This window comes from Eulemur rufifrons, chromosome 28 (assembly GCF_041146395.1).
Source record: "Eulemur rufifrons isolate Redbay chromosome 28, OSU_ERuf_1, whole genome shotgun sequence".
NCBI lineage: Eukaryota > Metazoa > Chordata > Mammalia > Primates > Lemuridae > Eulemur > Eulemur rufifrons.
In genome coordinates, this window is record NC_091010.1 from 35,318,540 (window position 1) to 35,390,628 (window position 72,089).

A 72,089-nucleotide genomic window follows, 5' to 3' on the forward strand; every position below is an offset into this window, starting at 1 on the left:
TTAGATGTCTAGAAATGAAAGAAAAATAAATGTTGGACACATTAAAAATCAGTTTTAAAGGACCTTTTACATATTTATTATAGTAGGCATTTTCATATTCTTATATATTCTAAACATAGTTCCCAATTAATACTGTAATATTTAAGTGACTAATAACAAGAATATAATTTATATCTTTGCTTTTAAGATTTCCTGCATAGTGTTTTGGTTGGATGGGAATATGCAGCAAGTTATGTTTACTTTGAAGAGCTTACTAAGAAGATAGATATGTGTCCAGAGTCTGAATTATTGAACCCTTTGTGTTGCTTCCTCTTAGTTCCTTTCTGATGTAATAAGGTGGCATAACATAGTGGTTAAAAGCTCAGGCTCTACATCCAAACTACCTGGATTTGAACCCAGGCTCTGCCATTTATCAGTTGTATGGTCTTAAGCATACTATACATCCTCCCTGTGCTTCAGCTTCTCCATCTGCAAGATGGATCAAAATAATATTCACCTCATAGGTTGTTCTGAAGATAAAAGGAGTCAATACAGGTAAAGTTCTTGGAACAGTACCCAGCATGTAGGAAACATTCAATAAACATTGTCGTTTATAGTCCTAGGTAACCATACCTATGAATGAACCATACCAAGATAAATTATGGTAAAGGAAGAGCCTTTTTAGTTCCGGTCGGGGAGAAAAGAATTAAACCTGCTGGACTGTGACCTATTCCTCTCCTGATTACCATGGTAATATTCCTGAAGTAAGAAAGAAGGCAGGTGACCATTTTTACCTCCTTGGAAGCACAATAACTGGATCTCTGGGAAAATAGATGGAAGATATGTGTTAGAAGGAATATCCTTATCTATGGAGTGCTCTTAACAGTATGTCCTGGTTTAGGATTGCTTATGGTGTGAGATATGGCTACCAAGAGAAAGTTATGTAACCTATACAACTTTCTAGTACGTACATTGAAGATGTTTTATAATCTAGGTGGTCCTCAGTATATGAGCAACCCATGTATACCTAGAGACTTCATTTATTCTGAATCAAAGAACATGTGTCTGATGCAAGATGGAGGACTGAGTAGCTGCAGAGGTGTCCCGGGCTTTTCTCTGCTTCTTCTGTGCTTTACAATTACACATTTCCATGAAATTATTAGTAAAACTTAATACTGGTAAGATCTATGATTGATGTGAGTCCGATTTGACTTTCCCTTATTTTCACTCAAAATTGAAAGGAAATTTCAAACTTTATCTATTGAAGACCAGAAAGCATTCTAGAATAATTTTAGATGATTGTAATTCACATGCATTGTCTAATTTACAGGGACTACGAAGTAATACAGATAGGAAAAGGCCACCAATAAAGTGCTGGATTTGTTAGCTAGCAATTTACCACTGTGGGTAACTGGAGCTTGATCCTGCTATGTGAATCTGTAGAGCACAGTGCTTCAAGTGATTGCTCCTTCAAAGTCAGAAGGTATTTGTATATCAATACCTATCAGTCAGTGGTTAAGGGCTATTTCCAGTGGCTGCATCTGGCACCTCTCAATCTGCTCTAGGAACAGGTGACAAGGACCCTCTTCCTGACTAAATTTTAGCCAGGCTCTTCTGAGTCCTCCTCTTGACGAGGGCTTCACCTTGGCCCTTCAAGCCCAGTTTTAACAAAATTTCTGCTACATCAGTTTAGTGAGAATCCTGCCCTCCCCCCATATCTAATCAAATTCCTCTTTCTCCCATGGTTGAACCTAATCAAGTTCCTCTTAGTATTCTGTCCACTGACTCCCCCGACACTGCACATTGGCTACAAATCCCTAGCTGTCCTGTTTGTATTCAGAGTTGAGTTTAATCGCCCTCCACTATTGCAATAGCCTTGACTACTGTAGCATTAGGCTTGAATAAAGTCTTTCTTGCCTGTTTAACTCTGTCCTGTGCAATTTTTCTTTGACACTGGCATGACAGTCTCAGGCTACCAGGAAAAGCCCTTAGGTGAAGAATTGCGTGTGTTGACAATTGAAAATTGGGCCATTATGCATTGAATTTGTAAGAACAAGGGGATTCTGGCAAGGAACTGTCATATTTTTTTCAGTGACATAATAGATTTAAAGATAGTTCTTATTCCTCAAATGTTAACAATTTCTATAAACTCAGTTTTTCTCTTCTGTAAAATGAGGATAATAATGTCTGTCTTATAAGATTGTTTGCTAGATAACAAATCCAACCCTTTATTGGTGGCCTTTTCTTGTCTGTATCACTTCCTAGTCCCTGTAAATTGCCTGAGACCACCTCCCAAATAAACTGGTTGTACTCAAATCTTTGTCCTGGGGAACCCAAACCATGACATGTAACCATGTGTTCTTATTCAGCAGAATAAGGTTTAAGCAACCCCAACTATGAAAATATGTATTAATATTTTAGTGATAAATCAATGCTATATTTAAAACATTAATAATATTATGTATTTGTATAATGTATTATACTTTTTAAACCATTCTGTATATTTTATCTCACAGGATATTCACAGCAACCTTGTGACATAGACAGGACATAACCCCAATTTGAGAAAGACTTATAAAATATGTGCAAATAATTATCATTTTCAAAACAGCTAGGAATAGTCATTTACTGCATTTTTTGCCATTGGTGCTATAACAAATTACCATAAACAGTGGCTTAAAACAACACAAATTAATTTATTTTCTTACGGTTGTGGAGGTCGGAAGCCCAAAATGTGTCTCATGAGCCAAAATCAAGGTATGGGCAGAGTTGCATTCATTCTGGAGGCTCTAGAAAAGAATCCATTTCCTTGCCCTTTCCAGCTTCTAGAGGCTGCCTGCATTCCTTCACTTGTGGTTCCATCCTCCATCTTCAAAGTGCATGTTTTCAACCTTTGTGCATCTGTTGTCATATCTCTGACTTTGACCCTCTTGCCTCACTCTTGTAAGATCGCATTGGGCTCACTTGGATAATCCCGGATAGTCTTACTATCTCAAAATCCTTAATTAGTCACATCTGCAAAATTTCCTTTGCCGTATGAGATAAAACATTAATAGATTCTGGAGATAAGTATGGGAACATCTTTGGAGCTGGGGCATTATTCTGTCTATATATGATTCATACTAAATAACTTTATGGGAGTCATTTCAGACAGAAGATGCCTTATTCAAAGTATGACATCATAATTTTATGTGAATTAATAATTGTAATTTTATAATTTATTTCATGATTTCTTATTTTCAAAAGGCTGAAATGTCTCAAAATTGGAGTAGATGAAAGTGTTGAATGTCTCCATCACATCAATTTTTTATGCCTAACTATACACTTTTTACTTGTCTTGATTCTTAATTTATCCTTACTAAAAATTATTATTTTCCCCCAATCTAACAAAAGAATGGCTTCACAATAGCTCAATTCTTTGTTAGCTATATGTAATAAATTAATATTGTAGAATTTACTTTTAGCATTCTTTCAATTATAGTTTACTTTTCTCATTAACTACATTTACAAAAGTCTTAAAATCCTTAACTCTTAAGAATATAAAATCTGACACCCTAAATCATCAATGCTATTCTCACATTACATTTTCTTCTCACTATTTCACCACAACCATCTGCCTAGAATACCTCTGTCCAATAGAAATATAATGTGAGCTACAAATGTGAACCACATATGCAATTTTAAATTTTCTAAAAGTAGAAAGAAACAGCTGAAATAAATCTTAATAACATATTTTATTTAAATCAATAGTCAAAGTATTATCATTTCAACATGTTTTAAAAATCATTAATGAGATAGTTACATTCTTTGTTTCATATTAAATCCTCAAAGTTCAGGAGTACATTTTATACTTACAGTATATCTCAATTTGGACGAGGTACATTTAAAGCACTTTACGGCCACATATGGCTTGTGGCTACTGAATTGAACAGCAACAGATCAGTAACATACCCTCAACTCTCACAGAAAGCAAGTATAAAATATAATGGTTTTGTGGAAACTAACATTTTTAGAGCTCTAAGTATTTTGTTCACAAAGGATTTCTCTATATGTTTTCTTTCTATTCTAGAGAGGAGGACACTGAGGCCCAGAAACTTAGAGAATTTTCTAACATTTATGCAGTGGCAAGGCTTCTGGCATGAACCTTCGAGGCAGGGCCACAGAGTTGCCCAACTCCATGAAGCACCACTCTCATTGTATTCTACGTGGATGGCACCCTCTGCAGCACAACTTCAGATACGACTGTACGCACAGGCTCAATTTCTTCCCGACTTTTCTGAGCGAAAATTCAGGACACGTGGAAGTGCCTCTGGAAGTAGGTAAACATCACAAAGGCAGTTATATTCTTCCAAAATTTCCCACTTTTGTGTTTAATATAATCTAGTTCAAATGTTCTGTCATTGTCAGGTTTTTGTCTACTCATAAACATCTCTATAATGGATAGCATCTAATTATATGAGATAGTGTTAAAGTAAAAAGGAAGAGGAGAAAAGATAGCAAAACCAGAGTTTTTCAGGGATCTGATTAACCAGGAAATACAACCAAAAGTATTACAAAATAAAATACCCCCAGGTTTTGAATGAATGCTAAGTTTCTCTGCATAACTAAAGTTTTTGCCAATCTAGGCATGAAGATGTCTTGAAATTTAAAATGATAATATAAAATGGAGCAGGATCAGATTTTTTAAAAGAGAAAACTGGAAAAATTATTACTTAGCTGGTTTGACTCACTATGGGAACTAGAATCTTTATTATATTTGACTGAACCCACCTAGTCTGAGAGAGGTTCTTTAATCCAGATACTATGTATACAGAGATTGGTTGAGAATGATGGAACCAGAACTCTGGAACGAGACATCTATGGATGTTTGTCTGGGTCTCCTACCCTAAAATCCAAAGCAGTCCCTATACTTTCTCTAAATCCTCGTGGTTTTTCTCCTTATAATTTCCAACTTCTGATTCTGCATCTGCTGCCTTAGTTTCACTGTTCTGCTTTCCACATAACATGTCTATTGGAGAGAAGGAACTTGTGAATGTTGTTTTCAAAACATTTGGTTGGTTCTCTTGAAAGGAGGAGTCTCATTACCTTAATCAAAGTATGTCCATCATACTTGTGAGTCTCTTGCCATACTCCACTGTCTCACCAAAACCCTTTCAACATGCGACCCTGGGACCAAAAGAAAGTCCCCTGGGAAGTGCAATCTATTAATATTTATCCTTGCATTCTACTGACTAGCATGCAGATATGTGTGTGTGTGTATGTGTATGTGTGTGTGTACACATGTTCATGTGTGTGTATTTACCCTAGGGTTTGAAGACAAATTTTATTTTCTCCAAATTAAAGAAATCATGAAAATTATGACTAAAAAAGTGATTTCCACTGTAGTAAGATCTATTAATACATTTATCTTCATTCTGGGGGAGTCTGTGCTTAGTTTGTAGCATTCTTATATCAAGACCTTTTTTACCATGTACAGATTATTCTGTCTCTGTGAATAAAATTTCTCAAAATTCACTTTATATAACATTTTAGCAAATGATTACATAAAGTTTTGCTTCTCTCCAATGTTGGACAAATTGCTGGCAACTGTTTTACTTGTTAGCAAGGAAAAAATTTCTGCTGCTTTTGTTCTGCCTATATTTCTCTTTCTAAATTCTGGCTCTTTTTTCTGATTGTCATCTTTGCCATAATCTGGGTGTCTCTCCTATCCTATAGCAAAGGAGAGAGTTACATTTTTTCTCTTTTGTGTGTAGGGGGTCAGAGCTGAAAATAAATTCCTCCCATGGTGGCACTAATAACTTTCTTCACAACTGCATTAAGTATCTCTGGATAGCAGGTGTGCAGGTACATTACTATCTAACCATTTGAAGCCCCTAATCAGGTATTTATGTATTTAATGCCAGCTCAATATAAGGTTAAACATTTAATATGGATAAAATATACCTTCTTTTATAGGTTTACTATAACCTGCATTGCAAGTAGGTTTATCCTTAATGGAAATTAAATGTAATTTTAGAGTAAAAATAAAATACTCTGTTGGAATTGGGGCTAACTTCAATGGCTAAATTTGACTCTATTGGTATCTATGGGTAAATTCAATGACCTGAAATTGAGAATTTATGATAATCCCAACATGATTAACAAAATTTAATCTTATTCTGCAAGACAGTACAGTTTCAAAAGAATAGTTCAAGGGTCTTACTCAGTTGTTCAGGCTGGAGTGCAGTACTGTGATACAGACACATATCACCACACCTCACTAATTTTTAAATTTTTGGTAGATATGATGCCCAGGCTGTTTTTGAACTCCTGGCCTCAAGTGATCCTCTCACCTGAGCTTCCCAAAATGCTGAGATTATAGGCATCAGCCACCACCTGGCCTCAAAAAATAATTCTCAAAACTTAAGAAGAATAATAATTTAAAGTCTCACTTGAGCACATTCAAAGAATAAAATCACAACTTAAAATATTTATATGTACATATACTCTTCTTTAACTTTACTGTAAATTCCTTGAGTCACAGACATTTTTCTCTTATCTTTTGAACCTCCATAGCAGCACAATACTGAGAGACCAGTTACAAAGTTGTGAATGAATGAAGCTCATACTTTTTTATGATGCGCCTGAGAAGAAAGGAAGGGAAAGATCTCCTCTCTTTGTTAATTGACTTGATTCTGTGAAATGGACCAATGTACAGATTCAGACCATAGTAAGGCAAGTATCTATCCTCTTATTAAACCCAGCATTTGGCAAATATTGACTCCACTGGTAAGAATGAGTCCCAAAGAGATTCCAACTTACCTTTCAATTCTAATTTTGTGGGTTTAGTAGTATAAAAAAGCAGAAAATAATAGGCTGTTAATAGCAGAAGAGGATATGTTGGTAGAGATGTAGTAAATGGTATTATAATTAGTGAAAGGCAGCACTTCAACCAGTGAGTCCAATAAGGCCATTAAAACAATAACTTCATATGATACAGTGATGTCGATAATACTACTACTAATAGCTTTGTATATGTTCAGAGATCCTCAAAGAAAAGTAACACATTTCCACTATTCCTTTGTTCTGGAACCATAATGTACCTTTTTATTTTCAGTAATGTTACGTGATTAAACAAAAGGCTGCCAAACATTTAAAGTTTTCTTTTTTTGTTGTTGTTTCTTATTTTATTGGAAGGAGTTTTTTTGTTTTCCTCTTCCATTGATTCCACAGCTCACTACAATTAGAATTACCATAATGGTAGGATGTGGTTGGTAGAAATATATGACTTCATCCTTTATAATCACCAGCATGGCATTTCCCGAAACAAAACACTACAGGATATCAGTGAAGCTGAGCCTCTCTTCTTGGGTCTAATGTTTTCATGCATGCCAGTCTAAAAATGCTGACTGCATCATAGCCCTGGCTGCCAACATTAAGCTTGTAAAACAACAGAAAAGCAACAATAAAACTGCTATTTGTGTTTTATGGAACTGTGTAAAACTAAGAAAATAGCAGAGTACCCAAGAGTTGGGCTTTTAAATATTTCCAATGTTCTCAGTTTTAGTTCCCAACTCATTATGGCAATGCCTCCAAAGCTTTTTTTTTTTTTTTTTTTTTTAACTATTATATATTTCTAAAGAAAAGTTGAAATACTGATTGAAATCTGCTTATGCATATGTATCACTTTAATCACATATCTGAATGGATAGCATTATTTTGGTGATTCTCATATTGTAGTATTAGTACACTATATGTATTATATTGTCATGTATAGTGACACAAAAATGTTTTAGAGACATTACTTAACTAAGTTCCATCAATTCAAAATTGCCAAAGTCTTGAGCTGTGAGTTACGTTTCCCAGTACACAGGTTTAGCTCTATTTATCCATAATCAGCATACAACACTATTATGATATAGCTATATCTAAGCACCTGATTAGACTTTAAATGTTTACTTGCTTGGGTATATGGTAAATAAAATAGAAACTTAACACCATCTCTGAAAATATCTGTGGAACATTTGGTAGCAGTTATTTTAATATTAACTAACTTTCATGTTGCGGTAGATTAAAGATGGCTACAGATTCTTTGCTACTCTTCCCATTGAGAGCTAGCCCCCACCTTCTACCCAGGGCTCTTGTGAGGGCCAAAGGGTGCACTCTAGGTGAAAGCATTCACCCTGTTGAATCCAGGATGGCCTTAGTAACTTGCTTGACCAATGGAATGTTACATCCTGGCCATCTGAGGGTAAGCAACAGGAAGCCTTGTAACTGCCTCTGGCTTCTTGAAACTTTCTCTCTGAGAGCCCTGAGCTATCATGCAAGCAATGAACTACTCTGAAGCCACTGTGCTGTAGAAACCACTGACACATGCTTCAGTTAACAGTCCCAGCTGATTCTAACCTTTCAATTATCCCCCTCAGATGAACAGAATATGATAAATCCATCTTGAATGCTCCCTGCCAACATAATTACTATGTACCACCAAATAACCTTAGATGATGAAGAATCACTCAGCTGAGCCCTGCCCAAATTCCAGACCCAATATTGTGAGTGAGATATAATAAAATGGTAGTTGTCTTAAGCTGATAAGCTTTTCAGGTACTTTGTTAGCAGCAGTAAATAACTGGAACATACATACCACGTCATACTGACAATCTTGTAAAGTTGGTTGGTTGGATTTCATTGGAATTAGTATAAAACTCTATTTTTCATCAGTTTGTGTTAAAGAATGCCATTACTGTTTTCTTTTTTGTTTTGTTTGCTTGCTTTCTTGCTTGCGTGCTAATGTTTAGCAACCAACCTCTCTTTCTAACTTCAGCCCACTCTTTCTTTTGGAGGAATCTACCATCAAGTGTAGTCTTGGTGAAAGGCAGTTACCCTCAGCCAGCAAAGTGGTAGTAGGTCCTTCTGCCTGACTTGAGCAGCTAGAGAATAGCATTTAAACCTTCAATTCCTCTGGAATTTTAAATCTTGAGTTAGAAATACAAGAACTTGAATCAATAGAGATTAATATCCTAAAACCTAAATATGATCACTCATCTCCTAAATATCTTCCAATCTTTTCAAATTAGATCAAGACTAAACTCCTAGCTTGGCAAAAAGTGCCTTTGCATTCTGTTCCTAGTTTACTTTCCTAACCTCATCTCTCAGAATCTCCTAAGATCCTCATGGACTAATCATTCTGGACCACTGTTATAGGTTGAATTATGTCCCTCTAAAAAGATATGTTGAAGTCCTAACCCTTAGTACCTCAGAATGTGACCTTATTTGGAAATTGAGTCTTTAGAGAGGCAATGAAGTTAAAATAAATTCATGAGTGTGGAACCTAACTTAATATGACCGGTATCCTTATGAAAAGGTAAAATTTGGCCACTAAGAGGCATGAGCAGAGAGAGGGAAGATGATGGATGCGTCACTGGAATCATTGGAATGATGCATCTCCAAGCCAAGGAATGCCTGAGGATACAAGAAGGTAGGAGAGAGGCAAGGAACAGTTCCTTCCCTGGTGCCTTACAGAGGAAGCGCAGCCTTACTGGCACCTTAATTTCAGACTTCTAGCCTCAAGGGACGTGAGACAATAAACTTCTGTTGTTTTGATTCACCTGGTTTTTGTTACGTTGTTGTGGCAGCCCTAGGAAAATAATATAACTACCTCCTGCTTCCTAAGAGTGCCATACTTGTCCTTATCTCTTTAAAAAGCACTCAGTATAATCTAAGGAAGGTTTATGTTAAACATTCCAAGGTTTGGGAAGAAAAAGGAGGAAATAATCAAGAATGTTTTCATGAAAGAGAAGGCTTTTGAGTTAGGTATAATAGGACATGTGGGCTTCTGCAGGCAAAGACCGAGGATGGCATTTCTGATTTAGTGAATACTTGAAGCAAAGGTGTAAAAGCACAGACATGTAGATCATTTTTAAAAGAAAAAAGAAGTTGTGTCTTTGCTTTTCATATTGGGTATGTACAGTAAATTCTAAAAAATATTATTATAAATGGTTCAGTTTAATTAGACTTCTTCTAGAGACAAGCACATTAAAAAAAAAAAAAAGTCTAGCATCTTGCTTTAGTATCTTCTATTAAGCCTTCCTCCAAGAAAACTCATAAAAAGTTTAGGACTATGTGGTTATTCTCTAGAATGGGAGTTCCCAGAGTTTTGGAATTTACCAAGTAGTAAAAATTTTAAAGAGCAGATAACAGGATAAGGATATTAGCATTTTATATGTTGGGAACATTTTGAATTACTATCATCCCTGTCACGATAAATTAATGAAAGAAAGAAATTTAAAGAACAAAAAAAAAAACGATAATAATTTCAGAGTAAATTATTATCTTTTTTTTCTTTTTGAGACAGTCTCACTCTGTGGCCCAGGCTAGAGTGCCGTGGTGTCAGCCTAGCTCACAGCAACCTCAAACTCCTGGGCTCAAGCGATCCTCCTGCCTCAGCCTCCCGAGTAGCTGGGACTACAGGTATGTGCCACCATGCCCGGCTAATTTTTTTCTATATATTTTTAGTTGTCCATCTAGTTTCTTTCTATTTTTTTAGTGGAGATGGGGTCTTGCTCTTGCTCAGGCTGGTCTCAAACGCCGCCCACCTTGCCCCCCAGAATGCTAGGATTACAGATGTGAGCCACTGCGCCCAGCCAATTATTATCTTTTAAATTCAAAGTTAGCTATGTGGAAAATTCCCTACATTGTCATTCTTTCTCATCTCCCCAAAGACCAGAGAAAAAAATCTATTTCAGGGGGGGTAGGAAACACTGCTTTAAAATTAAACACAGAAAGGGGCTTCCATCCAGCATGGACAGGGTCCCTGCCATTAGCTAAAGGGTAGGCTGATGGTGCTGGAAGTCATAGATTTTTATTTAAGGGGTTTCTCATAGGTAGGCCTGATCACATTGTTCCAAAGACTTTCCTGAGGTTTTGTTGAGATATGGACCCGTTGCTCTTTTTAGGAGAAACGTTAGTTCACCTCTTTCTCCACAGAGGACTACATATTTCCTGTTTTCAGGGACAATGCTCAAAGGAACCCCAAGAGTCTGGAAGGGTTAAACGTGTCCTTATAATCTAACTAGGAGAAAAAGACATGTAGTCTCCCTGGGTTGGAACTGCCTCCAACTCCTCTCTTATACCCTTTGTACACTCCTTATGTAAAAGATTATAAATACAGTTTTAAAGTAAACAAAAAAATCAGTAAGAGGAAATAAACGGAATAAGTGCGCTAAGAAGTAAAGTAGATCAAATACTTTAAAATATCTGTTGTAGTTTAAAATAAAAATATTAATTACTAAGGTAAGTAGGATTGTTAGGTAAATAGCGAGGGATTCCGGGTCTCCTAGGTATGATCGTGGGTGCCATTGCAGTTCACCTGCGTCCACACAGTGGGCTTTCAGAGAGGCTCATGGGAAATCCGTGTGCACAGTAAAACTAGGTCATAGAACTCTCAACTCTCCAATCAAACTGGTTCCATGGTGACGTCTGAGCCACGGGGAGGTCCCTTTCCAGACAGTATAAAATGAGACCCAGATCATAACCAAGGTCTTGCTCTTTTTTTGCTACTACAGTGGATCCATTAGTCATCTGTGGCATATGTATCTCACTCTGTAAACCTATATCTTGCTCTTAGAATCCTTTCTTTCTCTCCTCAATAAACCTCATGTTTGTGCTTGCCTTACTGTGATGTATTTGGTCATTCTTCTGCTGCCATGAGCGCACCAAGAAAAAACATTTCTAACTGCAACCAGACAGGATCATTTATTATAATAAAAGTTAGCAAGTGCCTATGTGTGGTTACTCCATGGGAAGAGCTTCACTAGGGAGAGTTCATAGGTTAAGAATCAATCTACAAGCTGTCTGCCTTTCCATTACAGCCATAGTCTCAGGCTGAAGACGTGAATCATGTGCTCCAACTCCCTTAAACTTCTATAATTCTTCAAGCATCTCATGTTTTTAATTTCTAAACTTTGCAAATGCTATGCCTCTTCACTGCCCTTCCACTCTTCTGCTCCAGGCAAACATCTATTTACTCTGGTCAGACAGGGTCATCAATCTTTTGTACTGTATTTCTAGACATCGTTTGCTATAGTTTCATTTGTTTGACCCCACCAAATCTCATGTTGAAACGTGATCTTCATGTTGGGGATGGGGCCTAATGGGAGGTCAAGGGAGCAGACTCCTCATGGTAATGAGTGAGTTCTCACTCTATTAGTTCACGTGGGAGCTGATTGTTAAAAAGAGCCTGGTGCCTCCCCCACTGTTGCTTCCTCTCTCTCTTGCTTTGTGATTTCTGCACACTCCAAGCTCCTCTTCCTTCTGCTGTGAGTGGAAGCAGCCTGAAGTCTTCACCAGAAACAGATGCTGGTACCATGCTTCTTGTATAGTCTGCAGTACCGTGAGCCAAACATCTTTTCTTTATAAAGTACTCAGCTTCAGGTATCTCTTTTTAGCAACACTAAATGAACTGAGACATTATTTTAAACACTTTATACACATTAATACATAAACTAGCCTAATTCTCGCTACAGTCCTCTGAGATAGCTGCTGTTATTATCAAAACCCATCTTACAGATGAGGAAATTAACAAACAGAGATTTGTACCTTGGCCAAGGACACTACGTTAGTAAGGAGAGAGCTAGATTTGAACCGAGGAAAAGTGTTTACAGAGTACAAACTTTTAGTCACTATGCTGTGGTCTCCTTTTGTAAGATTCTATAATTTCCTAAGAATTAATCAATCTTATAATGTTTATCACAGTATTTCTAGAGGTTATATTTATATATCCCTACATAAACTAAATCTTAAGCTTCTTAAAGAAAAGAGTTGAATCTTATTTTATTATTTCTTCCCACTCCAAATTCTACTATAAATAATTTCTAAAAGTCAATCAGAAAAAAATATACTAGATAAATTAAATGTAGATAATTTTGCAAAAGTCAGAATATATATATATTTTTTTACTATGAAATACCATGACTTTTCTCTGCCTTTGTCTATTAAAACAAAAGCTTCCAAAGATTTCTTTCTTTTTTTTTTTTCCCTTCTTGTAGAGATGAGGTCTTGCTCTGTTGCCCAGGCTGGAGTCAAAACTTCTGGGCTCAAGTGATCCTCCTGCCTCAGCCTCCTGCCTACCCTCCTGGGTAGCTGGTATTACAGGCATGTGCCACTGTGCCAGGCTCTCCAAAGATTTCTAAGACATTTCTCTGTATTTCCTGTTTGAATATTTGGCAAGTGACTGTACTTTCAATTTTGGTATTTTGACTTCTTCCTAAAGGATAATGAATCTATTTATTATTTTAAAAAATTTTTAGTGCCTATCTATGTGAGTGGTATATTGAAGAAGTAAAAATTAAGTATTGTTTCTATTCATTTACATTCATCTGTTTATTCATTCATTTATTTAACAAATACCTATATTTGCTAGGTATTCCATTTGATAAAAGACAGAATTCCTGCCCTCTAAGGACTCACACTGGTAAACACACTAGGAAACCAGCAATCTTAGACATTTGAGGCACAAATGTGTGACATTTGACCTACAAGAAGAATGTGTATGACATCATGGCCGAAAAGGACAAGGAGGATGATGGGAACTTTGTAAAGACTTCATACATAAGAGATGATTGTGAGTTTTTTATTCTGGAAAGCAGCAATGCTCATTTCAGGTTAAATTTCCTTTAAAAGCTGGTTATTTGCCCGGAGACTATTGGTATGTTCTTCCTATGCCAAAAGAACAGTAAGTGCCCACATTCCTGTGCTCCCCAGTTTCTCCCTCTCTAAACATGAAGAATGTTTTGATCTATTCGGGTTTGCAGGACACTCTGTGATGAAGGAGGGATGTGAGCTGTTGCACAGAGCCGATTCAAACGTTATACTTCCTGAAGTGTGTGGTTCTCACAGACAACACACATCTGGCCTAAAAGACATTTGAAGTGAGTCAAGATAAGCCTTTGTGGATTGAAGTTTCAGTGGTGCCTTCTAATTACCAATATTGAGTCACCCAGTTTTTTGTTTTTAATTTCTAACACTTGTTCATCTTTTTTTTCCCTCCACTCTGCAGGCACAGTGTCTCCAAAAGAACACTTTTGGGAGATGGTAGGATAAGTAACCAGGAAAGTCATCCTGCATTTGTAAATACCAAGGAGACCACACATGAAATGGAGATACTAAATAATTAGCAAGACAGATCTTTGTCTTCAGTCCCAGTTTAATATAACATTGATTCCATCTTCTGGCTCTCTGGTGCATTGAGATGAGGGAAAAAAATCTAGAAAGAATTCATCTCAAATACCATGGAACTGTTTCAGAATGGGGAGAAAAACCTTCCTGCAATGCTACTTGGTTCTATAGAACATATATTCATGAACTGATTCTGCAAAAGCAACAATTGAATGCATCATCTAAGAATTGAAAATCAACCAAACAATGAATGGCACTCCCCAGAGGATGCTATAATGTTTTCATAAAGCAGAAGAAAAAGAGAACTTAAAGGAATGAAAGAAGTTAGACTTATAAATGTTTGGGGTTTTCCAATCACTTTATATTTTTGTAAAAGTAAATCTTACTGATGGTTAGTTCCTGCCTCATGCTGACAGTTTACAAATAAGAATAGCAAGGTCCCATTTCAGAGCAGACAGTGTGGAGCCCTCTTCAAAAGCATTTTTAAATTAGAGTGACAGAGCTTCACAAGCATTCCTGGCAGTAAAGGATGAATATTAATGCTTCAACAAAACAATAAACTAGATCTATAGTCTTTCACCATCTCCCACCCCTTGCTCTAATAGCAAAGATAGGCCTCCTGCAGTTGGACTCTTTGTTTCCTTGATTTTTGCACTCATAAATGGAAAAAGCACAATAGTGTAACGTTTGTTAGCACAACTTGTGATTCTGTTGCTACACTCCTTCAATTTGAGAAGATCATCCTCTATATTCCTCCAAATCCAGCCTTACAAACATACATACATTAACACATACTCAGTAGAAACATTTATTTTTCCAAAATCTATATGGAACTGAGGAATCCCAGGTGAGACAACATGGCATAAAATCTTGAAGACCGGTAGATCTACCTAATAAATACAGCCTCTGACACTTACCAGGTGTGCAATTTGGGAGCTATAACTTAATCACCCTGACTTCCTTACCAGTAAAATGGAGATGAAAATGCCAGCAAATAGAAACATTGACAGACCTAAATGAAAAGAAGCACTTGATGTTAGCAGGCTCTCAGTCAAGAGTGACTTGGGTAATATTACTGTCATCATCAACAGAAGATAGAACTCACTGGGAGATGACTACTCAACAGGCAGACAAAATTTTTGATCTGCCTATGTATTGAAACTGAATGAAAAAGCTCAAAAAATCCATTTCCTAGCCTGGCTCTGCCACTACTTATATAACCTTGGGGAAAGTGGGTTAATCTCTCAGGTCTCTTATTTAATGTGTGGATAATAGCTACACTCACTTTATAAGGTTTTTGTGAGAATTAAAGATTTTATGTAAAGTTCTTAGTATCATTTCTGGTTCATAATTGTATTCAAATAGTGTTACCAATCAGTAATATTATGATTTGTTTTATTATTCGTTCTCAATGAGGGACCGGCAAGAAAATCCTAAAAGTCTGATCCAAAATATGAGGGGGAAATTGCAGATTTTTAAAAGTCATTTGAAACCTATCACAAAGAGGCAAAAGCAATAAAATCTGAATGATGAGCAGAAAAAGACACAAAAATGCTCTGAAAATATTGATAGATGAAAATAGAGGCTTAAGAATAAATTTCCTGTTAAAATGCCTATACTACCTAAAAATCCCAGTGGCATTCTTCACAGAAATAGAAAAAGCATCATAAATTTGTATGGGAGTCATAGAAGACTCTGAATAGCCAAATCAATTCTGAGCAGGAAAAAACAAAAACAAAACAAAGTTGGAAGCATCACACTTCCTGGTTTAAAATTATATTACAAAGCTATAGTCATCAGAACAGTATGGTGCTATCATTAAAACAGACACATAGACCAGTAGAACAGAATTGAGAGTCCAGAAATAAATGCAAACATACATGGTCAACTAATTTTCAACAAGGACACCAAAAAGACCCAAAGAAGAAAGGATCATCTGTCCAATACATTGGATTTCCACATGCAGGAAAAAAAAAAGAAAGAAAGAAAGAAAAAAGAAAAGAAACTGGACCCTTATCTTAACACTACATGCACAAATCAACTCAAAATGGATAAAAGTCATAAATGTTAGACCTGAAGTTATAAAACTCCTAGAAGAAAATATAGCAGAAAAGCTACTTGACATTGGCCTTGACAATGATTTCTTGGATATCATACCAAAAGCTCAGGCTACAGAAGTGAAAATAAATGAATGGGATTACATCAAACTGCAAACCTTCTACACAGCAAGGAAACAATCAGTAAAAGGAAAAGCTTACCTACAAACTTGAAAACAATATTTGCAAACTACCTATCAGAAAAGGGTTAATAGCCAAGATTTATATAGAACTCATACAACCCAATAGAAAGAAAACATATATTCCAGTTAAAAATGGGCAAAGAATTTGAATAGACATTTCTCCAAAAATGACATAAAAGTGGTCATCAGGTACATGAAAAAGTATTCAACATCATTAATCATCAAGGAAATGGAAATCAAAACCACTATATCACCTCACACCTGTTAGAATAGCTATTATCAAAAACACAAGAGATAACAAGTGTTGGTGAGGGTGTGGGGAAAATGGAAATTTTGCACAATGTTGGGATTGTAGATTGGTACACCCGTTATGGAAAACATATGGAGATTCATAAAGAAATTAAAAATAAAACTATTATATGACCATGCAATCCCTCTTCTGGGTATATACCCAAAAGAAATGAAATCACCATCTCATAAAGATATCTGCACTCTCCTGTTCATGGCAGCATTATTTATAATAGTAGAGATATGGAAACAATATAGGATCAATGGACAAATGGATAAAGAAATTGTGAGATATATATATAAATGGAATATATATATTCCATATATAAAATTATGATTTATAGTAATATATATAATAGAATACTATTCAGCCTTACAAATAGTGGAGGTCCTGCCATTTGCCACACATAAATGGACTGGGAGGACATTATGTTAAGTAAAATAAGCCAGACACATAAAGAAAAATATTGCATGATCTCACTTATATGTGGAATCTAAACAAAAAAAAAAGTAAAATACATAAAGAATAAAACAATGTTTGTCTGGCTCAGGGTTAAGGGGGTGGGGGGAAGAGGGGATGAAGAGATGGTCATAGACTACAAAGTAACAAATGTGTAGGATGACCACATCTAAAGATATAATGTACATCATGAAAACTATAGTTAATAGTATACTGTATTCAGAATTTTTGCTAAATGAATAGATTATAGCTGTTCTTGCAAGGGAGTGGGTGGAAAAGGGTAAGTATGTGAGATGATGGATATGTTAATTTGTTCCACCATAGTAACCATTTTACCATATGTATCTTATAAAATCATGTTGTATACCTTAAATATACACAATGAAAATAAAACTAATTTTCAAAAACCAAAAAAAGAATTCTAAGAGATTCCCTTATTTTATTTAACAAACACTTTTTAATACTCACTAAGGGCCAGGCAGTAATCATAAGCACTTTATAAACATTAATTTATATAATTTCAACAAGTCTACAAAGCAAGTACTATGTTTATTCCATTTTTACAAATAAGAAATGGGAAGCCAGAGTTTAGTTGTGTACCCAAAGTCACAGGATCAGTAAGCAACAGAGCCAAGATTTGAAACCAGCAAAATGCTTGAGTCTGTGCATTTACCCACTTTATTATTCAAGGTTTATCTTCAATAACTGTTTAAAATGTGAACTAGGAAAATAGCCAGAGCAATAGTATTGCTGAACAGGAGACTTAGGATAAAGGGAACACTGAGTCATTGTATCAGTTATTGTCTCTGGGGAAGACACTTAAACTGGATTTGAGGGTAGACTAAGGACACAACAAAGAAGGCTTGAATAATTTTATTACAGGGATAACAAAAATATGTCACCTTAGTAGTAAAACAGGGAGTAAACTTAGGAAATTAATTGGAGATCTATTAATAAATTATCTGATAGGGGTTTTAAAAATAAGAGGCAGCAGCACATTTTGCCCCGGGGATTCAAGAGTGTCAAAGAAAGTTGGCAGACACTCAAAGATGCTGACTAAGCATATTATTCTGGAGAAAAAGCATACCCTGGAGTGATAAATGGAAAAAGTTTTTCAATTGTTGATCCAAGAAACTTCTTTTTGCAAAATTCCTTAGCTCTCATCAGCCCCTAACTCATCATCATCAAATTATAAATATATTCCAGTTTGAACTCTCCATTTCTACATTATTTTGTTAGAAGAGCATGCTTCTAGAAAAAAATTCAGTGCCCTGATTCATGTTTAAGTAGGAATGTAGGGGGAAAATTTGGCAATGTGTATGAAAAAGGCTTAATATTTTGCTTATAATTTGATCCAGAATTCCTAGCTTTCATAATGATTTTAAGGATGTATGCTAACTCTCTGTGCAAGGATGTCTATTGTATGAGTTTTCATGACATAGACAAAAATTACTTAAATGTTTAATGACAAGATGTGGTTAAGTAATTTATAATATATCTACCTAATGTAATAAAACACCCCCATTAAAAAGATGTTGCAGAAGAATGTTAAAGGTCAATAACCTGGAAAATGTCTGATAATATATTGCATCTATCAAGTAAAAGTCTACAGAAAAAAAGACAGAGAATATATTCTAAAACATGGTTATTGCAGGAGTAAAATAATTGGTGATTTTAATTTTTATACTTTAGTTTGATTTTCTAAGTTTGTTCCAGTGAAGTTTTATAATGAAAGTAAAGTTCATTTTTATTTTTTTCTTAGAAATGTAAAAATTTGTTCCCAATCCTAGGAGTCCCAAAGGGCAAACTCAGAATCCTCAGAACCTAATGCCAACAACCAGAGACTGGACCGACTGAACAGGGAATGTGTTGAGGCCTGCTTCCTCTCTTACAGCTTTTCCTCATACACAGGTTTTGTTTTAGTTTTTGCTGTGGTAAAATACAACACATGATGCTCTTCAGCCAAATGCATATTATTTATTCCGGAACTCTCTTAAAATACCAGGGCCTTGAATATGTTCTTACTTGTGAGCATATTGGATGGATAGGGATATTATAATGAAAACAACCTTAAAGATATTCTTGGCTTTTGTTCCTTAAACTTTGTACTCTAGAGCAACTTTGTCCAATAGACCTTTTAGTATTGATGGAAATGTTTTATGTTTGCCTGTTCCTAATGGTAGACACTAGATACATGTGGCTATTGCACATTTGAAATGCGGCTAGTGAGTCCAAAGAACAAGAGTTCTAAGTCTATTTAATTAAATTTCATATTCACCTGTGGGTTGTGGCTACCGTATCGGACAGTGTTCGAGTGTTCAGGAACAGTTAGTTGGATGTTTCCTCTTCTGGACTCCACCCTGAACCCTTCTAGGGTTTCCAAGTTAAAAGTCTCTACAAAACACTCATTCATTCATTTATTAATTAACTTATTAACTACTAAAAGAATTTTACTAAGAATTGTGTGCATCTTTGTACTAAGATCTATATATTGTGCTCGGTTGTCAACAAGACATGTTCCCTGCCCTTGGAGTGCATGTAGTTTAGCAGAAATAAAGATAATTTTTCTTGCCTCAGTTGCATCTTCCCATGTTTTGCCTCACAAACTACCAAGGAAAAAAAAAAAGATGGATTCTGGTCATCCAGTCATTTTGTGCTATGCTAAACTATGTGCTCACAAGCATATTCAACTCTGCCTCAGAGCCCGCCAAAGGTTTCTCTTTCTCCACTGGGTGCTTTGAATCCTCCCAGGATCCCTCCATAAGATGAAAGGGTAGGTGTTCTACTGGGTTTCTTTTCCTGCCTAGACAGAGGCGGGTTGATTTTTCAGAACCCAAGGCTTAATTCATCTGAGGAAATGGGAACCGGAGATACTGTATAAATAAAGGCTCTTCTCTCTGCCTCTAGGAAATGAAAAGTACTGTCCTTATTAGCTAAAACCCACAGAAGAAAACCCAATATGTCTTCAAGTTCAACTTTTATTGAGCCTCTACAATGTGTAAATCACTGGGCTAGGTACTGTGCATAATCAGAGATCTAAAACATTTGGGTCCCTGAAGAACCCAAAACATAGAATTCAAGTAGAAATTACCAAACAGGCTGTATGTGGTGGCTCACATCTGTAATCCCAGCACTTTTGGACCATGGTGGGAGGATTGCTTAAGGCCAGGAGTTCGACACCAGCCTGAGCAATATAACAAGAGCTCTGTCTCTACAAATAATAGAAAAAATTAGCCAGGCATAGTGGCACATGCCTGTAGTCCCAGCTGAGGCAGGAGGCTGAGGCAGGAGGATCATTTGAGCCCAGAAGTTCAAGGTTGCATTGAGTTGTGATCATGCCACTGTACTCCAGCCTGAGCAATTGAGCAAGACCCTGTCTCTTAAAAATAAATAAATAAAAATAAAAAGTTACCACATGACTCCACTTTCTTAAAAAAGATAATTACACCAGTCCAATTAAGTAAATAAAGGGAAAGGAGATAAAAGGATTCAAAACTTAAGAGCAGAGCTATATTGGGTTCATCCTTCCATTTAAAACAAATACAAAGGGAAGACCTGATATATATTCAAAATCTTTGGTCAGCCCAATGACAAAGCAAAAGATAAAACCACAGTCATTGCTGTAAAGGAGATTAATATTTACTTGAAAACTCATGTAAGTTCATGTGTCACATACATGTTAAAGTATTAAATAATGAAAAACTGCAAATAGAACTAGGGCTCTTACTAGTAGAGAGACCCAGCCAAGTGGTCTCCAGGGGTCCTTGAAATGCTACCTACGTGGCTCAGGACTCTGTACTCCACTTGCATAAAAGCCATAGTGATGTTAGAAAGTCTAGGTTCAAATCCTTCAATTCCCACTCACCAGATTTATGAGTGTACAAATTATCAAGCCCCTCCAAGCTTCATTTTTCTCATCTGTAAAATGGAGGCAACCCCTGCTTTATATGGATAATGTGAAAATGAAAGTAATATATGAGCAGGGACTAGCACTGTGCCTGCTTGTAATAGGCACAATAGATTGAGCAAGGAATAGTTATTGAGGGGATATATCTTGCTGAAATCAAACAAATAGGGAAATAGAAAAAAGCTTTGTAATGCAGCTCAGAAGGTGATTTTTCCCCAACACAGGGCAATGTCATAAGCGCCCACATTGTATAAAAAACTAGACAGACCACAGGAGACTTTCTCAATGCTTATTGTGATAGAAAGAGCACCGAGGACTGACTCTCTGACAACAAGATAGCCTACAACAAAACCTTAAATAATTCTAATAAAGTTATAATGAGTTTGGACTTTTCTCTCTGTTTGGTGATGTCTCTGACAAGTCATCTCCCACCTGGAGCAAAGATAACTCCAAAGTAATTTATGCTGTGCCGGAGGCATTTGTGGTCAAATGGTGGACTGGCATCGCCATCTTTGTTTTACAGATAAACTATGAGTACTTGGAGATAAACTAAGAGTGTTGAGAGTTTAAGGGCCCTGCCACTATCTCACAGAAGCAAAACTGAAGAGAGAGCACCAAGAGATAAACTGAGTGGGTGCAGAGGGTCTGAGTGCCCTGCCAGTATTTCCCAGAGGTGACGCTGGAAATGAAACATAAGCCTACATACTGCTTTCTGCTAGAGTGTGCTACGTGAATGTGCTCTCTGACCTTAAATGCTGTTTGCCCCTGTTGTTAGCAGGTATTAGTGAAGACATTCATCTTAACCGCCTTTCCCTTGTCATCATATTTGCTCATTTACCAAGAGATGGTGTGATGTTATTATTTCAGGCTCTTCACATCGACTGTATTAGCACTGGATGTCACTGTTGTTCCATGCAAACACAACACAAGTGTGCCTCTTTCTTAGTGAATTTCAGAAATGGTCCATTTCCTTAGGGAATAACTCATCATGTACTTTTTAGTAGAACCACACAATACTCCCCAAGAAGCCTGGTATTGGTGTTGCTATTTTCAGATTCTAAATTTAATCTAGCCCGAGAACAAGAGTCCAGGAGAAAGGTCATGAAATGTCCAAAGCACAGAGTTTCCATAACTTCATCCTATACTCGAATTACTGGGAACATCTATTCATGAGCAATAAATTCTGTACTTGCTATATATTTTATAGAAAAATTAATCCCTTAAAATATATGCGAATCAGAATTAATTTCATCATCATTCCATAAAGGGTTGCAGAAGCATTTCTTTGGTAAATGAAACACAAATATTAACTATTGCTTCTTTTCCCACTCACTTCATAACCAAGTAACAGCCAGTAATCAAGTCTATTAAAGCGCTGACTATGACCTTTCTAAACTGCACTTGGACATAAGCAAGCACAGCAGGCAATGCATTTTAAGGCAATTACAGGCATAACTCGAGTATTTACAGGACACAGCATTGTAATAGAACAATCTTTTTGGTATTTCCGAGGCAACAGTTAAATCCTGCAACAGTGGTGGCCCGTCAGTGGTGGGAAAAGACCAATTGCTCCTGAGGGTGGAAAATAATTTTGCAGTTCAAGTTAGTAAAGGATGGCATTTCTTCTTCCATTATTCCAAGTTGAATGAGGGTACTGCCGCATTTTTTTTTTTTTCATGATTTCCTCATGATAATGTTGTGGTTACTTTAGCAGGGGGTGGAAAACTGATAAGTGTAATTGCTGTAATCACAGGATATAGGATGTAAATATTTGCGGGGCAATTAAAAGCTATTTGCCTCTTTAGCTTCTTTAAAAAAAAAGGCACATCTGAACAGCAAACGAGTGGAGAATTTTTTAAAAAGCGTGCACAAAAGGTTTTTAAGTGGCAAGAATATGAAATGATTTATCGAGCATTCATTCTGTGGTCTGGTCAGAAGTGAATGTAGGGGGTGGAAAAGCAAAATATTGTGGATCAGGAGAAATGTGTCATCAAATAACTAAAAATACATCTCAGAAGAACACCCCAGGGTTATAAATGATCATAGTGTGTGGCATTGTCAATTATCCTCTCAAGCTGGCACATTGTTTAGGGGGTTGTCTAACTGCCAAGTGGTTATTGTAACAGGCCGAGGGGCTTGTCTCATTCATTAAATACTTGGAGGATGGTAGTCAAAATACACCATGCCAAGTGACCACCATCCAAAAAATAAGCTTTTTTTTTTTTCACTCTTTCTTGATTCATGTGTAAAGACTTCCTATTTCTCACTCTCCATTCCAAGGAACACTTTGATTGTACTTGACTGATATCTGCTAAATTTCTGCACATATTCTAATCTTTACTACCGGCAAAGATAGTGAAAACACTGCATTCTACACTGTGTTGATGAGAGAGTCTGCATAAGGTAGAAAAGAAGGGGGTTGAACAACACATGCATCCTTCTACGGCAAGGTTACCATTTATACACGCCAATTAAATTGTACAAAATAGTAATTTGTTATGTCCTGTAATTGACCTCTTCTTACCCTTGATCCTCCTTTCCTCTGATTAAAAAAAAAAACCACCCAAAACAAACTAAAAAAAAAAAATTCCTAAAACTTGATGGTGAGTGGTAACTTTGTCTCTTATGGTTTCAAAGGCTCTCAGGTTAATTCACTCTCAAGGATAAATAGGTAATCATTGTGGACTTCTTACTTCTTCCGTGCTCTTAGGATGGTATCTAGGGACATGCAATCTTGTGAGAACAAGGAAAAGAGATCTGTGATCCACAGTCATGCTCTGGTAGCCCTGCTAACTCTGACTGAGAAATGACTGACAGGTCATGGCATTGTTCTCTCTCCTTGCTGCAAAGATTTGTTGTAGTATCTGTGGATTATGTATGGAGCTAAAGGTCTTTGCTCTCAGAGTGGGTAGAGCCCACCGACTGCTCCTATCAAGCTCAGCAAGCTCCTCATGCTAGCTAGGCCTGAACTTTGATTCCTTCTGGCAGTATTTGTTGATTCTTTGAGACTCTGGCATTTTCTTGGGGCTGTAGACCTTGCAGTGGTTTCCACACCCTGAGCCATGGTAACCCCTTGGCAGTTATGCCTGATTTTATTTAGTTATTATTTCTTCTCATTGTCAGCCACCTACTTCTTCATCCGTGCAGTCATGCTGGAATATCGAGACCTTTTCCAGCTCGTGTACAGGCTGTAGAGTAGGAGCTTGCTACCCCAAGGCTGCACATCTGGACACTCCCTCTGCCTGTACTGGTCCAGCACTGCTGCAGGAAGCAGAAGGATGCAGAGCAGAAGCTTGGATGCTTTTTGACTTCCCCTCAGTCAATATGGAATCCAGATCAGAGTCTGTCCTATGCTTCTTCTCCCTAAACCTCACCCAAAGGCCCTTGGACAGCGTGCTCATCCTCATCTAAGTCACCTGGTTTTTACAGCCCCTCATTTTCTAATTTCTATTCCTATTTTCTATCTGAATGGAAACACTCTCTATTATATATCTTTCTTACTAGAATATTATAGCAAAGCTCTGTGCCTTGAATTCCAAATTCTACCCTTGATACAAAAAGGAAGTTTTGGGATTTAGAAAATCTCCTTTTTTTTTTTTTTTTTCCTAAAGAAAGCTCTGACTTGGTAGATACTATCTTGCTCGCGACCAAAAAAAAAAAAAACCAAACAAACAATTTCAGCATTGACTTCATTCTCTATTTTATCCACTGAAGCAATAATATAGGCAATTAAGTCTGGATTAAGAGTTATGAGGTAATAAAATTGCTAAAAAAAAATTTTAAATCACTTTAGTGTCTTAAAAATATTATTTAACTTATATTCCTTATTCAAAAACTCTCAGCAGTCTTCCGGTGGTTTTTGAATGTGTACAAAGCTACACAGATGTCCCTGGCCTAGGCTTTCTGGTTTCTCTCTCACTTCTGTGTAAGAGAGGAAGAGATTTAATGACTCTAAGCTAAGATACTCACAGCTCATGAAGAGAAATTTCTAGCAGGCAGATTTTGACCCATCGAGTAAAGTCAAAGTTAGCTTCTGAAATTAGCATGTAAAGGCAAAACCTGCATTTATAAAAATTGTCCTTGGAAATTCTTTAAGTTGCCTGTAAAGCACATTTTACTCTATGAAAAAATCCAAAAACAGTTTTTTTTCAAGTAGTCTAATAAACAATTTTTACTTCTGAAATAGGGGATATGTTGTATGAAAAAGATATATCTTCAAACTCTACAATCATAGTCAGTGATACTCATATTATAAGGGGCACATAAAACTGGGTCTAATAGATCAAGAAAATCATTATTCTCTCTCTTTTTTTCAGAAAACAGTTGAATTTGCTCCGGTTAGACATAGTTATGATGTAACTCCTCTATATGCAGGAAAATGTTCTAATAAATACTGCTATTTGATAACAAAATGGGATGCAAATAGCAGACGATAATGAAAATTATAGTAATAGTAATAGTATTTGCATGTCTCTGTGCCAGGCACATTATCCTATTTAATCTTCAAAACAATTTCATGAGGTAGATGATATTGTCATCCCTATTTGAAGAAAAGAAAACCAAGAGGTAATATTTAGAGAGGACAGTATCTTGTAGCATTAAGTAATCAGTCCAGAGAAAAAGCAAAAGATACGGTTTTCAAGAATGCTGGTTATCTTAGACCTATGCATTTTCTGATTTAAAAAAAAAAAAAAAGTAAAATGGAGTGATTGCCCTAAATAGCATGATATAAACACGAATATGTACTTGAAAGCCATTGCAAATATATTTCTTATTTCTGCTAGGCCTGTGGAAAAGAAAGAGAGAAATTAATTATAGGATAAATTTGCTATTACAAAAGAGCTATAATATTCTCTTGTCTGGAATTCTAACACAAAATAATTTGTTAAATGCCTGGGTGCATTCAGGATTGAATAGGTATATTTTCTAGTTGGTGGATTTCTATTGTTTCCACATGTACACACCAATTAAAACAATTTCAAACTTAATTTGTTATATAACATTTCAGTCTTACAGAGAATGCTTTTTAACATTAAACTTTGTCTCTCTCTGCATGCTAATCTTCCAAAACACTTTCTAAATCAGTCCTTGTCTGATAAATATGTCTATCTGGTTTAGCTTTTTGACTCATGTTCTATAATAATTTTGATTTTTTTGTTGTTGTTGTTTTGAGCCACAAATTAGAAGCCAGGGAAGCATGAACCCACTGGGTTTTCTTTCCTCTTTGTGAGTTTATACATAGATGAGGCGATATGTCTTTCATTAAGTAGATAGTAACTTAAAGTTTTCAGAACCAGATGAACGAAATGATAACCTCTCTGTTGATTAGAATGTCTGATTCCCTCTAGGAGACCTTAAAGAAAGCCAATTAGCATTAGCAGATGTGTGTGCAGTGGAGAAGGTAAAAGAAAAGAAGGAAGTAATAGCTTTTTAGGGACGTGGATGGAAAAAAGATAAGATTTCTGGAGAAGGAGGATGTTGGGTTTAAGGCTTTTTGCAGAAAGTCATCAGGAAAGGGTAGTTACAGATTTAAGAAAGATGTGTGTTACGGGATTAATATGGCTACCGTATACCAGGAGTTTGTCAGGGAAATTATGCTTAAATAGTGTGAGAAACCAAGAAAGAATTTCTTCTAAGCGGACATATATATCGCATTTTCTTTCATTTTGAGGTTATACTCTGGAACTAGACATTGTAAGAACGCTAGATTAAAAGTAGACTCCAAAATTCTTCAGAGTTCAGCACAACTCCCCAGGTAATTCAAGCATAGCCTAGATTAATGCTGCTCGATAGAAGTATAATGTGAGCTATGCAGGTAATTTTAAACTTTATAGTAACCACAAAAAAAAAGAGAATTAGTTGGTATTAATTTTAGTGCTATACTTTATTTAACCCCATGCATCAAAAATATCATTTCAACAAATAACATTTAAAAATATTGAGATATTTCACTTTTCTTTTAGTATTAAGTTTTTGAAATGAACTAAATTTTCACTGAAAATATGTGATCAGTACTTAGATTTCATAAAATCTACAGCTGAAAAAGTATATTCACATACCTAAGTTTTTCCAAACATACTTAAATGTTTTCCAATAACTGAAGTGAGTAGCAAAAAAATCATTTTCTATTAATATTCACATTCACAATGGCAAAATAGGTTCATCATTCTGTAGAATAATTGATTTGCCTTGGAAGCAAAAGTATATCCAAATTTAGTAAATTAAGTAAATGTCTATCCAAATTAAGTAAATTCCTTAACTCTTTTGTCAACTCAATATTGTCAAATTCAAAGTAGGTATTTCATGAATCAAAAAGCAGCTCTAAAAATTTATTTATGACAAATTGTTCCTTAAATTTTTCTTGTACTTTTTTCAGCCAATGTACACAATATTGATGATTACAATTAAAATTTTCTGTATATTGTTTCATATTAGAAAAATGTGTACAATCATTATCGTTGAGTTGTATTAAGAAAAGTTTTCATTTGAACATAAATTCTCACATCTGCTTAGGTCATAAACAAGCTTTCCTTTTCTTGGAGCTTCAAATCTACTTTATCTTTATGCTGTGTGATATAAAGTGAGAAAACATAAATCACAGTGCCATTTTTCATGTTTGTTTCTTTTTATCTCAAAAAAATCTTGATTCAGAGTTAACAATAAATCTTTGTACAGTTCTTCCATAACTCAATGGGCATTAGCAAAGAACACAAAATTATTGAATCCAATGTCTTTTATAATTAGCAATAATTTATGGCCTTTGTATATACATATATATTCATGGTCTTTAAATTTAAATTTTAATGATTTTAACAATGACATTCATGACAAGTTTCAGACTCTCAGAAAGCAGAGCACAAATATTTTCAATGCATGTTATATGGTGGAATGAAACAATAAGGAAAACATCTGTCCCTTGTTTTAAAATTCCAAAATATCTAAATTTTTACTTAATGTAGCTGGAATCTGTGGAGACAGAAACTGATATTTTTATGTCTATTTGAAATTTTTCTTGACATAATTATTTAACAAAATTACCATAACTGCAACAATGATTTCTTTTATTTGTTTGTTTGTTTTTGAGACAGGGTCTCATTCTGTCATCCAGGCTGGAATGCAGTGCCATGTTCATAGCTCACTCAGCCTTGAACTCCTGAGCTCAAGCAATCCTCCTCTTTTGATCTCTTAAGTAGCTGGGACTACAGGTGTGTACCACCACACCCAGCTAATTTTTAAAGATTTTTTGTAGAGATGGAGTCTCATGATGTTGCCCAATCTGGTGTTGAACTCCTGGCCTTGAGCGATCATCCTGCCTCTGCTGCCCAAAGTGTTGGGATTACAGGCGTGAGCTACCGTGCCTGATCAACAATGATTTCTTTTACTATTTATCTAAAAATGATTTTCTTTTTTCGTGCAAGAGTCCAAGACATTTTATGGCTTGCTTAGCTCAGATCCTGTTAAAAAAAAGATGTAAACATTTTTCATTAGACATTGAATTTTGATTCTACATGACTAAATTTGTCATTTTTTTTGGACCTCTGACAAAAAAATTATCAACTTTACTGCACATTTGCTAAATACTGCCCACTTTATTATCTTAAAATTTTTTACACAAATAAGTGGCTTTTTTGTTTTCATCTGCCCAACAAAATGTAATTGCTTATCATTAAATTTTGACCTACACTTTTCTAATTTCCATTTTTCTTTACTATGCCTGCGAAAATACTAGCATCTTCATTTTCAAATGATACTGCATCAGATGTATGCCTTTTTCAAATTTTAAAGTCTGCCCATACTTATTTTAACGATAAAAATAATTTAATTAAATTATGATTAAACGATTTCAATTTACTTACCAATTATCACTGTAGCTCCTGTTGCCTGCATAAAATATTCACATAAAAACATTACAAAAATCCTGTCAACTGAATCACTCCATTGACACTGACAAGATGCAATACCTTGGTTAAAGTGAAATGTAGCCCTACCAAAGCAGTAAAGCTATATTTAATAGAAAAATATTTTATACTTCTTCAGTTTTTAAATTTAAATTTTAATTAATTAAAATAAAATCAAATAAAAAATTCAGCTCCTCTGTCACATTTTTACATGCTCAATAGCTGCTTGTGTTTAATGGCTCTTGTATTGATTGGCTGAAAACTAGATCAAGATAAAATGCATATTGTTATCTTTATTTGTATGTGTGGTGGGGAAGGGGCATAATTTTCACTTCTGCTGACTGCCTCCCAAAATGTGGAGTTATTGTTTTGATGGAACCAGCTTCCAGAACTGATTAGATCACATTTACTAGTCACTTTGTGCTAAAAATTCCCATATTTGAGTGTGGCTCACTTTCTTGGATCTCGCTCTTACATTTTCCTGCCTCCACGGGGAAAAGTGACCGTGGGCATAGCCCCCTTAATGCAGGCCAGTTATCCTGAGCTTTAATCTGCTCACATAGGCCAGGAGTAATTTAGACTTTTAGACAAACTCATACATTTCATCTTGGCAACCAGTTGGTAGAAAGAATAGGAGCTTAAATGAAGGCAGAGCTCCACTTAGTTCTCAAGATCCCCAAATTGGTAAATGTCCAGTTTTCCAGCAAGCTCTGAATTGGGGGTGATTAGCACCTTGTTAACCTTCAAACAAGGGAGGGGGAACTTGTTTTTCATTTGTGTTTGTGTCTTATGACTTCCTTCTCAGGAACTTCATGGGGTCAAAGTGCTTAGGTAAAAATGGAACTCAGTGATCCTAGATTCGCTAGCTACATATCATCTAATTAGCCCAATGACCCAATTAATTCTAAAAATTACCATTTTACTCTTATCTTGAGTTGCATTGTCAACATTTTTATAATGACCCTGGAGTAAAAGGATGGAGGCTCTTATGAACTCATATATATGAGAGACTTGGCAGAGAATTATGTCCTTATCAAGATAATGATTTTAATTACAGTGCCAAATTTTGAGGTTATATAGAAGAAATTAATGAGATATTAATCCTTAGCTCTTGTCTTAAACGAGAGTCAGAAAGCTTCCTCCAACAGTTACATTTGACTTGTAAATATCCCACATATTTGAACAGAGGTGGTACAGTTTCACTATTCCATCCATGCTCACCCTGAGGTTTATGGCTTAACCTTCAAAGTCTCCGGACAATAATTAAACTGTTTTGAGCCATCACTACCACCTAGTGGTTGTTTAAGGAACTGTCTAATACAAAGGATACCCTACTCTAAGACCATTGTACATTCCACTTTCTTTTGACTTTTTCTAACTGCCCTCAGTTAATTCCTTTTATGCCTATTTTCATCACGTACACTGAAGGAAGTATAGTGTCATGGATAATATTATAGCTCTAACACTAGACTTTCCAGGTTCAACTCTCTTCTTCAGCCCTCACAAGCTATGTGGCCCTGGACAAGTCACTTTTTTGTCCCTCAATTGCCTCATTTGTAAAATGGAAATAATAATAATTACCTCACAAAGTGGTTTTGAAGAATGAATCATATAATTCATGTGCTGTGCTAAACAATAGTGGCTGGCTCAATATATGCCAATAAATGGCAGCTATTATATATGCACAAATCATTTTTAGCCACCTTCACACTTTCCTTTTCTCTTCCAATTTTGATTATCTTTCAACCTTTCTCAAATCAACCCAAATTATTAAATTTATTTTTATTATGAATGATAAGACACACAGTTATATTAAAGGAAAGGAAACCGATTATGTTTTGACATGAAATTAAATGTGACCAATGCAACTTGTAAAGCTCTTGGAAATGTCCAGAAAAGCCATTTAGAATCTCAGTAAAAATCTTCATTTATTCCCTAACTTCCTGCAGCAATAACTGCTTTTTAAAAAAAATCATCATCTGTCAAAATATTTAAAAATATTTTATTCCAATTTGTCTTCCTGTTTTTTTAAAAAACCATATCAACTATATAAAATTATTTGAATCACACAAAAATTAAACAAACACTTTCTTGTTGTAAAACCTTTACATGAATGATGCAAAAATACTTTCTGACTCATCCTCCCCCAAAACAACTAAGTGCCCTACAAGTAAAGACTATTCCTTTGGTCTATTTCCTTCTAAGTCTTTTTGCACGTGGTTTTGTTTTTTCCATTGTCTCAAATCTTTAGAACGTTTCTAACTTATTCTGGACACTTCTTTCTTGGTCATCCCCACACATGGTACACAATTCTTTGACCCTGTGATCTGTGCTTACAAATGTCCCCAAGAGACGAAGGGCAGGGATCTGCTGTTGGCAGAGAAGTGCAGTCCAAGGCCTTTCCACTCCACTCCCTGGTCCCATGAAGAGCCCTCCCAATCTGAGGACTCTTGTCTTCCTGCTGCTTTCTATCTGGACCCAGTTTAACTAGACTTTGTGAGTAGAAAAATGGTCTCTTCAAGCATGAATCCAAATCTTTCTGTCCTGGGCTTAGGTCTGTAATTTCTTTGAATGTCTGCTTCTGTTTCCCTATAGGCTGTGAGTGCATTTAGGGTTCAAGTAAGAAAAAGAGAAATATAAAGAAACCAAGAGATTACTACTTTGAGATGTTATTCTGTCACATGTATATTTATGTATGACAGAACTTCAAAAAGTTCATGGAAAATGGAACTAAAAGATAAAAACAAAAAATATAAATTGTATTTTTCAACATAAGCTCTATCAAGTTTAAGACACTTTTGCAAATGATAATACTAGCCATTTAGTCTGTCCCTAAAAAACTGAGGGTCCTGGAAATTTAACCATGTCTATAGTCTTTTTTACTTTATTAACTGAAGAAAAACTTTAAAAGGTGATATTTAAGGATTTTTTTTTTTAAGATCAAGAAACACAAAGAAGTCAGAAGAAGCCAAATAAGGACTATAAGGTAGGTTCCTCATGATTTCCCATAGAAATTCTCACAACGTTGCCCTTGTATGATGAGAGAAATGGGCAGGAGCATTGTCATAGTGGAGAAAGTCTCTCTGGTGAAGATTTCCTGGGTTTTTCTCTGCTAAAGCTTTGGCTAACTTTCTCAAAACTCTCTCATAACAAGCAGATGTTATTATTTCTTTTTTTGACCCTCCATAAAGTCAACAAGCAAAATGCCTAGAGCATCCCCCAAAACTGTTGCAATGAGCTTAGATCTTAACTGGTCTATTTTTGCTTTGAGTGGACCACTTCCACCTCTTGGTAGCCATTGCTTTGATTGCTTCAGGATCATACTGGTAAAGCCATGTTTCATCTCCTATTACAACTCTTGGAAGAAATGTTTCAGGATCTTGATCCCACTTGTTTAAAATCTCCATTGAATGTTTTGCTCTTGTCTGTAGCTTATCTGGACACAACAGTTTTGGCACCCGTCTAGTGGAAAGTTTGTCCAAATCTAATTTTTCAGTCAGAATTATGTAAGCTGAAGATGTCTATGATGTTGGCTATTGTTTCTGCTGTTAATTGTTGGTCCTCTTCAATTAGGGCACAAACAAGATGCATTTTTCTATGCAAATTGATGTGGATGCTCTGCTACTGCAGACTTCATCTGCAAGATTGTCTCATCCTTTCTTAAAATGAGTTATCAATTTGTAAACTGCTGATTTCGTTGGGGCATTATCCCCATAAACTTTTTGTAAATAATTAATGATTCCAGCATTCTTCCATGCAACCTTCATAAATTTGATGCTTTTTCTTGCTTTATTTTAGCAGAATTCATGTTGCTCTGATAGAAGCTCCTGTCATTCTGGTGTCTTATCCTTCTTAGTGCCTCAAACTAGATCCTGTTCAGACATGTTATAACAAGTTAGTATGAGTTTATTTTGGTGCAAAAAATGTTTGAACTTTGTGCGTGGTTTTTTCATAATACGCAGTTTTCATACTTTTTGAAGACCACTCGTACAGTAAATAAATATATGGTTTTGTTTTGACTTACTTTTTTTTCCCACACAAATGTCATTACATTGTAGGTATTACATTTAAGATTTTTAAAAATTTAACAATCATCTTAAAATAAATTTAAAATATTTATTGAGCCACTACTACTTGGATTAATAAGAAGTTCATGAATCAGAAAATAAATACGAAATGATATTTAAAAATTTCCCTTTTTAAATTATATTTTATTTCTAATGTGTCAAATTTAGCATATTTTTCCAACTTTGATATGCACCAGCTTTTGAACTATTAACTTACAAATGAACTTTATTAACATAATCTGCTTATAAAGTGGTGACCTTCTGTATTTATATCAGAAATTTAAGAAAATGTATTCTACTTATTTCCTCAAGTAATTACTTCCTTTTTAAAAACCTCTCATGATATGATTCCAAAATAACAAAAAAACAAATAAACAAACAAAACCTTAGAATGCATACTCATATTTTACATCTTTCATAAGTGCCTTAAAATATAAGTTGATCTTTCTACACGAAAATTTATATGTAGCTTTTAAAAATACACATTTTGCTCACTTTCTGTTGTGGTAAATTATATCTGAAGAATTTTTCCATGCAGAATTATAAGTTGTCTGACTCAGATTGGAATTAAAAGTAAAAATATATTATAGTTTAGAACAAATTAGAACATATATTTGATCTCTATGTCCTGTTATGTATATAGTGAGTAGTTGAAGAAAATTCATGATCATGGATAAATACCAAAAGGCAATTTTTCTGAGTTCTAATCAACATATAAAACCCATTATGATTTTGTATGTATTTTGGCTAATTTGTAGACCTGTTTTCGTTTTGTGTAAAATAATTCCCCCCCTTTTTAAAAAATTTACAATATGTAGCTAAATAACTAGTATTAATAGCTTTCCAACACTTTAGAATTTCCTTTTGGAACAGTATTTGTAAATGTCATATAATTGCCAAGCCAAAAATAAAAAGCTATACAAAATGTGATTCAATGGTATTTTCAAATATTTTTTAAAGGAAAGGGAAAAATGAATCCAATCATCCTTTAGTTGGTATTGGATTTATGAAGAGCGGGTCTGGAAGGGAGATTTTATGGCAGCAATGGCTATGCTGACAACGATAGCTGTGTTCATTTTCTTATTACGGTATCAGTAGTTCACTATTCATTATTTTATAATAAACCCAGTGCTGCGTATGAAATGTGAAGAAAAGTCAAAGGTTTGGGTTCCTGGCATTGCATAAAAGTCTTTGATCATCTATCTGAAAACTGTTTTTATAGAACAGATTCACAGAATTCCTTCTTATACAAACAGCCTACATCCATGCTACACACACGTTCTCTCCTGGCACGCACTGGTGGGGTTGGTGTGAGTCAGGAGGGGAAGAGAAAAGGATAAATGAAAGCAAGAAATATTGTTTTGTTTTGCTTTGTTTTGTGTACTATTACAGCACTGAAAATACCTCTGCACTTAAGTTGGGCAAGAAAATTATTTTGGGGCTTGTCAGTAAATTGGGTATTTATCTGGAGTATGTACTCACCCACATTTTATTTTTATTTTTTATTCTCAGTACAGTTAACACCTTGCTACCATCTCCTGATATGGTCACAGAGTAAGCATTTTTATGATCTCATTTTTGCAATTACTATCTCCTGTTCCTCAGTAAGTGGTTTAAAAAAATGCATGCTGTGCATTTGTGGATTCTGTGCTCTCTCATGGGCTAATTGGTTCACATGCAATTTTCGTGGTTAGCCACTTAACTCTGAATCTGGTTTTTTTTGCTTCATGATTCACGGCATCCTTTTCACTATATCAGGTCTTGGAGCAATTGTTCTGGTGTGCCTGAACATGCAATTATCTTCTCATCATTTCTGTTTTTGTCCCTCATCCTGCACCCTTTTGAATTCTTGCCAAAAATAAAAGGAGCAGTTCAAAACTAATGTAAACATTGTATCTGCAATACAGTCTAAAAGTGCAAATGCCTAGAAGTTCAAATATTAACCAGTTTGGCTATTCCTGAAACTCTCAGATATCGTTAGATGTGCCAATGTAGAGAACTTCAGTGTATTGCTTATGGTTACCATTCTTTTATTTCTTTTCAGATTTTTAAGGCCATTGGGAAATAGTACAAGAATCTGCATCTATCCAAATGTAACTGGTATTTAATGTTGATATCAAATCAGTCACTATTTTTTTTTAAACACACACACACATAGTTTTCTGCTGGGTACTATGGATAGAGGATGAGGATCTTCACAGGGAGTATGATGATCGAGAATGTGAGCCTGTCCCTGATTGCTGTGGAGGAACTCAGTCTCTGTCTCCCCTTTTTGCAAAAACACCTGCCTTGCATGGGTGTTAGGAGGATTAAATGGTGTTTGTTTAGCACGTAAACAGTGTCTTCAACATAGAATGCTCAAAACTAGGTAGCTGCTATCATATTATTACAAAACAGTCCATTGGCAAGGGCTGAACTGCATGGACTGGACCATGAGCATAGAAATTTGGAAATAGAAAGGTTTTTTTAAGAGCAGTGGTCATCAAAAACTTTTATGGTCTTTGGGTTAATCTTTAATTGAAGAAAATAGGGGAAAATGAGGGGGAATGAGAACACATTTAGAAGGTAATTTATCTGGAAAAACTAAAGAGACCCATTTGACAAGGAAGGAAGGTGAGTAATGAGATATTGTATAATATGAAGATAGAAAATGAAGGGTGTTGAATTTTGTGTGTTTGCCAGTGTCGTTTCTAAATATTTAGTATAAATTCCAACACTTTTTAGAAAGGGAAAATCCATCCCTTTCCTCTCTAAGTCAACCCAATTTATTTAAACCAGAGGCTCACAATCTAAAATTGTTCCTATTGATTTTGATTGTTTATGTCTGGACAGCTGTGAGCTTATCTCATTAATCAGCCTGCTAAGATAAAGACTACTTTAAGAGAATATTTAACTATTTTAGAACACTGGAGTTAAAAGCAAAGGGAAAAGATGTTCTGAGGAAGAAGGAAGAGAATTTAGAAAAATGGGATGCTGACTAGTCACAGGTATATTTGGATCATCACAATGTGGAACCTAAATGTGAGATTTACAACATCTAAGCCCGTTTTGTGCTGTCTTTGCAGGGCTTTTTTTTCCTAATGTCCTACTCTCTCTTCAAATTCAGTTCTTCTTAGAAGAAGATATACTCTCATCATCTCAAAATCTTTAAAAGATGGAAATTAGTAATCTCTGCACATGTCTTTTTAATTTTGTGTACAAATCTGATTATATGGAAGAGCCAGTACCTTCTGGCTGTTTGGGGCACTGCCTGGCCAAAGATTGATTCACTGGACACATAAGGATAGACCAGTGGATACCTGGAAGTTTCTCCACTGATTCAACAGCATACTTCACTAAATGACTGGCTAGACAGGCTAATTTTTCTTTAAAATACCAGCCATGTATAGATCATTCTTTTCCTCCCCGAAACAGAGAAACCCTTGTATAAACATGGGCCAAGTCCAAAGTCCATGCGATGGGGGTTTCCTGCTATTCAGACATCCATTACTTGGACGAGGCAGCCAAGTATTTCTGGAAAACCATCCCACCCTCTACACTGTATTTGTGTCAGTTCTCTCCAGAGTAGATCAATGCATAATAAATGGCAAATAGCTGCATAATAGAATACCATTCAAAAAAGAATAAACAGCTTATCTGCTTAAAACTCTCTTACCAGCTGCCCTGAAAAGGTTCTGAAACTATGTCCACTTCTAAATGAAGGCATTGACTTTAGAAATCTGAACAGATGGATATGTTATTAGTGAGTGTCAGACAATCACCCATAACTACTTTAGCAGGATGGAACCCTAAGAGAATGGGACCTAGAACAGTTTAATTTTGTTCAGAGAGACGGAAGCCAGGGGGCCTAAGGGATGATGAACTAGCCAGGGACTCTGACGCTCGCAGAGCACTGCAATCTCGTAGATAAATAGGAAGCCCCATGAAAGCACTTGGATGGGGAAAGGGACAATAAAAACGGAGAGGACTTACTGAAATGATCAGAGTGTGTAGAATATATTTATAAAATATTTTGTCACTCCCAAGCCAGAAGTACTTTATATAAATTAAATTTATTTTGTACTGCTCCACTAAGATGAATAAATATTAATACTAAGTACTATAAGATCTTATTTAAGAATATGCATGAATAAGATGCTATGAATACTACTGATGATATATCCAACTTATTTTTAGGTTTCAAAGTAACAATGCACAGATCTAGGAAAACTAGTCATATAATATCTATCTTCAGAAATACTTTTGAGGCCAGGTGCAGGGGTTCACGCCTGTAATCCTAGCACTCTTGGAGGCCAAGGCGGGAGGATAGCTCAAGGTCGGGAGTTCGAGACCAGCCTGAGCAAGAGCGAGACCCCATCTCTACTAAAAATAGAAAGAAATGATCTGGACAGCTAAAAATGTATATAGAAAAAATTAGCCGGGCATGGTGGCACATGCCTGTAGTCCCAGCTACTCGGGAGGCTGAGGCAGAAGGATCGCTCGAGCCCAGGAGTTTGAGGTTGCTGTGAGCTAGGCTGATGCCATGAAACTCTAGCCCAGGCAGCAGAGCGAGACTGTGCCTTAAAAAAAAAAAAAAAATACTTTTGACCATTAAAAAAAGCTATATGTTTAGCTGGATTAATTAATATGATTGAGGTCATTATATGATTCTACAAAAAGTTATAATGGACTAATTGATCAGTAAAGCATAGAGAGTTTCTTTACTTCTCTAAATATGTGTTATATTTTTTAAAAATGAGCAAGGAAACAGGAGGATGTTGAATTTTGTATATTTGCCAATGTAGTTTTAAATCTTTAATAAAAATTTAGAAACTCTTTAGAAAGGTAAAATTCATCTCTTAACATGAAATGAAAAGCCCAGTTTTTCTTTGTGTGTATCTAAACATAAATGAATATAGTTTTACTTTATATTCAGAGGAAAATGGTTTCTTTCATTGATAAATTTGTCCAACAAAGAATACACAAAAGAATTTTATCAATTTTAAACTTTATCAATTAAGTAATTAGGAATAAATAGCTATTTAGTACATATATCTTGGCAATCTCAAATAAAATAAACTGTACATATTTATTTAAGCTATTGCAGAACACAAAGGCAAATTAAATACAAAAATATTAACCAAAAAGCAGGCTACAATGAACAATATTAAACATTTCGTAATAACAATCTTGCCAAATTATATTTCATTGAGGGCTCTAAACCACAGTGACTTTGCCTACTTTCGGGTAGGAAATATTTTTATGGATGCCAATCCACCCTCATGGTAACCACATCACTTAGTGTTTTCAAATCTTGGATCAAATGCAGCAGAGGAAGAAGACATTTAGATCACTCATCATAAATCTCTACAGTACTCACTAGGGCATTTTGTTCGAAAAAATGAAGGTAGGTGTGAAAATATAGTGCCAACCCTTCAGAGTGGATTGGTGGACCTTGTTAAAATTTCAGAAGAACTGTTTGACCTCCAAAGATGATGTTCCCAAACCAGACAAAATTGGCAGACTTCTAAAAATCCAAAGAAAGCACATGCAAATTAGAGGTTACCCAATGTTACAAACTTAGCCAAAAAACTTGCTGCAAGCTACATAATTGGTGTCTTGTATTTTTGTCTACCAAGTACTGAAAGATGCTCTGAGACACCTCTCTTTCTCTCCCTATGTCAACTTTGAAGGAACTTAGGAGTTTTTCTGGGTGAACATGGTGTAGTTTATAATCTGCATTACATCTTGTATTTTAAGCCTGATTAGTAACATTTTAAGTGCTGACCATGGCACCCAATTGCTAGAGTATATACTAGAAGTTTGTGGAATAAAAGGATTCTTGTAATCCTGTGGGAAAAGTCTGTGAAATCTGTTAAAATCATTATATGTTCACTTTTTGATGGGTATAAAATAATAGGTTGGCCTTTATTTCTTACAGTGCGCTTGTAATAGAGAATTATAGGCCATTTATATGTAAGTTGACAAAATGACAAAACTAGATATTGTTGAGATTGAATGTAAAAGCTAAGTGCATCCCTCTCCAAATTCTCTGGTGTACTTTCCACTATTTTAGAGTATCTCTATCATGATTTATTTTTAATAGTGGGAAGAGATATTGTACAGATATTTGAATAGAATTAATTTATGTAATAAGATCCCTCAGACCATGCATACCTGGCTTTAGAGTCATAGAATTATTAATATTTAGAGTTGGAAATGGCATTAATGATAACTTAATCTAACCACCATTTTTTTTATTTCAGCATATTATGGGGGTACAAATGTTAAGGTTATGTATATTGCCCTTGTCCCCCCTTCCCCCGAGTCAGAGCTTTAAGCATGTCCATCCCCCAGACAGTGTTCATCTCACTCATTGTGTATGTATATACCCATCCCCTCCGCCCCCCTCCCATCTTCCCAATGCTTGATGAATGTTATTCCTATATGTGTGCTTAGGTGTTGATCAGTTAAAACCAATTTGATGGTACATGTGGTGCTTACTTTTCCATTCTTGGGATACTTCACTTAGTAGAATGGGTTCCAGCTCTACCCAGGAAAATACAAGTGGTAACTACCATATTTTTATAAATGAATTAACTGAGGTCCAAAGATATTACTGACTTATCCAAAATCCAAGCATTAGTATATTAAAAATAATATTCATAATCATTATCATAATAAACATTGTTTTGCTTTTTTAAAAATACTCCAGTATGGCTCCAAATGCTTTATATACATTAACTAATATAATCCTTTCAACATATTTATAAAAATGAGTACAAATATTGTCCCCATTTTATAGATGGGAAAACTGAGATGCAGAAAGATCAAGTAATATGCTAATTAGTGGCAAATGTAAGGCTCATTTCAGGTCTATAATTCCAAAGAATGCTCCCAATATTTATATTATAGTGAAGATTAGTTCATTAAATTCATGAGGAATTTATTGAATCTCAGTTATTTACAAAATGCAAAGGGGAGAATATCCAAAATAATGACAATCAGCTGGTCTCAAATTGACAAACAATTTGATTTAAGAATGCATTATAAATATCACTCTTGCAGATTCAATTTTCTAAAGATTTTCAATTAGCAAATATATTTGAGTAAATCTGCTATAAGCATGGTACAATTCTTGGCAATGGACATATAAATGTGATAAGATTTTTGGATAAAACCAAAGTTATTTTGAATTCCTAAATATCTAGTGGTCATACAGAAAGAAGAGATAATATGTTGAGAAGCTGAAAGACAAATATGATAGAAATAAGTACAGACATGACACCATATTTATTTATATATTGATATTACAGATATTAAGAAATAATTATATTTTGTACTCATATGGTCACAAATAAGGTGACCCTACTCTTGAGATAAAATCTTGATTTAACTATTTTCCCAGGATATATAGGTTATTCAGAATAAAAAGTATCAGTATTTTCCCCTTTAAAAAAAAGAAGTTTGAGAAAACATATTAAATTCACCCAAAAATACTGTTGCTCGACATATATTTTTGTGTATTTTGACTCAGAATGCTTTGTATAGTATATATTTAAATGCAATATTTTAATCGGTTTTATTGCTGAAAAGACACTGGTTTTTCTTCAGAGTGATATTTTCTACCCTTTAGTTTGGTTTGATTTTACAGGAGATTCCAGTCAACTTTAATTTGTGCTATTTTAACATTTTACTACAGTTCTCACCCCTTTTGAGAAAGAATTTATTCCACTTTCAAAATTTATGGGATTCCTTTATAACTTCTTTCTAAAAGAAAAATGTCAGGTTGCAACTAATTCCCTTACAGATAGTTTATGAAATTAGTGCTGACTCTGTCCCTTCCTTTCCTATGGTTTGTGAGGCCTTAAAATGTAATTTAAGAGGTGAGATTATAAGCACTTCCTCATTCAGGAAAAAGCAAGAGGAAGAAAAATCGTCTCAGGAAATATAAAAGCCTTAGAAGAATGATTATTTTGTAGGTATTGTGAGGAGAGGGTGGATCACGTGTGAGTTGTGTTCTTTCAAAATAGGCTGTGGCAGTTTGTTAGGTTATAAATTCAAATGTGGTCTCACAAACACAAGTCAATTTAAATCATGAGGAATCTTCACAGAGCACAATTTAGTTCATACTTACTGTTACCAGGAGACCATTAAGCAACAAGGCACCTTCTCAGTGGGAGACCAAAGACTAGCATTACAGGGATTGTAATCCTTCATTAGTAAAAAGAAAGAAGACTCACAGTAGTATGATGGAAAGAACTGGGCTTTCAGGCAGAGATTCAAGTGACCCGCTAGCCCTTTTACATGATCTCAGCCAAGCCTCAGTCTTCTCATTGAAAAACCTACCTTCCAGAACTCCTGTGGTACGGTGTGTTGTTTTCTTCTACATCTTAAATCTATCTGTTCCTGGTCTTTCAATAGCTACGTGTGTCTTAATCTTAATCTTAATCTCCCTCATGTGTAAGAATTGGGGATATGGACAAAATAATTTAAAGATCCCTTCCAAATAGTACAATTCTTTAAGAAACTTTTGAAGGTTCAGGGAAAAAGTGGATAGTGAAATTATAAAACAGAATATATGTGACCAAAAAAAAAAAAAAAAGAAGATATAAAAGATAGTAAAACAAAACAAAACAAACAAAAAAAAACCTTACTTGATTTTTTTACTCACATTTCAGTTTTGAAACCAAATAAGCCACCTAAGTTGCATAATTTTCTTTTACAAAGATTATCTCATGTGCAATGTAAGCAGTGGAGGGAACATAATTTGACCTGAGGATCATACGGACAGATTATTTGAACCTGGGCATTTATGATACTCTCCACCCCACCATTTCCAAAGCAAACCTAGTTAATCAATTTTAACACTCTCTCTGAGTCTAGATTTGGGTTTAAAATTACAATATATTGATCACTCTATTTAAACCATTGAATGTCACCACCCTTAAGAAGGTGATTAATTTTAATTTCATTGAATAGCCGAAGGCTCAGATGGAAAAAAACTCTTGTGCAAGACCAACAATCATTGGCAAGCAGTGTAGGCAGCATCCTTACCTCATTCTTTCTGCCCCCAACACCCATGCTCTTGACCGATACACTGTATTGCCTCTCCTTATAGAAAGAATTAAGAGAACTTGAAAGAAGAATCCAAACTGAACCTCAATGTTCTTTCATTCATTTCATTCAAAATGCTTATTGAGCACCTGCAATTTGCCAGGCAAAGTTCTCAATGGAGGGGATATTTCAGTCAATAAAGCAGACAAAAATCGAGTATGTGTACTTGAGAGGGAGATAGATAACATAAATGAAATATATTAATGATGAATGCTACAAAGAAAAAATAAGCAAGGAAAATCAGGGTGGGAGATTATAAATTAGACAGTGGGCAGGGAAATTCTCTTCTCTTAAGAAGGTCATATTTGAGTGAAGAAGAGTTGAAAGAAGGGAGGAAATTGGGGAAAGAACACTGTAGGCAGAGAGAAAGCAAGTACATAAATGCTTAGGTGGGAGGCCTGTCATAGTGCCCTAGAGCAATGAAGTGGAGAGAGAAAGGATAACATAGTGGGAGATAAATTCAGAGAGATGAAGACTTGAGAGAGCAGATTGAGTAGAGTCTTTTAGGGTTATGGTCTCCAGCCCCCAGACTGCAGACCAGTACTGGTCTGTGGCCTGTCAGGAATGGGGCTTCACAGCAGGAGGTGAGCAAGCAAAGCTTCATCTGTATTTACAACCGGGCATGGTGGTGCATGCCTGTAGTCCCAGCTACTTGGGAGGCTGAGGCAGAAGGATTGCTTGAGCCCAGGAGTTTGAGGTTGCTGTGAGCTAGGCTGATGCCATGGCACCATAGCCTGGGGAACAGAGTGAGACTGTGACTCAAAAAAAAAAAAAAAAAAAAACACCATAAAACTTTTCCGCATCTTCCAGAATTTTAAACTGGTTCATGTTCCTTGCTTCTTCATTGATTATGTAGAGAATATAAAGCTCATGAGATTAAATTCAGGTGTGCAAGAAATATAATCTTCTTTATCTTTCTCAAACAACATAATTTCTGTTTCAGAGTTTCCCTTCCTTCTTCCTTTTTCTTCCCAAGTTTTATGTATATTTCAGGACCTCTTGAAATAATAATCAACTCTTAGAATCTGTCCTACTCATTTTGAGCTGCTACAACAAAATACCATAAACTGGGTAGCTCATAAACAACAGAAATTTATGTCTAACAATTCTGGAGGCTAAGTCCAAGGTCGAGGTGTTGACATATTTGGTGCCTGGTGAGAGCCACTTTCTCATAGATGGCACCTTTTTATAGTGTCCCCCCATGGTGGAAGGGGTTAGCTAGCTCCCTCAAGCCTCCTTTATAAGGGCACTAATTTCATTCATGAGGGCTCCACCCTCGTGACCTTATCACTTCCTAAAGTCCCCACCTGTTAGTACTGTTCCATCTAAGATCAGGTTTCGACATGTGGATTTTGGAGGGAAGACAAATATTCACAACATGGCAGAGTTAGAAGAACAAAATCTGGTCTTTTTTCCTCCCTGCTCCACTGAAATGTACATAGTCACAGCTGTTCTCAGCTCTCCCACCACACTAGCTGCCACTTTGATATCACTTAGTCTTGTCTGCAGGTCTTCCCTTGTTCAGATCTCTTTCAGATATTCCCTTGCTCCTCCTCAGAGCATGAGAAACATGTAGTTGCTCTCTGTCATGAAGTTCCAGGGCTTCTGGAAATACAGTGGGGCTAAATAAGGCCATGGTCCCACATAAATCATCTCCTCACTTGTAACCTACAGCTTGAGTGCCATGCTGGGTTGAAGGCAGAACTCTGGGATCTCACTACCTTGTCTGCTTAAGACTCATGTTCCCAGTGTGTGAATATTTGATTTCCCCCTCCCCACTTCCAGGTTGGTGGGCCATGTAAAATGCAGGACATAGCCTCTCTTTTTGGGGGGCATGATGACATCTAAATTTTTTTGTTCCTCCTCTCTCTCTTCCACCTCACTCTACTCCAGTTGAGGAAAGCTTTACCTAGTTTTGAAGATAAGAAAAATTTACCCTGAATACTTAGGGTATCCTCCCAAATCTTTCACATATTCCCCAAGTTCTAAATTTTGAAACTCAGACATGAATAATTAGTCTTTTGTTCACTGGGTTCTACTTGGTAATCACTTCCTTGAGGTTAAATGTAGTCAGTTCTAGCTGCTGCCTAAATTATAATAGATGAAGAGGGACAAAGTAGGAATATAAGAATACTAAGCCCTCTGTTTTACATATCAGCACATTACCTACATTTTTAAAATCACTAACATGAATTTATGATTCTGGTAGAATACCATCCTCCCACAAACATTTTATAATTCAGTATATATCAATCCTTTCCAATCATTTTTGACATTAAAGCATCTTAAACTAGCTCAGGGTTTTGTGTGTAAACAAAATGAATTCCCTAAAAGAGGATAACCCAACACAAATGTGAGGTGAGCCATATAGGTAATTTTAAATTTTCTAGTAGCCACATTAGAAAAGTAGAAAATTAATTTATTTAATCCAATATGTCCAAAATAACATGAACATGTAATTAATGTAAAAAAGATATTTTACATTTCTTTCCACGTTAAATCTTTGAAACTGAGTGTGTATTTTATAGTTACATGATAACTCAACTTGTACTAGCCACATTCTAAGTACTAAGTACAGTGGCTATTTTATCAGATACTGTGACTCTAACAAAACACCAGAACCTTCAAAACTGAATATAGGTTATTCTTCTTATTGGATTAAAGTTGTTTTGATTTGTGTAACATTTTCTCGATTGGATTCATGGGGGCTAACAACTGATAATAAAAATATTTGTATATCACACACTTAAAAACATATATAGAAATGTGTGTCACAGTAATTCTCTTACTTGGAAAATAATGTTTTCATTTATGTTTTAGGTTTATGCATTTTTTTATTATTTTTGTGTTTATCCACAGTATATCTTGGCAATAGTAATAAATAATTATTATAATTACACTCTAAATAATTAGGATCATTGTTGATCAGATGATGAGAAGAACTTCCTGGCAGAGAACAGTAGGAAGAGGAAGAGAATGAGAATGAGAGGCTGAAGATATTTTGAAAAAATATCTTTATTTTTTATTTCAACTCATGGTTTCCAGTGACACTTAGCTGCATTGGTTTTGGAGGACAGGATCTGGGTTAATTTATGAAAACTGGAAGAAAGCCTAGAAACTAGCAAATTTCAAATCAAAATTTTGGCATTTAAAAAGGAAATAAAATACCCAAGAAAAACATGGCCTAGCTATTTTTAATGTAGTAAAGACCCTATCTATGGGGATACATGTAAAAGGCTATCTATACATGCTTACCTAATGCTCAGATAGTATGTTTCTTTCATATCTTAGGTACCTAATATACATTTTTGAATAAATAAACACAACAGAAGTGTAACTTCTTATTGAAACCTGGCACTAAGTGAGATACTAAGTAACTAAGACACAGGTTATAAAGGTTGAATTCTTAACATGTTTTCATCAAAAGCCAAAAGCATGGTACTCTTTACCATGAATAATTTACCCAAATTTGATCTACCTTATAGTAATTCTCAACATGTTGACTTCCATAAAGTTCTGGGATTTGTGCTTTACAAATATCCCTTGTCTTCCAGCATCTATGGATTTTTAAATTTTTAGATAGCTATAATGGTCTCATTTGACCCTGATATATAGTTATCAGGTTATTTTTATAAATATAGCTTATGCCTACATGGTATCACAAACGCAATCATATTGTAACTAAAGTGTTTTCCTGGCAGTCAAACAGTGATGCAGCTAATAATTACATTGGAAACAATTCATTTGATTTGCTCCTTTCTAAAACCTGTAGATTGTTCAGTAATTTATATATAACCATCTGATCTTATCAGTTGTATAAAACAGATTGTAGAATCATTCACAGTTTTTTAAACTTAGTACTTTATAAATTTCCTACACCCAATGTATCAAACAGAAAAAAATAATAAATTTGAATCAAAAGTTCCATGTCTTAAAGCGATATAGAAAGTTAATTTTTATTAGTGGAAGGATTGCTTTAAGTAGGTGAGAAATATTTTCCTATGAATTGAGGTAATAACAAAACTGAAGAAATTTTGATTACATTTAACTAGGGCAGGCCTCTTATAACAACCTGGTTAAATTGCTGAGGGAGTTTTAAAGAAATAATAGGAAAAAATAAAATCCAAAAAGAATGAAATATTCTGTTTCCAAGAGTGGGTATAATTTAATCTCATTCAGTAAAAGAAAAAGTTCATGACTCTTTCCCAGTAAGGAATCACATAAAACTAAAATAATATCATTTTTAGTTATATTCTAACTCTCTATAAGAACTCTTGAGCAAGCTTAATAAAAGCTTTAGATTTCAAGACAAAAATATAGTCCGAAATGGTTACTAAGGTATATTTAATAGATTTATTATTTCCTTTAAAGAACTCATGTAACTGTCTAAGATTTATCAAATTGATGGATATCAAGAAAATAAGCTATGGTCTTAATTGCCAAGTTCCCAAACCATAAAGAATGATACTAGGATCAGAGGGTAAAAAATTACTCCTTTGATCACAGAGTACAAACATTATAGAATCTTTGCTGACACACAGATACGTCTATATGAGAAAATTTATTCACATTATGTACAATTGCATTATTTAGAGTTTCTTCAGAGAATTGAAAGGCCATATTAATATTTAACTATAGTAATATTAATAAGTACTCTCTGCTTTAAAAAAAAATCAGCAGGACCAAATAAATGACATCTGAGGTATCTCCCTCATGAAGTTCTACAATTCTATGAAAATTTTAAATTTGGGGGAGAAATTGTTTTTGTTTTAGCTTAGGAAAATTTTCTAGTTTTGAAATTGAAAGCTATAGCTTCACCTGCGAGCTAATGACTTTGAAATCTGTATCTCTAAAGCCCAAGTCTCTCTCTTTGGAGAAACAGATACATGCTAGCCACCGCACATCTCAACCTGGCCCTCCTCAAAGCACCTCAAACTAAACATGTCTAAAACAGAAGGTATGGCCATCTAAAACCATTCCCACCTTTTTGTATCATTTATCCTTGCACAGGATGCTGCCACTCCTTCAGTGTCCCACAGAAAAAACTTTGGCACTATCTTAAATGGCTCTTTACTAACCACTTTCAATTTTTCCAAAAGTTATATAACAAAATGATGGGAGATAGTGATTGAAGTCTTTTCTTGTGCCTAGACGTAATCAACAGAGCAAGGCATTATAGTGACAATATGTGTTTTCTTCAGATGAGACTCTCAGTTTTCCCCCAGATTCAAGAGAGATTACCTTGATAGTCTTTATTAGCCAGAGGTACAAGGAGGAACTGGAAGAAGAAGGGGGGGCGTTGTTTCTGGAGACATGCAGAGGATCTTAGTTTGGGCTACTGTAACAACGTACCATGGACTGGGTGGCTTGTAAACAACAGAGATTTCTTTCTCACGGTACTGGAAACCGGAATTCTGAGATCAGGGTGGCACCATGGTTGGGCTCTGGTGATGGCCGTCTTCCAGGTTGCAGACTGCCGACTTCTCACTTTATCTCCATAGCAAAAAGAGAGCAAGAGAGCTCCCTGGGGTCCCTTTTATCAGGGCACTCATTCCATTCATGAGGGCTCCACTCTTGTGACCTAATTACCTCCCAAAAGTCCTATCTCCTAGTACTATTATTTTGGGGGTAGAATTTCAATATGTGAATTTTAGGGGACTCAATCCATCCATAACACAGAGTTTAAAGAATGCAATCTTCTGTTCTGCTTCTCACTTCTCATTAGAAAGAAGAACATTCAACCTTTCTGCCCCTCTCCTACAAGATGAGAGGTGTCAATGTCTTCCCTCTCCCTACTACACTAAGTTGCAGGCTGGCAAAGGACACTTGCCTGAAAGTTGCTGAGCCATCTAACTGGTGGCGCACCCGATGTTGTTAGGCTGTGAAGAAAGGGTTTGGAGAGAACAGAGCCCCTGAAACAGGGGGTGCCAGGAGCCAGTCCTTGTTTCTACGCAAGGATGTGTGAATCTAAATTTCCGTGTTTAGAGTGGTGACTGGGGCTTCATTCCCAATCCTGGCTCCACCACCACCGCCTGATGGAGAGCCATGGGCATTCAGTGGTTAAGGGGTCCTCAGCAGGAAAAGCCTGTGGGGTGAACAGATCTCTTTCTGGGAAAATAGGAAGGAAAGGGAGCCCTGGAAGAGCTAGGAACTGGCAAATTGTCCACCAAATCTCCCATGTCAGAGGACTGCAAGGGACAGCCTTGTACCAGCCTCTGGATAAAAACAAATGTACCCACAAAAGAGAACCAACACTTGGAAGTCTGTCTCACAGACTTCCCACAGAGGGAAAAAGACCCAGGTAGCTTTACCCTGAGAAGTAGAGGCCAAGAGAAAGGGAACAGTGCGCCTGCCAGTAGCAACTTGTGTTGCTCAAGTCAGCAAACGTCCCCCCTCCCCCACACTCTGCCTTGACAGCTGCCATGGTCTTGAGGGATAACATGGGAGGAAACGGGGAGGGAGAGGGATGAAGAAAACCAGCCAAGATCCCCTCCCCTGGTTTGTGCTGAAGGCATGGAACTTTGAATAGGAGAAAAGGCTGTTTCAAGAACCCAAAGTGTTTAAAATATTGTGCAATTATGCTGAAATATTATGAAAATAGTCTGCTTCCCAGGAGAAAAAGTCTATAATTAGAAGCAGTTTTGGAAAGAAAAGGCTGCTCCATGTTTACATCGGTATCAGTTGAGACATTTTCATCAAACCAATACGTGAATAATCAAGATCCTACATATTTCCCAGATCTATTCTTGTCTATCTTGTCTTGTTATAACTGCCATAGATCAAACTGATGTAACCACCTCTCACCTCTTAATAAGTTCTTTCCTTTCTTCTAACCTGTTACCTTTCCCCAGTTTTTCCAGCATTTTTTTCCCTGTCCTGTCTCACTTACAAATCTGATTGTCATTCTTTAATAGTTTCCAATTCTTAGCAAATCAAATTTTATTCATTTTGCATGACATTCCAGGCGCTTTATGATCCTACTTCCTGCTTACGCACTCCTTTTTATCAGTTGCTTAAAATTTATACAACTGTAAACCTGAACTGTTTAGAATCTCTGAACATTCCGTCCTCTCTCAGCCTATATATGTTTTTATTTACTTTTCCCCTTTGCTTGGAATGCCAGAAAATTCTGCTAGGCAACTCATGACTTTTCAAGAGTGACTCAATGCTGACTAGCCACAAAGACTTCTCTGATTCCTTCAGGCTGACTCAACTGTTCTTCTCCTAGGTTCCCTCTGAGTTTGGCATATAACATCATTGAAATGACTGCTTCAGCAATTCATTGTAATTGTTTGCCATCATGCAATAGTAAAATTACTGTCAAAATTAATTAGATTTGTTTCATGAGGATCCGTAAGAGGACTTTCAGTTCTTAATATCAGGAAAAGATGTGCTTCTCTTGAATAACTTGTTGGGCTTTAATACAAAGATACTTAATTTTGTATCTTTCTTTAAAGCATATTAATACTCTCAAGGGCACCCAGCATACATGAGGGAATTAATTGCATTTTCTGGAATGAATAAGAGAATGGCAATATGTCTCTCTTGCTTTGGTCACTGGAAAGCTCAGAGAGAATTTATGGCCCATCCTGAGTAACCACACAGGACCTCATGGCATGTAGTTGCTGCGTTAACCTTAATGCTGATTTCACTTCATGTTGTACCTTTTTTTTTTTTCTCTTCATTATACTTAGCACTTCATATACTTATTTGTCCTTTTTAAAATACTTCAATAGAATACATGTACATACTTCATTTTCCTTTTGAATGCAAAAAGGGTAAGTCATAAGTAGTAGGCATGCAATCATTATTTAATGAAAGACAAGTGATGTAAATATAAAACCAACATAATCTGGCAGAATTTAGTAAAATAGATCATTGAATTTAATTTGCTTGTAGACATTGTTATGGCAGAAAATAATAAAGTGTGCTAATTCTACTTTTAATTTAACTTTCACTGCTATATAAGCTGCAGTCTAACACACTGACTACCACACTAGAAAAAAATTTTTTTCTTGAGGCCACGGTGTTTTTAAAACAAAATGATCCTTTCTAATTTCATGAAAAAATTGTTTTTTTTTTTATTGTTTTCTGTGCATGGGTTATATGCAACTTGACAAATAGTTCACACAGCTCCCAAGGTGAAGAGACGTGTGAGTTGTGTATGTTTTACAAGGCCATGGACTCAAAACTAGCGTGAGTTAAATACAAGTCATATGGCAGTTAATGTACTAAGCTATAGATACGATTACTTTTTAAAAAGTATGTCTGATTCCATCAGATTTTCAGGAAAATATATTCAAGTAACAGGCATGAAATTGTCAGAAAGATTATATCATTCTAGTTTTACTATACCAGACAGGTTTTTCCATGAGAACAGCCAAGATAAAGACCTGAGATTACAACAAACTTCCTATCTGAACGTTCCCAGTCACAAAGGAAATGATTCTAACACAGGAACTGTTTGAGACTTCCTTAAGTGTGCTTCTTGTTAGGTTATCGGTCCCCTCTATCCCCCAACTCTTAGATAAGAAATTGTTTGCTGATACTGCAGGTAGAGCAAGTTTATGCTTTAGGATAAAAAAACAAACAAACAAACAAAAAAAAACAGATCTAAAGTCATGATTCTTCATACTACTTTTATATGTAGCTATTTGATTTGAAAATATTTTCAGTCGTAAGCACTACTGAAGTGCTTTAGTAGTGATGCATAACCTCCTATTAAGAACATACTCAGTTAGCCTTTAATTTCAACTTTTCCTTTAATGAAATCTACCTAGATGTTAGGCAACAGAAAAGAGAAAGTCAGGGACCTTAATTGGACAAGCATTCCCTGAATAATCAAAAGATTTGGAGTTGGATAGAAAGCTTATATAAGAAATAATTGGTTCTTAACCACTAAGTTTTGGATTTTTTTGAAGTGCAGCCAATTATATTTCTCTGCATGTTCCTGCCAGATTTGGGGATATTTCAAAAAGAGAGGCACTAGGGAAATAGAGAACATTGGCTTAAAAATAATTAAAAATTGGACTATACATTATTTAAATCCTGATAAAAAAATAAAGTTACTACATTCCGTCAGTGGACTGAAACCCCTAATATAAAAAGAAACAGCTGGGTGCAGAGGCTTCCACCTGTAATTCCAGCACTTTGGCAGGCTGAGGTGGGAGGATTGCTTGAGGCTAGGAGTTCAAGACCAACCTGGGCAATATAGCAAGACCCTGTTTCTACAAAAAATAAATAAAACTAGCCAGCGTGTTGGCTTTAACTTGTAGTCTTGGCTACTCAGGAGGCTAAGGCAGGAAGATCACTTGAGCTCAGGAGTTCAAGGCTGCAGTGAGCTATGATTGTGCCACTACTCTCCAACTTGGGCAACAGAGCGAGACCCTGTCTTAAAAACAAACAAAAAGAAATGCAAAGCACGCTTTGTCTCAATTCAACCAATATATACTTATGTGTCAATCAGTGTTCTAAGAAATGTAATATTTTACCTCATTTAACTTTGCAATAAATCCAAGTGGGACTTGTGATGAGGATTATACAAATGAGGAGACTAAGCCTAAGAGAGGTTAGGGACTTTCTCAAGGGCTTCCCATTAATGTGCGGTTAAAGCAAAGGGTTGGGGGCCATAGGTTGAGACATAGCCAGGAAAAAAGGAACAATTATGAGCTAGATTGGACTTGAAGCTACTTCTACCACCCTCTAGCCACATGGCTGTGGTAAATTATTTAACCTCTTTGAGGATCTATAAGTTGATAATTATATCTATCTCTTAGTGTTGTGAGAATGAAATGGGATTGTGCATCAGAAATATAGTAGGTGCTCAATAAATGTTTGTTCAATATATTATTGAATAATTGGTTAATTAGTGTAAAGTTCTAGCATTCTTTCTAATGAGACTTGAATAGGTTAATACGTATGACTGCCTATCACATGTAAGTACTAATAAATATTACATAATACTATATTATTAAAGCCACTAAATAATAATTATTAAAGTTTCTAAATAAGCATTGCTATTATTACCATTATTAACTCACCAAGCTTGAATTTCAGGTCTCAGCAACTGTTTGCTAGTTATCCCAATCAGAAATTATAAATATCCAGCCTACCCCGTGCAAAATATCTCTCTCCTCAAAGTTAAAGGCAAATGCCGTGTATTTGTGCTCTCATCTCTGAAGTTACGTATCTACTTTAAGTTCACATCTTGCTTGTTCTTTCCTAGCTTATTTTTCCAACATTCTATACAGAACTACATAAAAAAAAAAAAAAAAAAAAAAAAAACCTGCCAGTGAATGTGGCTACCTTACAAAACCTGCCTCTCTCTAATTGGGGCTGGCAATACACCGTGTTCCCTTTCTGCTGGCCAAGGGCTATTTTCTTGTTTAGGAGAGATTTGACACTGCCATTTCCAATTCATGAACCCACATGTCACTGTCACAGGCCTGGTTTTGATCTTTGAAGCACCTCTTCCTAAACTGGTTTTCAGACTCCTTGCTTTTAAGGAAAGGAGACCCGGTGCCTCCATCAGATATTATTAACCTGAGGAGAAACACAAATCCTGCCATGACAGATGTGGCTTGTGACATAAGCATGCTGTTGTCTCCCAGAGTCTGGTCAGTCTGAAGGGGACAGCCCAGCCTGCTGACGGGCATTGCATGTGCAGGAAATCAGCTGGACAAAGGGTCGAATCTGTTTCAAATTAGGGGAGTAGAAATACAGTAAGATGATTGCACTGTGATTAAATGACTGAAAACAATTTATCAGCTCAATAAATTGTCACACTATCTGTCACATAAATGAGACAGTAAAACAGATTTGGTCTATAACACAGTCTGATGAAATGCAAACCGGATCTGATTATTCATTTTTTTAGATTCCCTGCTTTTATTACCTTTTTGGAAAGAATGTCTTAGGTTTAGTAGTCATTCATCAAGAATTCAGTTCTCTCCCTGAGGTCCTTGTATTTTTGCTCTTTCATTTTCTGAAATATTATTTTAAGAGGAGAGAGCTTCAAGACTGTACCCAAAAGTCTGTCATCTTTTCATTCATTTTAAGAATCCATGAAACTTGAAATGCCCTCTACTAATAAGGGCTGCCATTTGTTGAGGACTTATTATGTGCCAGGCTACACTTTTTATAGGCAGTCACATTTAATCCTCACGGCGACCACAGTAGATAGGTTTTATGATCCTCATTTTAAGGATGGAAAAACTGTGCCTGAGAAAAATTAGATAATGTACTCAGTGTCACACAAAACCTAAGTGCAAGATCTGGAATTTAAACCTGGGTCTGTCTGACTCCAAAGACTATGGTTTTCATCATTTACTCTTCATTTGGATCCAATTCAATTAAAAAAAAATATTTCCTGAGTACCATTATCCAATTAGTATGGGGAATTCAGGGTAAGTATATAGCAGACAGAAGTTGGTAGGAACAATACATAAGGTATAGTCTAGGCAAACAGGGCATAATTATTAAAATCGAAGTTCAGTTCAGTTCCCACTTCCCTGTTTCAAGCCAATAAAATATAACTATCTAACCTCATAGAGAAAACCTGGAAGTGTGCTACTGAGTAGACAAAAGGAGCTATAGGTATAAATAGCCTGTGTCTTGATGAGATGATTGGAAAATGTTTTCAATTCACCACAGACAACTTCTATTCTGATACTTTATAGCCTGAAGATAAGAAGAAAATAGGCAATTCTTCAATCATTTTGAGATGCACACACACAGCCATTGTGGGGCTATCGATTTGCTGGTTATCGATTTGTTGCATCTTAGCTCCAAATCCACCTGTCTTTGCCCTGGAGCAGCACCCTGTAATTGTTTCTCTGCCAGCTGGCATGACGTCCTGTCAGTAAAAGATGAGGGGACCAGGAGGCACTGTGAGAGCAAAGGTTTCTCTTCCTGTTCAGGTGCTATATATCTTGCTCCAACAACTCACTGCAACTCTTCTACTGTTGGTGTGGGGGGCTCAGTGGTGCACACCCTTCAAAAGAGTTTTGCCAGCACAACCACGGGCCTCTTCTCAGCGAGTCTTGCCGGCTTCTCGGTGGGCAGCTTCTCAGCAAGTCTCTTTGTCAGCCCAGAGGGTGGCTTCCAGCTTCACAGTGACTGTCGGCAGCACTCAGCAACTTCACCCTCCAGTGGGCACAGCCACACTCTTCAAAGAAGCTGGATCTCAGCCTTGGAGCGAGAGAAGCTCTTCCAAGTTTGTTCCTTCTTTGGATATTCTCTCTCAGCTCCAGAATTAGAAGTTATTCTCTTTACATCTGTTATCCCTGCCCCTTCGTTACCCTTAAAGCCTAAATACAAACTCCTCAATAACTTTCTTTTAGATTCCTATTGTAATTGCCTCTCTTTTCTGAGTTTCTATGAATAATTTCTTTCAATTTCTCATATGCATCTGGACACTTTTCCCCTTATATTTTAATTACAATAATTATGAAGTATTTTGCACCACTCATGGTGTGATTTTATTCACACCTTGATCTTTTTAAACTTTTTAGTGCTCTGAGCCTCTGAAGGTCCTACCTTGGAAGAATCTTGGCATCTCTTGGTTTGCCCCTGCTGGTACGCAGTGCCACCACTGAGCTGCTGGGGTCTTCCTTCCTCTGCCTCTTGCTGTGGTTGCATCCCGGGTCCCATCCTGGTCTTTTGAGGGAGAGTGGCTCTGGGTGTGATTTCTTTCCTTTGTTACCAGCTTGTTACAGCTTACCTTGCTCAGGTTCCCAAGGCCTCAGCTCTAAGGCCCAGTCCGTCCAGGCACCCATACAGCCATCCTCCTCTGCAGCCTTTCTACATTGGAGCCCCTGGATCCCAGGGGGCTCAAACACCCACCCAATCAGAACCTGCAGGCCTTTTGTCTTCCATGTCCTGAGAGATCAATCTAACACAGAGAGTTCATTCCACATTTTGGTGATTCATCTGAAAAGCTTGAGGGTCATTAGAAAAGATTGAACGGGTGGTGTAGCCACCCTGAATGAGTCACTTTCCCATTTCTTCCAGTTGAGTCACCCTTCCCAAGGATGGATACAGAACCTCTTACACACACACACACACACACACACACACCCCACACACACTTTAAGCTCCTGAATGGTCATCTACATATTTTCTTATAACCATGCCTTACCTCTTCCCCTAGACTCAAAATCCTGAATGTGAGCTCAATGCCTAATGTATTTCTGTCTTTTGTCCTTACAACATAATGTAGTGTTTTGTGTATAATAAATGAACAAAATATTTGTTGAATGAGAGAGTGAATGAACTGCATTAGTTTTAATTCCAAACAATTAGGCTGATTAGCATAATCACATAATTAATAGTTTCACTTTAAAAATAAATCATTGAGAGTAATAGAATAGGGACTCAAAAAGTGCTTACTTAGAGACTGGTTATAGTCAATCAGTCATTCATAAAAATGTTTATGGGGCATGACCTATGTGTATAGAACTGTGCTAGGTGCTAGGGTCGCAAAAATAAATCATGAAAGATGCCTGCTATTCAGGAGTTCCAAGTCTATAGAGGACAACCAGCACATACACAAATATTTGTTTTTCAATGTAATGAGGCCAATGAAGATGAATATAAAACAGTGAGGGTACAGAGGACACAGTTATGTAGCACTCTGTAATTCCACCAACATAACAGTCAATATATTTGAGTGCAATTATCAGTTTAATAATTGCCTTCTCTAGAAGATTGTAAGCTCCATGAGGTCAGTGGCTCTCTTTGTTATGTTCATTATAGTCTCCTGAGTAGCAGAGATCTTGGCACATAAAAGGCGTTGAATAATCTTTTGAGTAAATGAATGAATGGTACTACTGCTGCTACTACTACTACTAATAGCTAGAGGAGAAGTTCAAGGAAGCACAGAATTTTACTTCACAGTAAATTAGAGGAAATCAAACTAATGTCAGATGGGTATTATTTTGAATCTAGCTCTAACACTTATTAACTAGGTGGACTAAAGTGTTACCTTTCTGGACGTTGGTTTTCACACCTGTGAAATGGAAATAATACTATTACCTAACTCATAGCTTTATTTTGAAAATTAAGATAATAAGCGTAGACACTTAGGCACACTGCCTAATGAATAGTATGCATTTATTAAACACTAACTGTATTATAAATAGTACTATTTTCTGTATTCTTATCTTTTTGTTACCTATAATGAAAGCAGAGGAAAAAAGAGGCAATACTTCTCAGTGTAAATTCAATAATAGTGCTTTACATTTGTAGACAAGAGGATGAAGGGGCTCTCTGAAACTTCCCTTGAAATGTTAATAATTATTACTAATAATTTTCATAATCTGAAATTCTTATATACTAACAATTTTCACAATTTGAAATTCAAAGGCTTTTATTTCCTTATTCAAAGTTTCTACATGAGAAATTGAGATGACAAATCAAGTGCATCTTCTTAGACTAGGATTTAGTTAAATTGATTAAGGCATTTGTTTCAAAAACTAAAATGGTTCTCTTTTCATATTAAGAAAATATAAATAACTTTTGTCTCTAAAATTTTTCTTACAGGAATTTTTCCCAAGAATCAATCACTGGATATATGCCACCATTTCAGTATAAGTTTGTTGGTGATATTTAGACTAAAATTGGAAGTCCAAATATCCAATAATGAGAATTGGTTAAATAAATTACAACTCAATGGAATACTATGATGCCATTAAATGTGATGGTATAGAGAACATTAGTGCTTACAAAGCAGATTTAAAACTGCATATATATTAAACATACATAAATGTATATACACCTGTGTGTATAAATATCTATATGTTTAAACATATTGGGTACTTTATGTAATAAGAATGAAGCCCGTTTTATTTTATTTTTAGTGGACTTTTCATGATCGACTTACATATATACTTGATTTTAAACAACACTTGTACAATAAAACATAGCACTATATACTTTCAATATTATGACTCAAGAAGTAATGACTTTCTTTAGAAGCTTTTAAGTAATTTTTTCTTCAAAAGTTCCATTTTAAAAGGCTTAACTGAGTAAACAACAACTGACGCAAAATCTAGTAACCAATACATTTGTACCTGTTTGAACTATCATAGCTGTATTAATGTGTAAGGATATAATTAAGTCAATTGTCTTATTTTAAATGCTTTAGAATTGAAATTTATAAAGACAGCGGGTTTGGAAATTTTGGATTTTTATAGAGCAGCAAGACTTATTGTTTACTTAAACCTCCATCTTGCTTTTTTATGTATTTCTTTTTTAAGAAGGTAAAAGATATATATTATTTTATTATAGGTCCATTTGGTTGTCAGTAGGCATCTATGTTAGGCAGAATAATCCCATCTCCCCAACCAAAAAAAAGTCCACATTCTAATTCCCAGTCAGCAAATAGTTTACCTTACATGGCAAAGAGAAATTAAGGATGCAGGTAGAATTAAGGTTGCTGATTAGTTGACCTGAAAATAGGGAGATTGTCTTGAATTATCTGGGTGGGCGCAGTATAATCATAAGCATCTTTAAAAATGGAAGAGGGATGTAGAAGAGTTAGAGTGATGCAGTATGAGAAGGAATTGATCCTTCTTGGCTGGCTTAGAAGAGGGAGGATGGGCCAGAGCCAAAGAATGCAGGCAGCCTCTAAATTCTGGAAAAGATGAGACAATGGAGTCTCCTTTACAACCTCCAGAAGGAAAGCAGACCTTCCACGTACACCTTGATTTTAGCCCGGTAAGATCCATGTCAACTTCTAATCTATAGAACTGCAAGAAAATTAATTTGTGTTGCTTGAATCTATGAAGTCTGTGGTGATCTGTCAAAGCAGTAATAGAAAACTAATGTCATAGTAAAATTAACAACTGCAAAATCAAATTGTTTTCCTTGTCCTCAAACCTCCTCCTCTGGTCTTCCCCATTCAAGAAACAGAGCTTGCATTTTTCGAGCTACTGAAAACATAAATATTTGAGTCATTCTCAACTTCTTCCTTTCAAATCCAGTCTGCAAAGATTCTAGTCAGCTCTATCATCTAAATTTGTTCAGAATTGAAGTACTTTTCACCATTTCTACCCCTGTCAAGTTCCTCAAGGATTGCAATATCAATTCTGATCTCCCTGTTTCCACGCTGGCCCCATCCTTGATTCTTTCTCACGTGACAGTCAGAATGATGTCTTTGAATATGTAATTCATTTCATGACACTCTGCTCAAAATCTTCCCATGGCTTTCCATCTTAATGAAGTAAACCAGTTCTTATTATAACCTACAGGTCCTGCATGACTTGGCCCCCAGAAACCTCCCAGTCTCATCCTTTACCCTGTTTCTCTCTGTCACACTGTGTAAGAGATACTGTCCTTGTCACTGTTTCTAGAACTCTGGAAGCACATTCCAGTAGCAGTATTTTCCCTTGCTGGTGGAATGCTCTCCCCAGATATCCATGCACATGGCTATCTCCATTACTTCATTCTGATTTTCCCTGACATTATGTCTAAAGCATTCCCCACACTGGTCTCCCAGCACCCTGTATCTCCTTGTTCTATTCTATTTTTTTCTTGGCACTTACCACCACTTGTTTATTTGCGTCTTGCCCCATTTGAACATAATTGCTATGAGAAAGGAGATGTGACCTATTTTTGTGATTGTTCACTACTATATTTCCCTCATCCAAATCAGTGTCTGAGTCATGGGAGGTGTTCAGTAGATATTTTTTGACAGAACGAATAACTGATGCTTAAATTTTCATCATACTGTTCATCTGCTCAGTAGCCTTCAGTCAATTGCTTGGCAAAACTCAAAGCAATTAAATTTGACACACTGGAGGAATGATTTTTTAATCCATAAAGGAAGTCATAGAGATCATACAAGAAATTTGAAAAGTATAAAAAACCAACCATGAAAAGAAGCCCAAGTTTCCAATTATGTCAGGGTATGAACTCGGTACCAGACTGTCTGGAGTCAAATTCTACTTAATTCTGCCACTTATAAGCTATATTATCTTGGTTACTTAACCAAGATTACAACGTAAGTGAAGTTCCTTCTCTGTGCCTCCATTTATCATTTATAAAATAATAGTACCTACCCCATAGTGCTGTTTGTTATGGGGATTAAATGAGATAGTATTTGATAATGCTTTGAATAGTGCCTAGCCCATAGTAAGTCCTACATGGTAGTTTTATAAGTAAATAAGTAAGCTTTTCTTTTCCATTTGTATATAATTTTTCAGAACATGGAAGGAAAAAAAAAACCCTTTCAAACCATTTTGTACAAAGTATAAAATTAAAATTAAACTTAAAAAAGATAGATACCAAAGATCATACCATGGAGTCATTATACATTTGAACAGAAATGGAAAAATCATGTAGATAAAATAGTAACAAATAATTTAGCACTGTATTTAAAGTATGGTACAGAATAATGAAGTGTGATTCAAACCTGGAATGCAAAGATGATTCAATAGTATTAAATCTATTAATATGGGAGGGAAAATATGATCTTAATTTATGATGAGGGGCATTTGACAAAATTTAATTTCTGTCCTTAGTAATGGGAAAAAATATCCAATAGTTTCTAACTATCTTTCCTTTCAAATTTTCGAACACATATGCTGAACTTTATTCTAAAAATCAGGCTGAAAATAGAGGCAGTGTCAGTTCAAAAAAAGGATTTAATAAAATAAAGCAAGCTGACCCCACCCCAACCCTGGGGAGTTTACATGACTGATCTAAGGCAGGGTTTCCAAACGTTTTGGTCCCAAGAATCCTTTTATTCTATTAGAATTATTGAAGATTCCTAAATTTTTTATTTATCTGGATCATACCTTTTGATATTTACTATAATAGCAATTAAAAGAGAAATTTTAAAGATATTTATTAATCATTTAAAAATATTCAGGTGACAGGTACACTGAAATCCCTCACCCCACCACTATGTAATTCATCCATGCAACAAAAAGCCATTTTTACCCTCTAAATCTATTGAAATAAGAAAGCAATAATAAACTCATTTTATGTTAACAAAAATAACTTATTTTATGAAAAATGTGTCCCATGGACCCCCAGAAGTCCCCTTGTTCTCAAAACCACAAGGGGATTTCCTCCTAGATCTAGTTGCTCACTGAACAAAGATCCAATTATTGAGACAAAGAGTATTGTTAAGGAAGAAAGGAATTTTTTAATACAGAAGATGTCTTGTTGGGAGAATGGGAGAAGCTTCCTCAAATTCATCTCCCCCAACTAGCGGAGATCATGGGCTTTTTAAGGAGGGGGCTGCATGCCTTGGGGCAGGTTGCAGTACAATTAAAAAGGAGCTACTTCAGGAAGTCTGCCCTCCGAGCTTAAGAACTGCAACTCCTTTCTCGTAGAAAATCCACCATTTCTGGGAAACAACTCAAAAGGTCAAGTAGATAGTTAAGGGAGAAGATTATAAAAAATCACATAAGGGTCATTAAATTTGTTCAAAGAGCTGGTTACACCATGACCACAATTTTGGAAAACTGCAGATCCAAAGTAATATATCTCTCTATCCCCCCAAATGACTGAGGGGCTTGAAAACACAATCAGCATTAGGTATTCCGCCAGCCAGAGGGTTTGGGTCACTAATGGTGGCATGAACCAGTTCAGGCCAGTGAATCTGGAGAAGAACTTTACTTAGGACTTCTGAGAAATCAGTTTTCTATCTTAGAGTAAAGCCACCAGAAGAGGCTGACTCTCTTTTGCTTTGGGTGTTGTGACATGTAAGTGCCATAGATACTAGTATGTCTGGGAGGGTTCCAGTTTATGCCTGTTGTCCTAAAGTGAGAAATAATAGCACTGCCTTTTACTCTCCAAAATTTCCCAGTTTAGGTAATAAATTAGACAGTTTCCCCAGGAGTGTAGATGAGAAACATAGAATTGCAATAGCTATTTTTCCAGTATGAAGAAAGCAGAGGGCAAAAGTTAGTGCTCAAAGCCATCAAAGAGGAAGCAGCCAAGAAAATCATAGACAACAGAGCCAGAGAGACATTTACTCTGAAATCACCCTACAGCTGGGCTAAATTACTAAAATAGATTTCTCTTCCCATCTATTTCCTCACTTTCAAAATCCATTTGAGTCGAGATCTCTAGTATATACAGCTGAAGGTAGCTTAACTCACGTACTTCTACCACCTCGAGTGATGGGTGATAGCAACTTGATGTGTCTTCTTCCTGCTTTTCCCTCAGCCACACGAGTACATTCACATTTCACATAACAGGTTTTTGGTTGAAGTTTGTTTTGTATAAAAATGAAGTTACAACACATATATTTAATAACTTATAGATCTCACTCCATAACATTTCATCATGTAAATGTATTATCATGTTTCCACTATTCTTGGACGTACAAGTTGTTTCCAGGTTTTGCCGCTGTTAATAACATAGAAATGATTATTTTTATAAACATATGCTTTATCTGTTGCTTTTATTATGATAGGAGAGATTCCTAAATCTGGGACTGCTTGATCAAAGGGTATGCAAGGATTATTATTCTTTTGTGCAGTTTGAGTCAAAGTTATATACAGGGGTACAAACGTTTTGGTTACATGAATTGCTTTTGTGCAGTTTGAGTCAAAGTTATACATGGGGTATATTCTTAAAAGTAATTAGGAAAAACTGTAAACAGAGAAGTACTAGAATAAATAAAAACTTCTTCTAGACATACTAGAAGAAGCAATGATCTGAATTAGTGTACTTCATCCCCTAATGTTAAAGTTGAGGATAGAAAGGGGTTTGGAATTTCTTTAACTGACATCTTTTATTGTCACCTAACTACTCAATTTGCCCAAATGTTTCAGGAACAGAATGTAGATGGGAATTAATAGGGATACAGCCCCTTCATTGGGGAAATGTTTATCCCCCATTGGCATGTTGAGGATGTAGATTTACCTGTTATACACAATCAGTAGCTATATAAAATATGATTTTATTTAAAATGACAACAGATGTTCTTATCAGTAACTAGAAAAGTAATTCTACAAATCAAGATAGAATGTAGAATATTAAACTCTTGAAAACCATTTTTCTTTATTACCTTATGGGGCATATAAGAAGACATAAGCCTAATATTAATTATATCTCATTCATGGCACAAAATGAATACTTTATATTCAGGTTCTGGTACTGATAACTTATATAATTATAAATGAGTAAAAGGAGGTTATGAACCAACCATGAGATTTTTTGTATTATTATTCATGTAAAAAATACTGTGCCCTGGATTTTATGCCAATGTCCACTGCATAAAAGATGTGGTTTTAAGTTCCTGTCTACTCTTTTTTGCCCCTTGAGTATGGAATAAAGGTTGGAGAAGGCAGGTGGAAGAAAGTGGAGATAAGATGTTATGCTTACAATAAATAACTCACCAATTTCTTTGAAAATTTATCTTCTAATTAGATGGTACAAGCAGTTCACCCAACCAGATATTCATTCATTGCTCGTAGAGTTCATACTCTGAGGTGTTTCATATTTATAGAGTTTGGAAGTATAAAATTTATTAAAATGAACCCAACACATTTGAAAAGAGCATTTTTTTCCTGAGAATATTCATGCATGTTAAAATATTACCTTGAACATTACAATTAATGTGTTTATATGACTATGAAACACATATACTTGGTACAATAAAAAAAATTGTAAATAATCTAAGATTTCTTTCGTACTCTTATTTTTTTTCCAAGATCACCACTTTTACTAGATACTTTTCCAGAGATAAGAATATGCATATATGTGTATTACTGCTTTTTATACAAATGATAGCCTACTATACTAAGAGCATCATGCTTTTTCTTTCTTAACATTACATTAAATAGTTCCAATTCAGTACATATAGAGCATGAAGTTATTTTTCTCCAGATACTTATACCCTATTAAATTATTCTCTTATTAGGTATCTACATTGTTTTTCTACTGCTACTATAAATGAGCTGCAATGAACATCTTTGTACATGTCCTATACATACATAGGAAACTTCTAGAAGTCAAAGATATATAAATTTTTCATTTTGACAATATTGTAAAATTGCCTTCTAGGGAGGTTGAACCAGTTCTACTAATTGTGTGTGAGCTGTGTGCATCCCCATACTCTCAGCTACAAAATGTTTTCAAATTTTTGATATTTGAAAATCCGATAAATAAAAAATGGTAGCTAACTTTGGTTTTATTTGTCTGAATATAAATAAGGTAGAGATTCGATTCATGTTTAAGAATTTTTTTTCCCCCACTGATTATTTATATCCTTTGCTCATTTTTTTTTTTATTGAAGTTTTGGTCAATTTTTAAACAATTTGTTGTTGTTCTTTATGTATTAAAGAAATTAGCACTTGATGTTTAATGATTATGATAAATATGTGTTCTTAGTTTGTAATTTATAATTTTAATTATTATTTTTATTATAATTTATAATTTTTAAGATAGATAATGTGTAATATTGTAATAGAGAAAATTCATGTATTTCCTTTTATGGTCTGGATTTGGTGTCATTCTTAGAATGGTTCATTTTTTTTTAAACTTATTTTCTTCTAGTTGCTAGTTTTCTTTTTTTGCTTAAATCTCTGATCCATATGAAATGTATTTTGGTATAGTAAGTGAAATACAAATTTAACTGTTTGCTTCAACCCATTTATTGACTAATCATCTTTATTCCACAGAGAAACAATGTCACCTTTCTGTGCAGTAAATTACATATAGTAAAAAGTACATATATTAAAAACACTGCATTTTAGTAATCAGAAAGGCTAGTTGCCCCTATATTTTTTTATGTTTCAGAATTTTTCTGGCTATGTTTGAGTCAAAGATTGTTCCTCAGAGAAGCAAACTTAGCAGTGTTCTCTGCAAAAGGATATTTATGGGAACACTAATGGGATTTAAGGAATATTTATTTAATCAAATTTGATTCTATTTAAATTTGTTTTTTAGACTTCAAACAAGAAAAGTCGATTTTTGTTAAAAGGAGAAGAAAAATCACTAGGGGTACAGATGTGGCATCACATCAAATAAATTTCCCCCCCAAAATACCTCTAATAACAACATCATTCCAGTGGGTTTTTCCTCAGAACATTCCTGTATTGGGGTATTCAGTTGTTGTTATTTGGGAAATGGAGCATATTATCTGAATTCCTACAACAAAAGAAAATTGTGGGTATGTGTTTTGTTTTTTTTTTCTATTTTGCCGTGTTTTCTGATCTAGTTTCCACTAATTAAGCAGTAATTTAGTCTCTTACACTTTGAAGTTTCACTCATTACCTGGCTTCTGTAAGTCAACAAAAGGCAACATCTAAAGCCCTCAGTATTGGACCATCACTTTGGGGACTGCTAATTGAATGTAATTACTTTATTTTGTGCCAGGGTTCATACTTGCAACATTGCCTTGTAATAATTTAAATTGTCTGCATACTGCAGGGGGACTGTTTGACGCCAGCGTGGAGACGGTCAGGCAGCCACTTGGGCCTTGGAAGTAAAGTCAAAAGTAAGGAGACATTGTCATTTGGCTACCTACTCATTAGCTGCCCTCTATGGCTGTCTGTTGTTTTGAGCGAACAGGATGTGTAGTGACTGAATCTTGCCCCTAAAAATAGCTGTGAAAACATGCATTTGTGATGTACAGTAATTGGTTGCTTACTTGATTGCAGATATTTTTAAAGACCTTGGGGAAAAAGCAAGATATTTTTAAGCCATGACCTTGCCTTAAAATACCACATTAATATTTTCTCTCTCTCTCTCTGTATGTATATATAATGTGTGTATATAATATATATTTATATATAAGGAGAGGGGAAGACAGAAGAAGAGTTGTAACAGGACAAAGATCAAAAGGATAAAACTAAAATTTAGAGTTGTCCTTCATTATCTCATTTGAGGAATTTTAAGAAGGGTGTGTAGCTGAAGAATAAAATCAAGTTCTCTTGTCATTTCCCTGGCCTTATATTTTGGCAACCACCTAGCTTCCAAAAGGATGCATCACCCAAACTTCATTTTTTTTTTTTACAGCATGTTAAAAGAAAGTTTATTGTAGAAGGACAAAATTACAAGCCTGAAGCTCTTAACAAGCTCTAGAAATGCTCTCTGACCCACACACTAGGTGCAATCCAGGCTGAATTTTTGCCTCTACTTGGGTGATTAATCATATGGTGAATCTGGTCTCACTGGCTCTAATAATAGGGCTCGCCTTTGGCTCTTTGTGGACCAGAGAAATAAGAGCATCTTCCCTGAGTGTCAGAATCTTCCCCTTTTGTTAATGGTGCCAGCAGGTCTACACCACTAGCAGTTAAAGCTAATATGAGCCTTTCGTTCTCAAGTTGCACTTAAGTTTAGAAAGAAAAAAATACTACAGTTTTGAAAGAAAGGGTAAAGTATATGGCAACAGGAAAAAAAATTACTGAAAAAAATAAAACAAGATTAAATGGATAAAATTAAGTGTGACTCCTTGATTTCTTTACCTGAATATTGTCTAATTATTTCTTCACAATGATTGGAAGATGGTTGGAAGAATACAATGACCACTAAAATCATAGATGCCAATTCTTTCCTATTATGTACGTGCTTACTGTGTTTTTTTAAAAAACATTGTTCACATGGAACAGAATGCACTTTCAAAGCATACAGTTCAGCGGGTTTTAACATATTCACAAAGTTGTGTAGCCATTACCACAATCTAATCCCATGACGTTTTCATCTCCCCGACATGCAACTCCATACCCATTAGCAGTCACTCCTCATTTACTCCTTTTCCCTAGGCCCTGGTAATCTTTTTTCCACTTTCCGTTTCTAAGAATTTGCCTATTGAGAGCATTTCATATAGACGGAATCAAACAATATGTGGTATTTTGTGATTGGCTTCTTTCACTTAGCCTGTTTTCAAGGTTCATCCACGTTGTAGCTTGCCTCAGTACTTCATTCTTTTTATGGCTGAATAGTATTCCATTGTATGACTATACTGCATTTTGCATATCCACTTTTTACTTGTTGTCTCCATTTTTTGGCTATTTTGAATAATGCTGCTATGTACATTCATATATAAGTTTTTGTGTGAACATATGTTCTCAATTCTCTTGTGCAAATACCTAGGAGTAGAATTGCTGGTCATATGGTGACTCTATATCTAACTTTTCGAGGAACTGCTAGACTGTTTTCTAGAGTGACTGTACAATTTTACATTCCTACCCAGTAATCTATGAGGGGTTCAAATTTTCCACATCTTCACCAACACTTGTTATTGTCTATTTTTTTAATTGTAGCCATCCTAGTAGGTGCGAAGAGTTATCTCTTGGTTTTTATCTTCATTTTCCTAACAATTAATGACGTTGAGCATCTTTGCATGTGTTTGTTGGTCATTTGTATATCTACTTTGGAAAAACATCTACTCAAATCCCTTGCCTATTTTTTAATAGAGTTATTGTCTTTTCATTGTTGAGTTGTAAGAGTTCTTTGTATACTCTGAATAGTAGACTATTATCAGATATGTGATTTGAAAATAGTTTCCTCCATTCTGTGGGTTGTATTTTTTCTTTCCTGATAGAGTTACTGTACAATTTATCTTTTTTTTTTGTAGCTTATACTTTTGGTGTGTTATCTAAGAAACTGTTGCCTTAACCTACACCTTAAAAATTTACCCTTGTGTTTTATTCCAAGAGTTTTATAATTCTAGTTCATACATTTTGCTCTTTATTCCACTTCAAGTTAATTTTTAAATATGATGTTAGGTAGGAGTCCAGCTAATTCTTTTGCATGAAGATATTCATTTGTCCTAACACCATTTGTTGAAAAGATTATTCTTTCCCCATTTAATGGTCTTGGCAAACTTGTTGAAAATTAATTCACCACATATAGGTTTATCTCTGAGTTTTCAATTCTATTCCATTGACCTATATGTTTATCTTTTTGCAAGTACCATATAGTCTTGATTATTGGAGCTTTGTAGTAAGTTTGGCAATCAGGAAGTGTGAGTCTTCCAACTTTGTTCTTTTTCAAGATTGTCTTGTGGGTGTGGGTGTGATTTTAACATAATTATAAACAAAATCATAATAGAAATTTTTGACCTGAGAAAATCTGAAAACATAATTTGTTTTAAGTGTTTTAAAGATCTTACTATAAAATAAATAATTTCAAATTATCTGATGTCTCAGTCTTTGACTATTATTCAGTAACAAAGACTATTTTTAGTAAGTGGCCTAACTCATCCAAAAGCCAATTTATATTCAGCAAATTAATGTTTTAGAAGGCAGTTATCGTGGAAGTAAAGATCGCAATAGAATATTCTAAATTATATACTTAGAGGAGAATTTGTGTCAGAATAACTGTGTTTACCTTTCAGTCCTGCTATTCATTGCTGATGACTATAGCAAAGCACTTTATCTTTCTAACCTTGCTTTTCTTACATATAAATTCATTATAAGTCCATGTTCCAGGAAACTGGAAGGGAAAAGGATGGGAAGTGAAGAGCACATGCCTTCCCTCTAAAGGCTCAATTCAAATATTGTGCACATCACTCCCACTCACATATTTCCCAGGACTTAGTTATATGACCACTGCTAGCTGCAAGGAAGGCTGGGAAATAGTCTTTATTCTGGGCAACTATGTTGTCATCTGAAATGCAGAGAAACTATCTGCTACGGAAAGGGAGCATGAACATTCCTCTTCCTAACTCTTCAATTAAAGTCCATTCGCCCTTTACTTTATTTGCATAGCCAGTTTGTATCTTTCATTCAGAAAGGTTTTTGCATGTTTAATGACATGCTTTTTGTGATTACAACAATTTTCTTTTCTGTTTTCTCTCTTTTTTTTTGAGACAGGATCTTGCTCTGTTGCCTAGGCTGGAATGCAGTGGCATGATCATAACTCACTGCAGCCTCAAACTTCTGTACTCAAGCTATCTTCCCACCTCCACCTCCCGAGTAGCTGGGACTACAGTTGCACATCATTATGCTCGGCTAGTTTTATTTTTATAGAGACTGGATCTTATTATGTTGCCCAGGCTGATGATCTTGAACTCTTAGCCTCAAGCAAAGTGCAGAGATTACACGTATGAACCACCACTCTCTGCCTGCAATTTTCTTAGGCAGTTTTTTCTTTTCTTGTTTTTAACTGAGTTTTATTGAAGTAATGAAGATACTTGATCAGCTAAATACTACAGAAATGTTTATGAAAAGCAACAGTTACTCCCTTTGCTCATAGCATGTATTCTGTTTCTGTTTTTAATTCTTATGGTGGCTACTTCCATGCCATATTTGAGCTTCTATTTCCTGTTTTATCTAATTTAGATGATACCTATTAATTCTCCAACACAGAAGAAGATGAGGATTTTACTCACCTACTGTATCCCATTTCCCCATCTAGGCACTCATATTACTCTTTAAAATTTATTTTATTGTTAGTTATTTGATTGGTTACCTTTATAACCTTTAATATGCAAATTCATAGTTCTGATTTTTATTCCATTAATTTTTCAGAGTATCTTTTGCTTCCTACTTATAAAATGAGGATATTAGCACCTCCACCCTTTTCTTCACCATTTCTCTCTTTATTCCTCATTTTTTTTGCAAACTACATTTTTAGTTGCACATTATCAAAACTGTAAACAATTTCCTTCTGCCTGACAACTACAATAAAGTCTTGATAACTCTCTTTCCTATAAGTAGGCTCTAAAAGTTAAGAGAGAAATTATAGGATTTGTATTATTATGACTATGTAAATAATATGCCTAAGTTGTGTCAAGTGATATGCTAGAATTATATTTTCATATTTACTGGTTCATTGCCTCAACTATTGGGCAAATCAAAGGAGACTATTCCTAGCGTTAGTGTCAAATGAACTTTTCTTTTTCTGTGCCTCATCAATTGCTCAGAATTATGCTTCATTTGAGTTTGTTTCTTGTTTGAAACAATTTCTTGTTCTTAAAGTTTCTAATGTCCTTCATTTAATCGCACCACTTATTTTCCAACTCTATATCCTATTATTGCTGTTATAAGTCCTTTTACATAACTTTTTTCTTACAGACCTTCCCTCCCAATCCCTCCTTTCCTTTGCTTGGTTGTCCTTACCCTGCTGCACAGTTGTTATATTGGATCATTCCATCACTGCTTTCCTGGGCTGAAAACATTGACTCTTGGATCAAATGAATTTCACCTTATGCTCTAATTTTGCTGACACATTTCATGTTAACTTCTCAAAAAATTCTCTGAGTTTTACCGAGTTCCTCCTTGTATGTAAAAAATAAAAGCCTTCATTCTGTCTGTGCTCACACTTGAATGCTAGTTTGTCTGGGTAAAGAATCTAGATTGAAATTATTTTATCTCAGGATTTAGGAGACTTTGTTCCCTATGTCTTCTAACATATACTATTTTAATTAAAGAATGTTATTTTTATTCTTATTTCTTTGCACATGACTTGATTTTTCCTTTCTGAATTCATTTATGATTTTATTTTTATCTTAGGTATTCTGAATTTTATTCCTTAAGCTAACACTCTTGAGATCCTCAAAACAGTTTCTTTTTTTTTTTTTTTTTAAGAAAGAGAAAAGTAAGTCTGTCTTTATTTGCAGATAACATGATTAAAAAGAATAGAAAAATAGACAAATTGAACAAAGTAAAGATCTGAGAAACAGATGTTTGTATATATGAAAATTTATATATAACAGAGGTAATAAGAACTCCATGGAGTTCAACATGCTCTTCAACAATTGTGCTTGGAAATTTGCTCAAAACAGTTTCAATGTCACTTTAGGGTAGACCAGTGTACATTGGGGTGCCAATTTTAATGAAACTTGAAGAACCAGGACAAAAAAATCACAACTAATATAATCAATATACTCTAACTATAATTTTATTTTCTTAATGATGAATTTTTTCTTCCAAATGGATTAAAGAGTTAAATTTTAAAATAGTGGGCTGGAATAAGGAACTAGGTATATCCATAGCTAATTCTGCAAGTGTGAAAGGCTTTATAGGCAAGGATTAAAGAAACAAAGAAAAAGTTCATAAGTTTGATTATATAAATTTGAGAAGCTTCTAAATTGAAAAAATCATTAAAATACTATAAGGCAAATGCAAAACTGGAGAAATTATTGCAAGATAGCCATAGACAGAGATTGTATAATCTTACTGTGATAATGAAGTCTTAGAAATGAAAACGAACATGAAAAATACCCCAAAGGAAAAAACACAAATATTCAAATAGGTGATTCACAAAAAATGTAGAAAATAGAAATGGAAAATAAATTATAAAAATATATTCACTTCCATAAAATGCAAAGAAGAATAGTAAAAAAAAAAAAAAATGATTTTTTAGACATCAATTTGCCAAGCAAAAAGATTTTTAAATAAAAAATGTTTACAGATGACATGCTGTGGGGAACGAGGTACTCTTATATTCAGTTTGTGCCATTGAAAAGTTGTAAAAAATGTATGGCATTCAGTTGACCAATATATGTCAAAGGCCATAAAAATGTACATTTTCTTTGACCTAGCAATTCTACTTCTAGGAATCTAACCTAGGAGAAAAAACTCAATGTTTATTGTAGCACTATTCACAATAGCCAAGATATGGAATCAATCTAGGTATTCAACAACAAAGGAATGCATAAAGAAAATGTTGTATATATGCACAATGGAGTACTACTCAGCTATAAAAAAGAATGAAATCATGTCATTCCTGGCAACATGAATGAAACTGGATCATGTTAAGTAAAATAATCCAGAAACAGAAAGTTAAACACCATGTGTTTTCACTCATGTATGGAAGCTAAATAAACTGAAGTTAAAAAGTAAAACAAACAAAAAAAATAAAACAGAGGATACTAGAGGCTGGACAGGGTAGGGGGAAGGTAGGGATAGGGAGAAATTTGTTAAAGGAAAAATATTACAGCTAGATAGAAGGAATAAGTTCTAATGTTCTATACCACATTATAGGATGATTATAGTTAACAATAACAATATACTTTCAAATAGCCAGTGAATGTTCCTAATGTAAAGAAATGATAAATGTTTGAGATGCTAGATTTGCTAATTACCCTGATCTGATCACTTATATATTATATGTATGGAAACATCTCTATGTACCTCATGAATATGTAAGGTTATTATTTGTCAATTGAAAAAAATTTTTAATCATGTATGTAAAGATGCATGTGTGAGAATATCCAACACTGAGTTGTTTATAATAAAATTAAAAATAACCTAAATGTCCAAAAATAAGGATTAGATTTATGCCATATTAATGTAAGTAAATTAAAAAGGATGCCACATCTACATATTTGTTGACACATGAAGACACCAGAGATACCGTCTAATGAAAATGCATGGTTCAAAACATGTACAATATAATTCCATTTTTCTAATTGATGTACATAGTTGAAAAACCCTACCTGGTTTGATCCAGAAGCTCAAACAGCACTATATATTATTTAAAAGTCCAGAAAAACATACACTATAACGTAAAGAGTAGTGTTCTCCGGATTGTGATTTTGGTTTACCTCTTTATAATCTTCTGTATTTTCTAAAATTTCTAAAATGAGCAAGTACTACTTTCTGAGGCAAGAAAAAAAGAGTCAACTGATTCTCCTTCTATTTAAAGCTATTTTTTTTGATGGCCCTTGAGAATCAGAGAGTGTCAGAATATAAATTTCCAATTGACACGGTGTTGGGTAAACTTACATTTACTATAATAGTTTCAACTTTTCTTACCTCACTTTTCATACAGACCTTTGTGTGAGACTCACCACCGTAAATCTATTTTTTCCCTACATGTTATTTTCTTTCTGTGGTCTCATGTTTTCTAATTATTTTAAGACAAGCACTCATTCTTGGACAAAATTTCTCAGTTATCCCTATCATTTGTGATGATATTTTCATAGGATATTATAAAATGTTTTTTTCTTATGAATATAACTATTAAACATAAATAGTTTACACTAAACACAGCTAAGGTATAGCTCATTTAATCAGAACAGATGATATGATTAAAGCTGTTGTTCCTGTAGACAGAGTGTAGGTTGAGTACTTATCCAGATAATTTG